The sequence below is a fragment of the Diabrotica undecimpunctata genome, chromosome 7, assembly GCF_040954645.1.
Source record: "Diabrotica undecimpunctata isolate CICGRU chromosome 7, icDiaUnde3, whole genome shotgun sequence".
Lineage (NCBI taxonomy): Eukaryota > Metazoa > Arthropoda > Insecta > Coleoptera > Chrysomelidae > Diabrotica > Diabrotica undecimpunctata.
This window is the reverse complement of record NC_092809.1, coordinates 39,684,940-39,757,028: the sequence shown is the minus strand read 5'-3', so window position 1 is coordinate 39,757,028 and position 72,089 is coordinate 39,684,940. Positions and strand designations below refer to the sequence as shown.

The window sequence follows — 72,089 nt, the reverse complement described above, 5'->3', positions numbered from 1 at the left end:
ATCACGTCCAACGGTTATTAGAGGTATCGAAATCATAAGCAAAGATTTGGAAAGCCAAGTTAAAAGTGATATTATGAAGTGTATGTACTTTTCTTTGCAATTTGACGAGTCAACCGATATGACTGATACCGCCCAGTTTTGTATTTTCATTCGGATGGTATTTTCTGACATGTTGGCTAAAGAAGAATTGTTAACAACGCTGCCCCTAAAAGAAAAAACTTGCGGAGAAGATATATACAACGTTTTTTTAAATTTTGTGAAACAATACGAGCTACTGATTTACAAACTCGTGTGTATTACAACAGATGGTGCACCATCCATGACTGGCGTTAACAATGGATTTGTTACATTATGTCGAGCTAACGATGACTTTCCATCGTTTTTTTCATTTCATTGCATCATTCACCAGCAAGTTTTGTGTTCCAAAATTTTAAATATGGACATCATGAAGATGACAACAAAAATTGTGAATTCAATCAGAGCGCGAAGCTTGCAACGGCGTCTTTTTAAAGCGCAATTGTAAGATAGCGACTCTGCAGAACACACTGATTTACTTCTGCATACAGATATTAGGTGGTTGAGGCGTGTAAAATTTTTAGATAGGTTCCAGGAGCTACTTCCCGAAATAATTTCTTTTTTAGAAGAACGAGGGGACGACACTAATCTACTTCAAAACGAAAAATGGCTCAGTGATCTGGCTTTCCTAACAGATTTAACAAATCATTTGAACCTTCTTAATTTTGAACTACAAGGTAAAAATAAAACAATTATCGATATGATGAGCGCAATACATTGTTTTGTCAATAAATTGAAATTATTGATTAAGCAAATTAGCAGAAAGAATTTAAACAACTTTCCATCGTTGAAAAAAAGGGTAGTTGCTCATTTAAATTACATAATAATATGTTTATTACGAAACGGAGCTGCAAACACTTCATGGTGAGTTTGAAAGACGCTTCGCTGATTTTAAAAAACTGACAGATATTGTAACATTCATGTCTAATCTATTTTCTTGTCAAGATGTGGAAAAAATAACCACTGAAATATCCGTTACGTTTAATATGGAGATCATTTCCGTCCAAAATGAGGTACTGAAAATAATTTCGGATATACATCTTAAATCCAGAGAAACCGATATGAAACTTTGGTCTTTCATATCGTCTGAGAAATATCCGTCTTTCAGACAGGTAGCTCTGCAGCTCACAGCAATCTTTGGATCAACATACTTATGTGAGTCTGCATTTTCCCAAATGAAGATAGTAAAATCAAAATATCGTAATCGGCTAACTGACGAACATCTCTCGTCATGCTTGCGTTTGGCCCTCCGTAATTACGTACCATCAAATGAAATACTTGTGGATGATATGCAGTGCCACGCATCAACCTCCAAATAGAATTAATATGAAAAACATGACTTTATTTACAACCCACTGTAGTTACAACTTTTTATTAACTAGAAATGCGCAATAATACATCTTCTTTTTTGGTTGATCATATCGGCCTTCGACGGTAATCCAAAAATATTATATTATACTAATACGTCCCTAAAGAGTTCTAAAGACAACTGTTTTTTTTTTATAAAATCAGACTAAAAATCTAAAAATTAAAAGAATAACGCAGAAACACAAAAAATCGCCGGTATAATTTAATTAAGCTATGAAATGCCATTAGTGTCAAAATTTCATAACAGTGGAGTAAACTTGCCTGAGGTTGGCCAATTACAAACAAACATTGCGGTGCGGTAAATTTGAATTACTCTTCCTGGTTTAAAATCAGGGTATAACTGTCGATCTCCGGACGTTTGCAGTTTATGTGGTAGATCCCATGCAGTATAAGTCTGAGCACCACTGCTTTAGAGCTACTTTCACCCGTAATAGTTACATCTAAAATTATTCTTAAAGAGCTCTGGAAAATCAAGATAAGTTGGGATGAGTCGGTTCCTGAAGGTATTATACACACTTTGGACAAAATACTACTTCGAGCTCACAAAAGTAAATAATTTAAAAATACCTAGACATGTACTTTCTTCTAACCCAGTTTCTGTTCAACTTCATGGGTTTTCTGACGCCTCGGAGACAACTTACGGTGCATGTATTTACATATGCTGCACGGATACATTTGGAAATTACACTTCAAATCTTTATTGTGCCAAAACTCGAGCTTCTCCTATAAAACTATTAACTATCCCAAGACTCGAACTCTGTGGGGCATCACTACTTTCTGAATTTGTTGAGAAAGTCACTTCATCTTCAAGCATTTGCTTTAAAAATATCACGTACTGGACTGATTCTAAAATTGTTATTTTATTGATGAACACCTCCCCCATTTACATAAAACTTTCATTGCGAATCGAGTAGCACAAATACAGAAGTTGACTAATCTTGAACTTTGGAAGTATGTTAAAACTTATGACAATCCAGCAGATTTCTTGTCACGAGGTTTAAGTTCTTCATTACTCCTTAATTCCACTTTGCCCCAAGAAGAATGGCCTCAATATACAAAACATCAAGAAGTTTTACCTGAACTACGTAATAAAACTGTTGTGTTTCATCACATCGACAACGAATTTATCTTTTATAACAAATATTCTTCTTTAATTACGCTAACACTCGTTTTTGCTTATGTCTTGAGATTTAAAATCAATCTGTCGAATCCTAGACATTTAAGAATTACAGGTACCCTATCCACACTCGAACTCAATATTTATCTTTTAACGTTAATTAGGTTTGTACAATGTCAATCATTTCCATATGATTATGATGCACGTTCTAATTACAATCAAATTGTCAGAAGAAGTAAACTTCTTGGCCTTAACCCATTCTTTGATACTACAACAAAACTAATTGGTGTTGGCGGTCACTTACACCATTCATCATTTGATTTTAATAAAAAAACACCCCTGCAAAACATCACCTCACGATACTCATTATTTGCAGCGAGCACTTAAAAATTTTACATATTGGCCCGCAAGCAGTTATTGCTTCCTTACGAAAGAATTACTGGCCAATCCAATGTACCTGTACCTTTGGACACGTCCAGAGGTACAAGCAACGGTGTGTCCACTGGTACAAGCTGCGCAGATTTAAAGTTTCAAGCACAACAATCGATTTTAATTTAATATGCAACTAAAAATATTATGCATCAATATTATCTAGCTTATTATTTTTTATTTTGATATCAAAAGTTTTGCAATAACTAACATTGTCAAAATAAATGTTGGTGAATATTGCTAATAAACTTACTTTTATCAATAAAAATCTTCAAATCTTACTGGGAGCTTTAAACACACAGTAGCAAACACGTTTTTCACACACTGTTGCCAACTCTACATAAAATATTATAGTTGAAGCTTTGTAGCTTCAGTTTGTAGTTTTTGAAATACATAAGTTGTCCAAAGGCACAAACGTCCAGAGGTACACGTCCTTCCACTATATGTGCACATAAATATGTACAAAATATGCACTTCTGATCTATCGTGGCTGAATGGATCAAGCAATCAAAAGTCATTTAAAAAAAAAAAGTAGCAATCATAGACTCGAAATTCTGCTCGACCAATCTATGATCTCTACCTGTAGAAAAACGATTTGCTGCCAAATCATTTTGCTACTAACAACCAAAAAATATGTAAGAAATCAAGTTAGGCTGAGAATATATCCCACAGAAAATCATGATGCAAAATATAAATAAAATAGGGACTTAATAGCAGTAAACAAGAAAAAGACAGTTAACGAAGAACTAAAAAAAATTCATTTTACTAAAAAATAGCAAATATATATTTATCATTTACGTATTCACAAAATAGTGATCATTTACTGATGCATAATACATTATTATTACGCACATATTTATATAAAAAATGTGTTATCGTTAACTTTTTCCAATAACTCCATCTACTTACCTCCAGGTGGAAGTGTTGTGGAAAAACCATAAGCAAGTGAGACGGCCAAGGCCACAACAACAATATGTATTTTCATAATTGAATATATTTAGTGCGTTTAGTTACCTGAACTGACAACAAAAAACCCAGAATACCGTAACTTATAAAGTCAATGTTTGTGTTTATTTATGTGGCACAGTGCAGTACCATTTTTATATTGTTTTTGGGTGGTTACGATTAATAGATTATAGCCTTAGAATATAAAACCAGAGTAAACGGTTTAAAACAAGTTTTAGGTCACAAAAATATAACAACTATAGAGTAAAAGAAAGTAAAGTCATACGAGCCACCTCCTAAAGATCTTTAACAAAGTAATTCACAGTATTATCTATAAAAATTAGAGGGTCCAATGCATAAACCGGTCAAGTCACATAAAACAAAATATTCAGGAGAAGGAAAAAACATTTTTGAGGTAAAATCCTGATAAAAAATCCTGAATTTTGTATTTTCTGTCATTTGAGGATCATCTTATTTAGTTAACACTATTTTTTTAAATAATAAGTTGTAAGTTAAAAAAGAAAAAAGTTATGGGGGAAAAAAATTGGACTTGATTGGTTTATGCAAAGCATTCATCTTTTTTGTGGGGAACAATAAAACAAAATAGAATTTCATATTCAAAAAATTATTTTCTAGTAATTTATTAAATGAAATAACGAAAAAATAGTTTTAACTAAATGTTAGTGTGGAGTTGATACATTTTTCCTTATTCATTGTCACTGAATTCTGATACCGACGTTTCCATATTTTTTGGTTAGACGCTCTGATGTTAATTTCGGATTGCTTCATAAAACCATTGATAATGGTACATAATTGGTTGCCAAAGACATAACATGGTCGAATTTGTTCTTTCTTAGCTTTCTCATTTCAGTGTACAACTTATGGTCATGGTTTCGTAAGGTCAGGGGTTGTAAGTTCCTCTTATCTCTTATTTTCAAACTATTGAATACAATGAGGTTCACTAATTAGTTACATTTCAACGTTATTTCACTATCTAACAACAACACAAGGTGCTATGAGATCTGCCCCTATACAACCACTACATGTTAAAGTTTATGAGCCTCCTCTTGTAATTAGAAGAAATTTATTAATCGAAAAATGGGTACTCAAAGCCCACTCAACAAATCCCAAATTATTTTCCAGTATAGGTCAACTTAACGAATAAGATCTTACTCACAAATATTGGATTAAAAAGCCATCTCCACCTTTGTACACTGCTTTACAGAACAATTCTATTTTTTCAAAGAATTTGGCCAAAGTATACAAAAATTTAGACTTCTTTTCTCTCTTCCATAAAACTGAAGTTATAATACCCACATACAGTGGCAACTGGTTGTGCCTATTTTATACCCTTAGGAGGTTTTGAATTTAAGTACAAACTTTCCAATGAGTTTTCAATTGTCTCGGCGGAATCACTGGCCATACTCGAAGCTTTGAAATATGTTAAAAACTCTCATATTAAAAATCGTTAATTCTTTCAGACTGTCTTTCAGTTCTGGAGAACATAAAAAACACTTTTTTGCCCAAAACATTTAGTAATCCTTATATTTTTTTTAATAAAGGATCAATTAAAGTACTTAGAAGACTCTGGCTTTAATATAAAATTTATTTGGGTTAAGGCACATATTGGACTATGTAGATTACTTAGCTTTAGGCACTTTATTGTCATATTCTTTATGTATATCAGATGCCATTACGATTTAAAAAAAACCAGCTATCGACATGGAAAGATCAATTTAATCTTTACTGCTTTACAAACTATACAAGCTACACCACTTAACAACCAGTTATTCCACAAACTACTTGGTTTAAGAATTTTAAATCTCCACGTAAATATATAAACACCATAAATAGACTACGCTTTGGACATGCGTGCTATCCAAGTCATTTATATAAAATTAAAAGTGAAACTGGAACAAACCATGAAGTGGAAATATCCAGGAGTGGCTAGTACACCTGTTGAATACAAAGCACGTGGTGTTCGTGTGTATTAAGGTATAAAAAAAATTGCTTATTACAAGCTTAAATTTTTATTTTAAGAAGATCTTTTCGGAATTAAATCATTCCATCATCAGTTAAATAAAAAGTTGTTAATTTTAAAATTTAAAAGTTTAAAAATTTAAGCTTGTAATAAGCAATTTTTTTTATACCTTAATACACACGAACACCACGTGCTTTCATTTATATAAAATTAATGTGAATGAAGATGATAATAATTGCAAATATTACGGAAAACTGGGTGATCTTTATCACATTTTTTTAATTGTCCTAAGTTTCTACAGCATTCAAATACTCTCTACAAAAAATTAATCGAATTTAATATGTATACACCATTCAATATTAAGTCGCTACTGGCTACAGGCTCACAACAAATATATAATATCATTATAGATTTCTTGTCAGACATATGCACGGTTCTATAGAACTTGTACGCGAGCATGGAATTTTTCATCCTTTGTTTATCCTAAATGTTGTAACACCTTATCCGTGGTCCAGTTTTCTTTGTCTACTAAGAATGTCTTGATGGGCCCCTAAATGAGAAGAAAGTGACCCTGCAAGTTTCCTTGTCGTATATTCTTGTCGTTGTTATTTAACACATATGAAAAGATAGACCGTTACAAAATACTATAAAACAATACTTACAGAACTCTAGGTTTAATAAAATTTAAAAATATTATTGCACATTTGTGGTTTGGCTTCTTAAACACTTGAAAGAAGTCAGTAATTTTTTTCCGAATTTTCTTTTCTAATGATTTTTGACGTGCAAAATCACGCCACTTTTTAATAATCTTTACATCGATGGCAGTTGCTTTTTTTGCTGTTCGACGTAGGTAGCTGCCACTTACCAAGCTGCTTTATTGTCTTCAGCGTGGCTCATTTTATTTTCTTCATCTTTCTCTTCATTCTCAGTAGCATCTGTTTCATTATCTTATCTACAAGCAGTAGAAGTGCTTTGACGGGCAGATTTAATTTTGTCAAATAATTTTTCACTTTCGGAATAAATTCGCACACAAACCATTGCCTGAACAAATATGTGTCCATTCATGCTAATTTCTGCGACCGGTAATACACTGGTAGAGTTTCCATGTTCATGTTCTCAAACGCTCTCGATTTTGCTACTGTATCTTGTGGGTCCCTGAGACATTCAAACACAAGGCGACCGTTATCTACTCTTTGCTGACTTTAAATCCTGTCGCAGATGTTTCTTGTGGGGGGCAAAGGTTTTTCTGTGCAGAAGTCCAAAATTTAACCCAGTTTCGTCGATGTTGTAGATTTGCTCTGGACTCAAGTTTTGGTCACCAATGATTTTTAAAAATTTTGCAGAAAAGTTTTTGGCCGCTGTTGCGTCTGCTGTCAGGTTCTCGCCACAAACTCCAATAAAAGGGACCCCGTGTCTCTTGTACGGATTCTTCTTTGTCCAATCTTTCCAGAGATTTTAGTCTCTGTTCCATTGACTTGTACTTATGTTTACGCGGTTCACTCATTTTAAAGCAGTTTAATGCACGACGCGAAACAGTTACTGCCCACACACACCAAGTATACTGTCTATATAAACAGTAAAAATCGCAAGTGAAACAAGAATCACTGACTGTAGGCCTACCATAAAGATGAGCGCTTTACCTGCTCGCGTCTGGCTGGCACTCGCCAAATGTGTGACTAATGCTTAGAGAGCCGGCCAGACTAAGCGGAGACCGAACTAACCGAAGCCGAACTTACGGGAGTCTACTCTATTATTGGAATATTTACTTCAATACGAGTTCAACCATATGTAACACATTTTATCTAGTCACGAAGGTCTTAAATAAATAAAACTTCTCAGTGCCAAATAGTTTTAAAGTAATTCAGTAAATATAGAATGCTGTTATTTTGACACTAATTTGGTTTTGTAAAATAAATTGTATTAATAATTAAAGCTGACAGCTATTTTATGTATTTTTAAAAGCTCTACAATAAAGATGATTTTTAATGAAAAATTGGCGAATTTTAGTTTGGCGTGAGGCGTGGAGATTTGAGCGGGAATTGGCGGGAACATTTCTGACAGTAGGATTTTGATTGGTGGGTGGAGCAGGCGATATTTTCTTTATGAGAGGTCTCCATGTCGAAGGCAACCGTATGCCTTTATCCCTTTCATTGAGACTATTTAGCATTTTTTAAATTTCTATGACTTCTTGGATAATTCTTGGTTTATAGAAGCGAATGGGGCTATGGTCCTGGAGTTTTCAAAATCAATTTTATGATCAGTTTGAAGATGATGTTGACCTAGAGCTGAAATTGAATCGGAATTACGAACAAAAATGAAATGTTCATAAATCCTTTTTTGGGGGCTGATGCCTCCTGTGGCTGAAAAAGACACCAAATAGAATGTCGAAAGTTTGGCACAATGATAATCAACGCTGTTTAACCCGGAAGACTGTTGAGTTTAATATTAATTCTTGTACTAGTTGTTCCAGAAATGAACATATTGTTTTAAAATATAAAATAAAAATGTAATTCCTTAGACTTTTCTTAGTGTAGAATAACTAGAGGAGTCACTTCATCAAGTTTGTTCGCGACACCGACTGACTGGCGTCTCGTCTGACCCTCTTAAATATTTTTTCACACCTAAATAAAATAGGAGTAATCTTCACGCATCAAGTACTAAGTAGTGATTTATCAGTTCAAGCTCACACATCGCCCTTAAGGCATCGAATTTAAAAACTCTCAATTCACGTATTAAATAGTTCTCTCCGCCGAAATCGGGCATTTTCTCATACCGGTTTTCCTTTACGTGTTATAAAGAAAGAATTTTTGATATTGTATAGTTAGCTACGGCCGTGTTGGTCCTCTCTACTCTAAAATTATATCATTTTAGAGTAGATCATTTATTATTATTAATTATAAATCGATAAACTCAAAAGTGATTTTATTTCTCTGGAGCTATATTTGCTCATATTAAGAATCATTATCCTTCAACGGTCACTGCAGAACCAAACCTATGGAGATACATCCATTCACAAGTCCTTTGAAGTAAGGCTTGGAATCAAAAGATTTTCAACCCTCTTACGTAGGTAGCCAGTTACAAGGCTCCCAAACTAATATTAATCTTAGCTCTAGGTTTAAATTGTACTAACCGAGGAAATCCTTCTAAATATATAAATATATATATATATATATATATATATATATATATATATATATATATATATATATATATATGTATGTATAAATATAAATATATATATATATATATATATAAATATATATATAAATATATATATATATATATATATATATATATATATATATATATATATAAATATATATATATATATATATATATATATATATATATATATATATAGTACTTTTATTGGAGTAATAATATTTACACCTATGCAGTACCTATCTACTCACACTCTTGGAGATTTGTAGACGTCCGCTAATGAATTTTTTTAAAACCGACTAATCTATTCGACATTTATAAATATAAATAAAAATTCGATAATATAATAATAAAGCTCTAATATTTAGTGGTAGTCTAAGATATTTTAGTAAAGATGAAACAATTTGCTGTGATTTTTGTTTTGTTTGTTTTTCTTCACTGTGTATGGACACGCAATACTCCACCACCAGGAAGTACATACCCTCCAGGAGGTAAGAGAACTTTTGTATATATATATATATATATATATATATATATATATATATATATATATATATATATATATAGGTTTTTTAATGTTCCACTTATTCTCTTTGTCTGTTAACTATTCCCATTTCTTTGATGTACCTCTAGATAGCTTCTACTTAACTCTCATTTTTGTTGCTGTCTTCTTGTTCTTTGTTTCTCTCACCTATAATAATAATATTTATTACACGACGGATATTTTTTGTGTTAATTTGGATCGTCTATACATCTTCCTAAATCCAGTCTTCTTTATTCTACTGTCTCTCTCTTTACACCTCCGTTTTTATGTAGTATTTTACTCTCCAGACATTCATCTTTTGTCTTCCTTCGGGTTTCTGGTTCATTTTTGTTACTTGTTACTGTAGTTGTATTTTTTCTCAATATTATCCATTTATTTCCTTCTGTTACATCTCTTATGGTCTTCAGACTTCAATTTTTTATATTATATATTATGTAAATTAATAATACTGACAGCATTATCATCTATATAAACGTCGAACGATTCATAAGATGGTTAAGGGTCATTATTTTAAGGATATTGATGAACTTTGTGAATTAACCATTTAGAATTTTTATTTATCGCTCCATGATTGTGTTTGTTTTTTGTTTTTTTTTTTTTGCTTTGAGTACAATAAAGACTTAGTTTGGTAGTTGAATCTAATGGTAAATGATGCTCCTGCGACATAATAAATCAGTAAAAGAGAAGAAGATAAAGGTTTTATTGATTATTTTTGTTTGGATTTTTATTTGAATGTATATTAAGAGATGTTAGGAGATTTAGGGTTATCTACCATTTAGTGGTAGTTTTGCTTGTATGAGATTGGGAAACTTAAATAAGTAAGTAGAAAAGTAGTCCCTTCCTCTTTAGTTTTAGTGATTAAGTAAATTGTATTATTGGTCAGTTTGAGTGTGCTTTAGATGCTAATATCTTAGCTACAGATTACTTTCATTTTTTAACGCCTGATTAGGAAGAGTTTATTACCTTATTAATTGTTGTGATGTAATAAAAAACATGAACTATTATTCGTCATTTTTAGTCCATATTCATCAAGTTCTAAACATATATTTTACCTCTAATGTTCCTCTAATGATCTGTCGTGTCCATTATTCCCCTGCCGAAGTTCTTATAGTATCTAACCATTTCTTCTGAGGCTTGCTTGTATTTCTTTTTGGGGAATATTATGTCAGGTACTTTAGTCTTTTGATTATTTTGATATTTTTTTTTTCAGTAGGCAAAGTGTATTTCTTTCTTAGGTATCTTTCAAACAGTTGCATTCACATTTTTTAGGTCGCACAATACTTTTTTGTCCTATCGCGTTTTGCGACATTCAATGAACCTTCTTTGCGAATTTCCTTCTTCTTTTTTTTGTATCCGTGTTTTAATCGGGTAACATTTTATTTGTTAACTAATTTCTAAACATCACTTTACTTTTATTTACCTTATCATCATTCTGACTTAACAACCCTGCGTGGGTCCTAGACTCCTCAAAAATGTCTTTCAATTTGGCCCTAACCATCGCCTTCCTCCGCCAAGTACATATTCCCATATTTCTCATGTCTTCATCGATGTTATCAAGGACCCTTGTTCTTGGTCTTCCTCTTTTTATCTGACCATGGGTCTATCAAAGAGCGTTTTACTAGATGTGTCATTTTGTTCCATCCACATTACATGCCCTATCCACCTCAGACGTCCTATCTTAATATGTTTTACGATATCTCGTTCCTGGTATATTATATAAAGTTGTATCGTCTTCTACACACTCCAGTGTCATTCACCGCTCCATAAATTCTCATTAGTACTGTTCTTTCGAAACTAACATGGTTTCATTACTTTTTGTTAAAGTCCAGGTCTCTGAAGCATATGTTAGGACTCAGCGTATTATTGTTTTGTACCTTTGTATTTCTCGATATAATTCAGGATTTAAGAAGGAAATTGAGCCCAAAATAGCATCTATTGGCCGTGCAACTTCTGCGGTTTATCTCTCTGGTATTATTATTTTAAGTATTGACGAACGCTTCCAGTTATACAAATTCATTCACTACTTCGATGACGTCGCTTCTATAACAAGTGGTCATAGTATTTGTGGTTGCGTGCTTATTTTCATATACTTAGTTTTGTTAATGTTTATTATTAAACTCATTTTTGTAGCAGTCTTTTAGTACTATATATGCATCTCGTACAGCGTTTTCCGATCTCCCAACAATATTGATATCATATCATCAGCATAGCCAAGGATTTGCACTGATTTGTTATATATTGAACCGTTGGTTGTGATTTGTAACATGCATTACTTTTTCACACAGTTCAGTTAAAAGACAGTTTCCCCCGGATTCGTACTCTACATTCAACAGTTTCAAGAGTTAGTTTTGTTAAATTCACCAACTGATTTGGTATTCCTAGCTCCTTGATTGCTTTGAACATTTCTTTTCTATTTAAAGTCGTAGGCTTGCTTTGTAGTGTATAAATATGTGATGAGCATATATTCCATATTCCAGTGTTTTGTCTAAAATTTGTCTTAGGGTTATAATCTGAAGAATTTTCGATTAACCATATTTCGTATAATAAATTTATAATCAGTTGGTTATACTGAAATGACACAGAAATATTATTCGTGATGTGCCTTCTTCTTCTTCAAGTGCCCTGTCCGTTGCGAACGTTGGCTATTAACATGGCAATTCTGATCTTATTTGCGGCGCTTCTGAATAGTTCGACCGATGTGAGCCCGAACCACTTCCTCAGATTTTGGAGCCACGAGTGTCTTCTCCTGCCTGGCCCTCGCTTACTGTCTATTTTTCCCTGGACAATCAATTGCAGTAGACGGTACTTATCGTGTCTCAATATGTGGCCTAGATATTCAAGCTTTCTTTGTTTAATTGTATTCACGATTTCTTTCTCCTTTCCGATTCTTTGGATTACCTCTGTGTTGGTGACATGTTCGGTCCAGGATATACGAAGAATGCGTCGGTACACCCACATTTCGAATGCTTCTAGTTTTCTCGTGAGCGTCTCCGTCAGCGTCCAGGCCTCCACACCATACAGTAAGATCGGAAAAATGTAGCATTTAACTAGACGTAGTTTTAGGGGAAGAGACAAATCCCTGCTTATGAGGAGCTTTTTCATATTGCTAAATGCTGCTCTAGCTCGTTCTATTCTCGCCTTAATTTCTGTGGCCTGTTCCCATTTTGCATTTACGTTGGTGCCAAGGTACACATAAGATTCTACATGGTCAATTAGCATGTTACTTATCCGTAACTGTCGAGCAGGCTGTTGCTTCCTGCTTATCAGCATCCACTTTGTCTTCTTGAAGTTGAGGCTCAGGCCGTATTCCTCACTAACTGAATAAACTCTTTCCATTACCTGCTGTAATTCGTCTATGGTACTGGCAAGGATCACCGTGTCGTCGGCATATCTTATATTGTTTGTTAACTCGCCGTTTATTTTTATGCCCTCATTTGCATTTTCCATACATTTATTAAATATTTCTTCGGAATAAATATTGAATAGGAGTGGGGATAATATACAACCCTGACGGACACCTCTTTTGATCTGCACACTTTTAGTGAGTTCGTTGCCAATTTTTGCTCTTGCTGTTTGACCCCAGTATAGTGATGTGCCACTTATCTAAAAGAAAACAATGTTGTATATTTCTCATATGGGACAAACTAATGAAAATAAATATTTATCACCTCAAAGAAATATTGTATTTTTCGAAATAATCTAGACAAATATTTATATAGCTCATAGAAGTTTCTGGCAAAACAGTCGATATTAGATAACCTTCATGGTATTCCTATTTTTGTATTACCTACTATAAGTCTCTATTTTATATTATGTATCGTGGGTTAACACGTAGTATTAATCCAAGAACATGAGGACCTAGAATATATGACCCGCAAACTAGTCAAAAAATACAAAAAAATGCGGTGTGGGGATAAATATGAAGAAAACTAAATATATGTGTGTAGGAGATCGGATACTTAATGATAGAGAACGTATACAATATAACCAAACGTACAAATATTTGGACATTTTACAGATGATGAGGACCTGGATGAAGTAATAAAAGACAGTAATATGCAAGGACGAAAAGCCATAAAAATGATGATTTTCCAAATTTTCCAAAGAAAACAAAATTGATCAAATAAGGAGTGACGAGATCAGAACAAAATGTAATGTACAGAGTATAAACTAGTAGACACTGCATATAAAACAAGAATGAAACAATAACATCAGTAGAATGGCAGCCACAAGAGTGGTTAAAATAGGAAAGGACATATCACCAAGTGGTAGAAGTAGTATCATTCGACCACGCAAGAAATGGAGAGACAATTTTCCATGGAGGCAACAACCTGCCAAGGACAAGCACAATTGCTTATATAAGGAAAAAAAGAAGAAGAAAACACAATGGTTAACCACATAAAATACAAACAACTGAAGTGGGGCGGTCACGTTCGATAATGGGAAAAGATCAATTGCCAAAACAGATACTAGACTAGATACCACAGGAAAAACGTAGAAGACGTAGACCACGAACAAGTTGGAAAAAAGCAGATAAATGAAACGGAACAAGGGCAGATAAATGTGGACATGCTGAAGAAAGGCCTCTTCCTCGTGTTTCTAACCCCATTTCACTTGCTCCGCTTTCATTGAGTTTTTATTCAGTCTTCTTAAATCGTCAGTCCTGACTGACTGACGATTTAATCTATATTTTAACTAATTACTCCCTTTTATAAGAATAATTATTCGTTTAATTCTAATTTTAATTTTTAACTTACTTTAATATTAAACCGTTTTTAAATGTTAAGATAAACTAAATATAAACGTATATTACTTTTAGGTATCGATTGGCAAAACTGCACCAAACCCAACGAATACTATAACTGTGGCAGCCCATGTCAAAGAGAATGCAAAACTTTAAATCAACCTTGTTTGATTGCCTCCTTTAGATGTGTCGACGCTTGTTATTGCATCAAAGATTATGCTAGGGATGACAACCAAAACTGTATTCCGGAGAAGGACTGTAAACAATAAGCTTTTTGATTTTTTGTAAAATAAAAAGATTATTAACTAAGGGGAGTTTTTATTTTAAAAATTGTCATTTTTGCTCCTGATCTATATAGTTAATTTTATTACAGCCTAAGTACAGGGTCTTGACCTCCTTCAGTAAGCTGCTCTAAACGTCCCGATATACTACTGTTCTTTTCCATTCATATTTTTAGATTTTTAGCATCCTCATTTACTTAGTTCTCCCATCTCTTTTGTAGTCTTCAAAAAGGGCTTATTCCTTGCATTATTACCTTTAATAATTTTCTGCTGATTCTGTTCTCATGTATCAGACAGCGTGTCCTGCTAAAGTCCTGGCAGCTTTCTTTTGCATTCTAAAAATTTGAAGTGCATTTGTTGAATTGCCCCATATGATTACACCATAGTTTAGGTGAGAGTGGAATAAAGAAAATTTTTTCATTTTTAATGTTTCAAAGTTGACAACCCTTGCTAGTTGGCGAATCACAAATAATGAACTTGATAGCTTTTTATTAAGTTGTGAAATATGAGCCGATCAGTTGAGTCGAGTATTTATGGTTATTCTAAATAGTTTAACAATCTCTTTGTTATCTGGATCATTGTGTAAATTAATTGCAGATATAACCAAATTTTGCGTTTTATCACAGTTATGTTTTAGTTTGTTTGCAGCAAACCATGAGCTAGATTTAGTAGAAACTATTCACATCATTATTTTTTCCTCATATAACGTACATGAAACATGCTTACCGTACCTTGCGAATTAGTTTATTTTAATAAAAGTTTGTAGAAGCTTCTAGGTTTGTCCGTCTTCTTTATGTGCTAAAAATTTCTTTTGAAGTTAAATCTCCTAACGGCAGCTCCTTTGGGCCAAATATTAGGACTTTATACTTCATCAATTTTATCGAAAGGGAAAGATACTGTTACGATAAATAATGACATGTCATATGACTCAAAACTGTAAACATATTGATTGCTAATATCTTTTCTGTTCTAGTTATTTCGGCGCTCAGTTGAAATACTTGTCTACCTGAATTGTGATGAGTCACCCGCGACTTGAAATTTCCAGAAGTAGGCCGAATAAAACCAGTCTGAGCTTCTGGGCTCTTCGATGGGATCGCCGCAATTCTCGAATAGCGGGATTTTATATTTAAGGAGGAATTTTGTTGAAAAGAGAACAGTCAGTTTTTGAACATCGCGCTGCGTTTTAAAATGTAATGCACGTATTATAATAAATTATATAATTATTAGTGTAAGATAAATTAGTAATAAAGACTTTAATAAATTTGAAAGTGTTATAAATAGAACAGTCAGTTTTTGAACATCGCGCTGCGTTTTAAAATGTAATGCACGTATTATAATAAATTATATAATTATTAGTGTAAGATAAATTAGTAATAAAGACTTTAATAAATTTGAAAGTATTATAAATAGAACCTTTAATAATAAATAAAAACAATAAATTAGATTAATAATAACATAACACTATTTACAGTTTTTTCGCTAGATGCCGTTGGTATGGGTATGGCTGAATTTTTATTATATTTATCTTTTAATAGTTTGTGGGTTTTGCTAGTTCTGCTTTAATATATAGTGCAGCGGCTGATTGTTCTGGTAATTAAATATCTAATTAAAAATATTCATTTCTTACATAGGTATATACCATATCGTATGTGCTAAAATTAATTTTGACCATTTTTTATTTCTATTTCACCTTAAAAGGACCCTCCCTCTTAACGCATGCTTGCATTAATACCTGATGTAGAATAGCTTTTGTAATTACTCCTGTTATGGTTAGAATTATTGATAATAAAAGAACTTTATAAAAATAGAGTTAGGGAAGAGTCGGATAATTGTACGCGTAATGATGGCAAAATCTATATTATTGTCGCGTCATCTATTAGCAACTGCCATATCTATCCCACACAAAATGAACAGCGCTACAAGCCTTGTAGGTCCCTGGCTTCTAAAAAAATTGGTTATTTCCCTCCATTTTTTTTTTCGTTCTCTTGCTTTCTCTCTCCAATTTCTCACGGCTATTCCTGACAAGTCTTGCTTTACTGCTTCCAACCATTTCTTCTTTGGACGTCCTCTTCTTTTTACCCATTTCTCCCTCCTTCAGTATTGTTTTAACATTTCGATTCTCTGGCATTCGTATAATGTGACCAAGCCATCTTCTCATTATTTCTTTATTTTTTCGTCTTCTCCAAATATTTTCTGCCGTGTTTATTTCTCTGAAGATTTTTTTTAGGACCTTTCTTTCATAGACCTCTACTTTTTTTTCTTCCTGCTGGTTTATAATCCACGTTTCACTGGCATACATCATTGTGGGTCTGATTACTGTCTCATAGACTTACAGTTTAGCTGTTCTTGACACATTTTTGCTTTCAGTAATGAATTCAGTGACTCTATCGCTCTGCTTCCCTTCTTTAATCTTTTGTCCATCTCTTTTTCTTCTTTTCCTGTGTTCGTTGTGGTCACTCCTAAGTATTCAAATTCTGATACTTTTTCAAAACTATATACAGTCTCTGCTCCTTTCATTTTGATATATTTGTTATTATTTTTTATGTCTCATTTCATTTTCATATATTGCGTTTTTGTTTGGTTTATTATTAATCCGTATCTTTTCGCTTCTTCTTCAAATTTTCCGAAGGAAATAACCTTTCCTTCGATATTTCGCCGCCTTCCTTAAAAATCTCAGCTGGGATACGATTTTCTCCTGCACTTTTGGTATTTTTAAGGTCTCTTATTATTTCTTTGACTCATTCAAAGTTGGTTCCTTCGACGTCCCTTCTTCATCTTCTTACCAATTCTCATTTCCCTTGAGTTCCTCTTGTTGGTCTGTAGTTAATAGATCTTCGAAATATTCCGCCCATCTGTTTAATTTTTCTGTTGTTTCACCTAGAAGTAAGCCTTCTTTGTTTCTGCAATACTGTGGATTATTTTTTGTAGTTTCACTGGATTTCTTAACTTCTTGATAGAAATTCTTTACCTCTTTTTTTATGTAGGCTTCTTCTATGTTTTTCAATTGCTTTTCTAGCTGTTCTCTTTTCTTTTTTCTGAAAATTCTTTTCACTTCTCTTTTTCTTATCACATAGTTTTCGATCGCTTTTTGGGTATTTTCTTTATCTCTTTGTAGTTTTCACTGTTTCTTCTTTCCAATGCATTCCTACATTCTTCATCGAACTAGTCTTGTTGTCTCTTTATATGCTCTATTCTTATACACTTTTCCGCTGCTTCCGACATGGCTGTCTGTATGGTCTGCCACTCTTCTTTTATATCCTGTTTGACTGGATTCTCTAGCTTTTTATTTATATCTTCCTCTAGTCTGTTTACAACCTACTTCTCTTGAAGGCGCTCTAATGGCTCTAATTTAATCTATTTCTAACAGGTTTTGAAATTATTGGTAGTTCTTGTTTTAGTTTTGCTATTAGTGTATGGTCACTGTTGATATCTGCCTCTCTGAAACTCCTTCAATCATGTTTGCTTTCAATTAGGACATGATTTATCCGACTTTTCATTTTTTCATCAAAAGGGAGAAATTCATGTTATCTTATGAATGAAAAGTACATATATATCTACGATATTTATTTACAATTTTAGACACTAGTATAGTTATTTTTGCCCTATTCATTTTTGTTTCTACCCAATTTTGTGTTATGTGGTGAAGTAGAAGGTCGACTAATGGTGCAAGTGATCGACAAGGTATATAAAGGAGTTTTGTTACATTTTGTGACTGCCATAAATTCTGTCAATGAAATTGAATACAGATTTTTTAATCAAACGCTCCTTATTTACATTCTGCAACAAAATAAGTCTAAACGTTCATATAACATGTTTTATTTAGAAAAGCCATTCTTTTCTAGATGCCAAAATACCAACGAAAAAACAGAAAGACGTTCTTGAATGCTGAAACTATGAGCACGGCTCTGGACATCGTAAAAAATGGTGGTAAATACGCAAAACTAAGAAAGTTCAAGATTCCAGAATCTTCTATTCGAAAATGTAAGAAATATGTTGATGATGGACGTGATATCGTAAATCCTCATGTTGGGAAGCGTTGCATCTTTGCCCTTGATCAAGAAAACACTTAATAGAGCGCGTTTAAAGATATCAAAATTATTTTATTGTTTGACCAGAAACCAGCTGAAAAGACTTGCATTTTCATTTGCGAATGCTAGTCATATTAAACGTAATTTTAATTCACAGACACAAATGGCAGGCAAAGACTGGTATTATGGCTTTCTAAATTTCTCTAAGAAAGCCTGAATACACCAGCATATAAAGGATCTCGGCTTTTAATAAAGAGCAAGTTTGCATCTTTTTTAATAATTTGCAACAATTATACACGAAATTTAACTTCAAGAATGACAGATTTTTTAAAGTTTACGAGAGAAGAATTACCACCGTACAAAAAGCCTTGCAAGAAACTGGTACCTAAGGGTGTCGAACAGTGTGGCAGGAAAACATCCGGTGAAAGAGGAAAGATAGTCACAATTATTTGCTGCTTTAACGCATCAGGCACCTGTTACGTTCCACCGTCGGTTCCACCAATGTTTATTTTTTCAAGGGTTAGAATGAGAGACTCATTAACAAAAAATAGTCCATCCAAATTTATTTATTCTTGTTCTAAAAGCGGCTGGAGTAACGAAGATCTTTTTTTTAATGTCTTTTCAAAAATACGATCCAATCATTTTGATTTTAGATAACCACTCCAGTCACATTTCTCTTCATATATTTAATTACTGTAGAGACCATGGGAGTGGTAACAATACCTCCTCACACTTCACACAAGCTCCAACCATTGGATATAACTTTTTTTGATACTCTAAAATCAGCATTCAACAAGTATTGTGGGTATTACTTATTGACAGCAGAAAGGATAACCTAATATGATTTAGCTGAGATATTTAATAAAGCATACGTGCACACTGCTACAATGTACAAAGCACAATCAAGCTTTCAGGCAGTTTGCATCTGGTCTTTCCCGCTTTCGTCCACCTCTTCCAGAGACAACCAAACTTAAGTCTCTAATACAAAAAATAATGATTCTGTAGTCCCAAGTAGGTAGGCATACAAGCATGTAGTAGGCATGCAAGCCAAGTAGGTAGGCCTACATCCAGCAGCAGCATTTTGGAAAATCTAAGCCCGCTTCCGAAACCACTCCAAACATAAAAGACTTGCCGGAAAAAAACAAAAATCTCAGATATTAATAGAAACGCCTAACAGAGAAAAACTTGAGATGGAAATTGAATAGAGGAAAGAAAGGCAATATTGTTTAAACAAACGTCAAAATGGGCAAAAGGACAAAGAACCACGAAATTGAAAAAAAGGTACAAAAAGGAAGATTTTTGAAGACATCAGTTCCGAAGATGTTTCAAAAAGTGAACTGTGCGATGATGAAGCGTTGAACGATCTCGTGTCAAATGAAAATGACTTCTATGTATTGTGATGATGGTACGCAAAAAGACGAGGTATGGTATAAGTGTTCGATATGTTGTTAACGAGCTCATGGCATGTGTACAGGAGGGATAGTCCATAAGGATATATTTGTGACTTCTGCGGTGCTGAGATGTTTTTTAATATATCTTTAAATTTTTTTCTTATCTTCTTTCGTATATTTGTTTATGCCTTTAGTATGTATGTTTAATAAACTACATTTTCGAAAGTCATTTTTAAGTTCTATTATTGCGCACAGTTATCCGACATATGCGCACCATTAGCCGAATAGGTTGGGCAATTGTGCGCGTTACACTAATTGGAAATTTCACCTCTCACTGTTCTACTGTTTTACCATTCATTGAATACGGTCCCTACCAATAGGTATGTCTAATCCCTTGAAGTACTTATAACTTCAAGTTGCAATATCCTAACGTAGCCTTAGGTGCACACCAATAGCCTACTTTCCCGTAAATCTAAACTTAACATGAGTATTCAGTTCAAAATTTCTAAAATTCAGCAAAAAATGTAAGCATATCCCCACTCTTTTTTATTTACCTATTTCAAAAAGAATTTATACCTACTTTTAAAGTCAAATTGTCAGTTGGAAACAGTCTTTGTACAACAATTTGACATTATAACAATTGGTATTTTGCTTCATTGTCACCTTTCACAGAAATTGTAATTCCAAATTTATCATTTGAACTTCGTAAAAAAACTAAATCCTACTCTAGGTACTTTCTTTTTCTTTTGAATCTTTGTAGACACCCTGCATAAATATATTATTTTTTTATCTACTCTTTACAAAAATTCTAGATTGTTTTAAACGTAATAATTTTTAATAAATTTGAATAATAGTTGAAATTGGTTTCTAATCATAATATCATAAATCATAAATCATAAATCAAATCATAAAAAATCACTGCACATTCCAATATACATTACAAGGGTGTTCATCGTGAACATTACTAAAAAAAAGTGAAACAGAAGAAGAGTGAATTGTCAAAAATCAATTTGGGATTTGGAAAGAACGAATTTTCTAAATTTTAAACTGCCCCCATGTTATACATCAAAATTTAAGTCCTACGAACAAAAAGTTGTACAAATTTTACTTATTTTTAATTTAGAAGTATGGCTTTGCGTTCACACCATATGAGGTATTTTAGGTTATGTTCGTACATCAATAACTTTGGTTTTGTAAGATTTTCTTCCACCGCTGGAGCCTCTAAGGTAATATAGTGTATTACAACTATTTAAAAAGTCTGACGCATTGTTTTTATTAGAAAGGATTAGTTTTGGGAGTTCGTACCAGTAGTACTGATGAAGCTATACTAACTCCGGCAGCAACAAAATATAATGAAATAACTCAAGGAAAACTCTTACAACAATTCAAACTGTAAGTTTTAAAAGTTAGTAGGTCATTTTATATAAATTAAATTCTAAGTACCTTATACAACTGTTGTAGACATTTGCATGTAGGTATTCTTAAAAATACAAAAAATTGTTCATTTGATGCAGAAACAGTATCCTATTATAAGATAGAAATTATATTAATATTATGGTGCCTTATAATTACCAAAACTTGGTGTTACATTAACAGGTCTAAAAATAGATTTCATAACATACTTGTATGTATTTTTGAAGTGGATAATTAGAAATATTCAAAAATAAAACAAGATAGAAGCAAAAACTTTTCAAAATCATATTTGATAAATAAAGGTACTTGCACTCAAATGACATGAAATTATAAAAATTAAATTTAATACTGTATCCCAAAGGTGATTATTGAAAAAATGAATAAAAATAATTTCTAAACATAAAACTAGAACAAATGTTCAAACAGTTCACCATTTTGTACTAAGAATTATCCCAATTGATTGTAGAATTCTCGTCTAACATTAGCTAGAGCATGTGGCGTTATTTTTGCACACTCTTCATTAATTTGCATTTTTAATGCTTGAATATCCGTAGATTTTTGGACAGAATAAATTTTGGATTTTAGTAGATGCCTCTAGATAAAATATATTCTGCAAGTCTCAGTAAAATCTCTTGTAGCAAATCCAAAATTTCTTAATTTAAATTTTTCTCATGGAAAATGGTTCAATAATATTGTGTCTTAATATTTCTAACCAGACAGTTATTTTGTGACGATATTGGGTATTGTTTTTAATAATATCCTCAGGCTTTCTTGTCAACCAAAACCTGTGATTTTGAACATTTGGTTCATTAATAATGTAAATGTACACTAAACAAAATGTTTTTTAAAAATTATCTGTCCGCATTAGCTCTAAAATTTCATAACAAAATTACGCCTGTCTCTCGGCATCTCATTCTCTTAGTTCTTGATAACATTGAAATGTATATGAACGGAAAGATTTATTTCTTTTCGAAATTTTTAAGGCTGTGGAATTATGAATGTCAAATTGGTCTGCAGTGGTTCAAGAACTTATTGTAAGATTTTTAACTACTTCTGTTAACAAATTGATTTCATTTTTTATTTTCTAAATTTTTGGTACCTCAGAAATATTTTTTGTACTGGTACAATTTTAGGAATCTGTGTCAATACAATATGTTATTTATAAACAAAACTTCCACAGAATTAGCTGTATAGAATTTTTCATATAGAGGAACCTGTTCTAGAGAAAATGAGGAAATATGTAGTTCTTCTGGTATTAGGTGCAATTTTTGTGGTGTGGACTGATCCTGAAAGGACATAAGAAGAATATAAAAACAATATTTAACAATTAATATTAATGTTGTGATATATTTTAGAAAGACTAAATAATCAGAATATATTTTTATTTCTTATTCATAGCAATGAACAAGAAAGAGTGAAATGTTTAGGAAAAATAAAAGTTAGTCTCACATAAAAGATAGCGTATCTGATAGATTTCAGATATGCAGACATATGTGGTACACTGCACATGTCTGTAAAGTTAGCAAATCCATTTTATAAGGCCAAATTCAGACCAACACTGTCATTTATTGGTAATTTTTATGGTAACTTATCATTTATGGTAACTTATTAAGGAAAGAAAAAAATTATTGAAATTATCCTCGGCAAGAAAAAGGGGTACAGGGCCCATCTTGGTAGCATATTTTATTGCTAAATAATTTCTGTTGATTAGTATATTAATCATTCCACAAAAGCTACCCCATCATCCCCTAGGTCATAACACAGCCCCGGAAAACCTAGATATCAGTCAAAAAGCGAACCTCAAGGAATTGATAGCTAATTTATTGTCGAAGTTTTGTGTCAAGAAACAATTTATTGCTGCAACCGTTGCCGAGAAACAATGATTATGCTAACTTAACTGCTAACTAACAGCTAATAAACTGCAGAAGTTATAGAGGCGCAAACATAGACTCAAATCATTGTACAAAATGTGCAAAAGCTGAGAGATGCGACAATTGCAGAACGGTACTAGGAAAACATCACCAACAGGCTAATGAATCAAAATGTAAATGAAGAAGGCCAGACAGATATAGACTACTACTGGACCAGAATAAAGGAAGACATTGAAACAGCAGCAAAAGATGGAATAGGAACAGAAATTTGTGCCCATAAAAATCATTGGTTTGATGATGAATGCAAGAATGCAACAAAAGAAAAAAATGAAGCTTACAGAAAGATGCTTACCCGATGAACTAGAACAACTGTAGAGAATTACCAGACAAAGAGAAGAGAAGAAAAGAGGATACACAAAAGAAAAAACGAAACCACCTAAATACAGAATTTAAATATATAAAAAACCTTAACAGAGAGAAAGAATTCAGAGCATTCTATAAGACAGTTAACATCAACAGAAAAGAATTCAATGCAACCACAAGACAATGCAGAAGTCAGAATAGCAACAAGGGAAGATATATTGAGTAGATGGGTGGAATACTTTAACCATGCATTTAATGTGAGGAAGAAGAAGAAAACCTGGAAGACGAAAGAGATGAGGTAAGGGGAGCAGACGAGAGGTAAGAGGAACCACCAACGATTCTTGAACTTAAAGATGCAGTTAAAAAACTAGCCAGAAACAAATTACCTGGAATAGATAATCTCCCAGCTGAACTATATAAAGAAGGTGGCCATGATACCATTATGGCATTACAGTAGCTTATAAAAGAAATATGGACACAGAAATCCCTCCCCAATGATTGGAATATTGGAATACTTTGCACCATACACAAAAAAGGAGATATCTTTAAATGCTCTAACCAGAGAGGAATTACGCTTCTAAATGCAGCATATAAAATATTTTCCACAGTACTATGTCACTGTATGGCACCATATACAGAATGGATAGTAGGAAAATACCAGGCTGGTTTCAGAAGTGGTAAATCTACAATTCATCAGATTGGTTAATATACCAATCAATAGAAATTAATTAGCAATAAAATATGCCATCAAGATGGGTACTGTACCCCTTTTCCTTGCTGAGATATAGCTATACTATGCTAGCTTTACCATAAAGTTAGCATATCCACTGTTTCTTGGAAACGGCTACAGCAATATTTTTGTCTTGTCATAATAAATTAGCAATAAATTATAGTGTTAGTCTGAATTCGGCCTTATAAAATGGATATGCTAACCTTACAGACATATACCATAATTGTGGAAAAACGACTCGTTTTACCACTCTATCTGTTGTATATAAAAGAACTTGATAATATTTAGCTTACATTAAATTTTTTTGAAAAGTGAGTTTTGTTTTGTAGTCACTGTAACAACTATAACAAATTTTATACAATTAAATGCATAAGACCTGGCAGAGAAATAAAAACAAGTATTTTAATTCTTAATGTAGATGTAATCAAATTGTGTGTATCGATTGTAAAGTTGAAGCATCATTTGGTTGTTTCAGGTCAGTAGTGATTTAATGACCACACAGTTATCGCATCACAAAAATGGCATCAAGTCGTGATGGCAGGAGCAGTTCTGCTTCGTCTCACAGTGGTTCCAATATACCGCAAAACCGACCGTCTATTCGTACTCCGAAACGCCCACGTCCTACCGCAAGTAACGCTTTAGATGAGAAAAACTCTGATTTTTTATGTCCAGTGTGTTTCAATTTGATTGAAGAGGCTCACGTCACTAAATGTGGCCATACTTATTGTTATAATTGCATAGTTAAGACTATTGAAACACAAAAAAGATGTCCTAAGTGTAATTTAACTCTAAGTTTAGAAGAAATATTTCCTAATTTTTTGTTGAATGAACTTATAAAGAAGCATAAACTCCGTTTGAATGGATACGAAGCTCTTGGATTGACAAGAGACAGTTCTGGCGAGTTTACTGCTACTGTCGATGGATTAAGAGATTTTGTGGCTAGTGAATCACAAAATCTAACACTTCCAGATGTAAACGTCATGTTAGAAGTGCTCACTCAACGGAAACAACTTTTAGAAGCTGAATCATGCGCTGCTCAAAATAAACTTCTGTTAGAATTTCTCAAGCACTTGCTTGTTCAAAAAAAAGAAAGGCAATCACAGATAGCTAAGGAAATTTGTATTATTGAGCAAGACATTGAACAGGTTGGTAAAAAAATCAAAGAAGTGCACAGTAAATGTCCTACATTAGAAGAAGTAGAGAGGACGGCCGCTGGAGCTTCGGAAACGGACGCATCAGCGGTAAATGCGATGAAAAAAGAAATGATCGAGATTATAGATAATATTGGCAGAAAAGAAGAAGAAACAAATACCTCTCTAGCCATGAGACGTAGACGAATGCACGCATATTTCGACGATTTCGTCGAATGTTACTTTTCTCATCGATCTAAAGAGATGTTCTTCGGTAAAGAAATCATCGATAAGACAAAATCCGCCGCCGAAATTAACGTTGGGCTGGATCATTTCCGAGAGAGCTTGATCAAATTTTCCACGTATAATTCTCTGCGAGTCCTCGCCACACTAAATTACTCGAGTGATCTTTTTAATAATTCTACTATAGTGTCCAGTATAGAGTTCGATAAGGATAACGAATTTTTTGCCATAGCCGGTGTAACAAAACGAATTAAGGTAAGTATATTTTGCTATTTTGTAGTACTTTGAAATTCATTCATTCATTCAACACTCTAGTAGTAATTGAAAACACTTACTTTACGCTTACTTGTTATATTGGATGATCTTCAGTTACTAGTTATGTTTTTATGAAATATTTGTTTTTGTATATGGCTCGGCAAAAAGTATTGTTTTATTTGTATCTGTTGATTGACTTGTATACATGTTCGTATTGTTTTATTCTACTTGTGTAATGCTATCAATTATATGTAAATATGTATATTTAAAACAGTATGTGTTTGAATTGGTAAACAACACCTCGTTATGACGTCATTTCGGCCTCCCGTGGCCTCATCAGACGCAGAGGCTGAATACAAAATCAAACATGAAAGACTAACAAACGTGTCTTGACTGTTCTTCACTCACTTAACTGGTAGCGTACAAAGTTGCTACTATGTTGATGGCCATGAACGAAAACAATTTATTAATATTGTTTTCTGTACTATCCGCTATTCAAAATGTGTTACAGTTTCCTAGCCCGCGTCTGATGATGCCATGGAAAGCCAAAATGACTTTATAACGCGGTTGTTTACCGATTCAAACACATATACTAACAAATCATACTCCTACGACATATAATGTCATAAATACATCAAAGCGATAGCAAACTTCTGATAGATATGAACTTCTGAACTATTTCCACGCAAATAGGTTGCCTCTTTACTGCTGATCTGCTGATCTTGGAGGCCACTTGATTGTACCGTTGTATGTAGACATGACTGTCTGTTTTTCAGTGTGCCTCCCGTAAGTTGTCGTTCCATCGTTTTCGTGATCTTCCTACTGATCGTCTTCCTATTGGGGAACCGTCCCTTGCCGTCTTTAATACTCTATTTGTTGTTATTCGGCTTATATGATCGTTCCACTCTACTCTTCTATTTCTTACCCAGTTCTTGATGTTCTCCACCTTGCATCTACGTCATATATCTGTACTTCTAGCTATTCCCATAGTGTCTTACCATCAATTTTTCTAAGTGTTTTCATCTCTGCTGTTTCTAACATCATTTTTGTCCTCTCTGTGTCAGATCTTGTTTCTGCCGCATATGTCATTATTGATCTGATAACTGTTTTGTAAATTCTGCCTTTGGTTTCTTTCCCGATATGTTTATTCTCCATATTGTTTCATTCACGCAGCCTGTGGCTCTGTTTGCTCTATTCACTTGATCTTCCACTTCAGTTTCGAGTTTTCCGTAGCTAGATAATGTGATGCCCAGATATATAAACTCCATCACTTGTTCTATTATTATCTGACCTTCCAGCTCCAATTTATATCTTAGTAAATTTGCTGTTGTAACCATGCATTTTGTCTTTTTTTGGGGAAATTAACATGTTAAATTTTCTGGCGGTTATATTAAATTGGTGCAGCATGCGTTGTAAATCATCTTCACTTTGAGAAAGTAGTATTGCGTCGTCTTCATAGCAGATTATTTTAAGTTGTTTTCTTCCATTTGGTATCCTTTTTTAGTTCTTACTTTTTTATTATTTCATCCATAATTAGGTTGAACAATAGAGGACTCAGGGAATCTCCCTGTCTTATCCCATTGCCAGCTTCAATAGGGTCGGTTAGTTCTTCTTCTACTTTTACTTTTATTGTGTTATTTTGGTAGATATTTTCGATCGTTTTAATTATTCCTAGAGGTATCTCCCTTGCGTACAGTAAGTGGATAACGTCTTTTAATTTGACCCGGTCAAATGCTTTCTTAAGGTCCACGAAACATAGATATGCCGGTTTGTTGTATTCTAATGATTTCTCTTGCACTTGCCTCATTATAAATATAGCGTCGGTACATGATCTTCCCGACCTAAAACCGTGTTGTTCTTCTGCTAGTGTTGTAATTCCATTCAGTGTTAGGACTTTGGTTGTTAATTTTAGTGTTGTGTTTAATAAATTAATTCCTCTGTAATTCTCCGGGTTCGATTTGTCTCCCTTTTTGAAAAGAGGTATTAGGATGCTTGATCTCCATTCTTGAGGAATTCTGTTTTGTTCTATTATTTTTTGGATTAGTTTTAATAGTTGTTTGGTCAGATCTGGTCCTCCGTACTTTAGGAGTTCGTTCGATATTCTGTCCTCTCCTGGTGATTTTCTATTTTTTAATTTCCTTAATGCTTCCTTTACCTCTTCCTCCTCAATATCTATTTCTTCGTTTGTCGTCACCTCTGGTGTTGGCGGTTCATTATCGTCACCTTTAGCAAATAGTGATCGAAAGTAGTCTACCCATGTTTCCTTCTGAATGTGTTTCGTTTTTATTAGTTCGTTCATCTCATTTCTTTGTCCTCTGATCATTCTCCATATTTTTTTTATGTTCCGTAGAAGTCGTATTCCATCTGTTTTGAGAAGCTCTGCCATCTGTTCCCTTTTTATTTGTCTAACTAAAGTATTCGTTCCATTTCTGATTCGTTTATAGTGGTTGCATGCCTGTTGTGTTTGTTGTGGTCTGTATTGTAAAAAGGCTTTCTTCTTTTCTTCACATTTTGTCTTTACTTCCTCTCTAAACCATGGTGTTTTCTTTTTTGATATCTTAGTGTTCGTTGCTTTCCTCTCTCCAAGTGATTCTGTTGCTGCGTTAATTATGTTATTTTTGAGTTTTTCCCAGCTTTCCTCGATGTTATCGTTTTCTAATATTTCATTCCCAGCGATCTTCTCTGATATTCTTTTCCTGTATGTAGGAATTTTGTTAGTGCAATAAATAAAAAATTCGAATCTAATTCAATTGTTAATCATTTTATTTTTATCTTTGAGATTTTTAATTAAAGTTCTCTGTTGTGAATATGTGCCCTATCTATCGTAATGGCGCTCTTTTTTTGTGTGAATATTTGCCACTCAGTGACTTTTCACTTGTGCTGTAGTGTAAGCCTATGTTCCTATTTTGTATTAATTTCTAACTTCGCTCCTCCTTTTCATTCGCTGTAATTTATCAGTCCATTAATTCAATTTTATAGCAATCTATAACCCATTGGTACCCGTTTACCTGTTTTCCGTATATCGTAATTTTATATTATACCTGTAGTTTGCTTAATATCGTTCTGAAGCTATTTTCTTGTGACATCTTAATGCAATTTACTATTTTTGTTGGGAGTAAGCCACAATCCGACTTTAAAATAAGTTCATTTGACGTTTCAATTTCCACTTCGGAAATCGTTCCCAAGTTTTTTGTTACTTGGTAGAAAATTCTGAAAATTGACAATTCAGACATATATTATAGATTTTAAAGTAGATGACTTTAAAATGATATTGTCAATATTTTTGAGTTGCGTTCCTGGGAGAATTTTATTCGAAAATAGTTCATTCGATTACATGAAATCAACTTTAACTTAAAAATATCCGTCAGAAAAATCATAGCACGTAATTTGTTCTTTAAAAAACAACCACGAGCAACGATGGCAATAAAATTCTCCTGTTAGTGATCCCACAGTAAATCATGAGGTAAAACCATTGATGTTAATTTATTTTAACATTTAATGGTCTTGATGTTTCACCTATATAAAAATGTTCGCATTCACAAGGAATTTTATAAATACAATTCTTTGTTCTTTCTTGATCATTGTTAGGTATAGTTTTAGATAAAATAGATCTCAATATGTTTGTTGTTTTGAATATTGTTGAAATGTTGAATTTATTTCCTATCGTTTTGTTTTTCCGATAATCCTTTTATGTATGGTATTGTTATTTTCCTCGTATTAGTTCTAGTGAATTTTACAGGATTTCGTTCTAAGTTGTTCTGTTCCATTTGGCCTATTCTTGAAAATTTCTTATTTATAAACGACAAAGGATAATCATTTTTAAATAAAGCATATGTTAGCAAATGTTTTTCTCTAAGAACGAAGTTTCGTTGGAACAAGTCATTCTGGCTCTATCGCATAAGGACTTAATGATTTCCTTTTTAATATTGATATTGTGATTTGATTTTTAATTTAGATATCTGTTGGTTTTTTATACCCGTTAGTCTGATATCCCGTATTCTTCTTTGAGATTAAAACATCGAGGAAAAGTAGTGTGTTATTATATTTCTTTTCCTTGGTAAATGTTATTGTCTCTTCTTTATCATTTATATTATTCAGAAACTAGCTGACCAACCGAACTTCGAACCTCCTTAAAACTAAATAATGTATCAAAGTCATGTAAGGAAGTCATCAAAGTAAGTATCAATAATGTATAATAAAATGAAAAAATCATGGCTGCACCAAAAATGTTTTTGATTTCCAGGAATATCTTGATTTACCATGATTTACTGTGGGATCACTAACAGGAGAATTTTATTGTCATCATTGCTCATGGTTGTTTTTTAAAGAACAAATTACGTGCTATGATTTTTCTGACGCATATTTTTAAGTTGTTGATTTCATGTAATCGAATGAACTATTTTCGAATAAAATTCTCCCAGGAACGCAAGTCAAAAATATTTACAATATCATTTTAAAATCATCTACTTTAAAATGTGTTAATATATGTTTGAATTGTCAATATGAATTTTTCACCAAATAAGAAAATAAATCAAAATTTGTTTATTTTATTAATTTATTATATATTATATACATATATTATTTATTTTATTTGTTTTTTATTTTGAGAACGATTTCCGAAGTCGAAATAGAAACGTCAAATAAACTTATTTTTACTCTAGCAGTATTCTATCTCATTTCTGGTTGATCTCTTGATCTTTGCTAGTATATGGTCTCCAACGTGTTCAGTATCTGCGTTTTCCAATTTGTTCTAGAAAATTTGTAAGAGCGTAGAAAACATAGATCATCACTTTAGTAATCTTTCCTTGTGGTGAATTCCTTGTTTTTAGTTTTTGTTTCTTTTATTTTTTTTTTATTTCTGGCTTCAACCGTTACTATGTTTCTGTTGTTTGTTTGTACAAAGCTTTACAGTTTCTATTAATCCCTGGTGTATTCCAATTTCTTTTATTGTCTTCCATAGTTGTTTTTCTGAGAAGTGCCATATGTGTACCTTATACTTTTCTTAAGCAGTCTATTGTTCGTCATTTGCGTTTCCCAATTAATTGTTGGACTGTATATATATTATTATATCTTACTCTTCTTCGCCACTCATTTCTGTCAATCGTGTCTTCTTCGTTTCTCTTTCAAATCAAACCTTTCTCTCTCAAATCCTCTGTCACATGGTCCCTCCATCTTCTCCTTGGTTTTTTCTCATATATCTCCTATATCCTCCCAAGTCTCAAATCCTATGTCACATTGTCCCTCCATCTTCTCCTCGGTTTTTTCTTATATATCTCCTATATCCTCCCATATAGCTCTTGTCTAGGAACTGTGTCATACACCTACTCAAGATCTATGACACTAATTTACCAACTTTTTTCTGTAACATTTCGACTGTTTCCTCTTCTGCTATCAGACTATTTATTATAGACCTTTATATTATCAAATATTGTCTTTCGTATGTTCATGACTAATTTTATTAGACGTTCATTGATGGTGTGGCGTGATTTGATTGTTTCCACCCTCTTTTTCCTTCCTTCTTCACCCTCGAATGGTTTAAATACAGCATATGATTTCTCTCTTTTCTTTTCGGTTTATGGCTTTGATTTAATTTTACTAGACTGGGTTTTTTTTACTTCACTTTGACTTTGACTTCTTTGACTTACTTACTTTGACTTCTTTACATCTAGGAAACTATATAATTGTATTTCATCCTACTTCTGATTTTAATTCTGGATTCGGAGCTACTTAACTTTACACCAAGCGACTTTACTTCCGCTATTCCCACCGTCTAAAAACGAACCTAAACGCAAAGGACTCCAAGGATTAGCTCTTTTTAGCTTGGTGGTTCGCTAGAGTGTAACCACTTCTCTTTCTTTCTTTATTCTTCGTAGTACGGTTGCGTTGGTTATCTTGTCTGTCCATGATATCCTTAGGATTCGCTTGTATATCCATCTCGAAAGCTTCAAATTTCTTCTCCATCGCTTCAGTAAGTGTCCAGAAGTCATCTGCATAGTTAGTAGAGAAGATATAACATCATAGGAGCCTTACTTTGATGTCCAAATTAAGGTTGTGCCTATAAATGTACATGTAAAATAGATAAAATCGTCCAAATGTATAGGTAAAATCCCTAAATACTAGAGTATTTATATATTACGAAGAAAAAAGCAGATGTTCGAATCCGAATAAACAAAACAGCTAAAACAGAGTCCGCGACCCGGGGTCCACTATATGTGGACAAAGTCACTCATTTCTGAATCCTCTTCGGCATTTTGCCAGCTCTTTTTGTCATTTTTGTTAACCCATAATTTATCCTTAAACCGGCTATACGTGTTACTTGTTGTAGTTGTAGCATTACTCTGGCTTCTCTTAAGTAGTCTCTTTCTTATAAGAACAATGACATCGACAAATCGGAGAGGATTTAATTTCTGTCCATCGATGTTAATACCCTTTGAGTCCCACTTTAATCGTTTAAATGCATACTCCATGACTGTTATAAATAGTTTTGAGGACAAAGTATCTCCCTGCCTCATCCCTCTGCCAATTTCTACAGTCATGTTGCATTTTCGTATATATTTCGAGTGCCTTTAAAATTGTGACTGTCTTCACGGTGTGCATGTACATATATATATATATATATATATATATATATATATATATATATATATATATATATATATATATATATATATATATATATATATATATATGAAATTCCACCATTGTTCTACACGTGTTTCGAGTTATTCAACTCTCATCAGGAACACTTGTGGAAGTTCGTGAAATATAAAAATACTAGATTGGATTTCATTTCAGTTTGAACTCCACAAGTTTTCTTGATGACAGTTGAATAACTCGAAACACGTGTAGAACAATGGTGGAATTCGTATTGAAATGAAATGCAATCTTTTACTTTCACTTTAACGTTTTTTACCTACGTAAAGAGTGAAAAAGATAGTGTTTTCAAGGATGAACTGTAAATGCATGTCGGAGTAAAAGATTATTCCTAGCAGCGTTCAATAGTCACCAGTAAGAAGATTTGAATTTGCTGTTCACCTAATTCGCTATCGAAAAGAGGTCCCCATACTTCTTATTGGTTCATATGATGAGCTCAAAATCACAGTCTCAGATCGGCAAAGTATACAATTTTCTAGTTTGTTGGTTTAAAAATCCCCTGGTTCTCTTTCAATGTATAAAAGTATTTCTTCGAGTGCAGTTTTCCATATTTTCTAAACTAGTATCCCATTGTTTCATCTTATACATTAATTTAGTTCAAAAAAACTTTTATTGATTTTAAAATGACAATAAATGAGAATAAATTTATTTTTTTAGGTGTTTGAGTATGGTGCAGTCATTAAAGATATCGTCAGCGTCCACTACCCATGTGTCGAAATGGTATCCAGATCAAAAATATCGTGTGTTAGCTGGCACACGTACCACAAAAGTACTCTCGCCTCCAGCGATTACGAAGGTACCGTGACCATATGGGACGCATCAACCGGCCAGAGGACGAAAACTTATCAGGAACACGAGAAACGTTGTTGGAGTGTAGATTTTAATTGTGTAGATACTAGACTAATAGCATCGGGATCTGACGATGCAAGAGTTAAGCTGTATTCTTTAAATGAAGAACATTCTATTGCTACGTTAGAGGCCAAAGCAAATGTTTGTTGTGTCAAATTTAATCCTAAAAGTTCGTCACATTTAGCATTCGGTAGTGCAGATCACTGTGTTCATTATTACGATCTAAGAAACATGAAAGAAGCCGTCAATGTTTTTAAAGGACACAAAAAAGCTGTGAGTTACGTTAAGTTTTTAAATAGCGAAGAAATAGTCAGTGCATCGACTGATTCTCAGTTGAAGATGTGGAGCATTAATAGTCCGTACTGTTTGAGATCGTTTGTGGGTCATGTCAATGAGAAGAATTTCGTCGGTTTGGCTACTGATGGCGAGTACGTAGCCTGCGGCTCCGAAAATAACGCCCTCTACGTGTACTACAAAGGTTTGAGTAAAAAACTGTTTAATTACAAATTTGAGGCTGTAGAGGGCGTTTTGGAACAGGAAAGAAGGGAGGACGATATGAACGAATTCGTATCTGCAGTATGTTGGAAGCAGAGTTCGAATGTGATTGTTGCAGCTAATAGTAGAGGAATTATCAATGTCTTAGAACTGGTGTAGTCATTGTATGTTTAATTTCCATGGACGTTTATAATTAAGATGATTATATGATATAATATAGTTATATACATCTGTGTCTCCAAGTTATTCCAGAATTTTATTTATTGTAATAAATCAAAATCTTCTATATGAGTATTAGACAATTTTATGAAATAAAAAGATACAAAAAATATTTTTTTTTATTTTATTAGATACGGCATCCTATTCTTACTGTAATTATGCAATTAGATTTACTTATTTTCCCTCCGGATTACTTCTTCAAATCCTTTACTGCCAATACTCCGCTACTAAGGTGGTATTTTCGTTAGCTGGCATTAAATCAATTAGAGTGCATTCTTGTCTCAAGCAATAGGTGCCCACAGAAGACAAAAACATCAAAAAAATTTACAAATGAAATCAATAAGATCCAGAAGGATGTGGACGATCTTATATGCATATAAGATAATCTTCTTGTAAACGAAATTACTAAGAAGTAAATAATTTAGAGCACTGAATCGCCTCCATATATATATATATATATATATATATATATATATATATATATATATATATATATATATATATATATATATATATATATATATTACTAAACATCTTTTTAACTTTTTCAAAAACAATTTTAGTTTGAAAATACAAGAAACAAAGTAAAGTGCTACAAATTTATTAATAATAAAGAACGACAAATGTTTTTATATAATTGATTACTGCTGACTCGGTGGGAAGCATGGGGTTTCGCTGATACTGCATATACAGGAATCCTTGTCGGCTTTGGTAGCTGAAACCTGATACACTGGGAGTCGTCGTTATAAGTCACCTTGGATGGTAATGGGCAGTGGGTCAGAAACTGTTATAAGCCAAAGGTTCATGTTGATCTTCTGGACGTTGTAGTCTTTGACGAATACTACAGAAATTCGATAATATCTAGATATTGAGCCAGATTCGAAGTATATTTATTTATTCACGGATATTCTATTCTTACAAAAATAGAATATCCTAACCATAAGAGAAATAGTAAAACATTAAATGTTGTTAAAAAAATGATTAAATTAAATAAATTAAATTTTATTAAAAATCTTATTGATTGACCACCCAGGTTCAATAGACCTTTTATTTGGACCTGGGACTTGGTAAACCCAGAGCTCTTGCAGCGAAGCTACATCGAATCTTCTCATAGCAACAGTAAATTCTGCTAAAGCTGCCTTATTATGCTTGAAATGAGCAGTCTTCAATGCTTTGCAAATGTCCATCCTCCCCGATCTTCAGATTTTTCAATACCCAGTCTTAAGTTCAAAAGATAACAGTAAAGAACCGAAAGATACAATATATACACTATTTTCTACATATTTTACGTACGTGAATTACTAGCTCTAGGTTCCGTCTCAGAACGAGATGAAGCATCAAATGATGATCATTTATTAAGAGTAAGAAAATTCACAAGTTTTCGACAAAACTTTATAACTACTTTAATGTTATTCAATTCAAGTACATGGAGGAAAATTCTATGGACCTTCATAAGCTCCATCAACAACTTTTACACAAATATCTACTCCAAGACGAGTAAAGCTGCCCTGGCAGGAAAGTGACGACGACAAAGTTTGATTTTTCCTTCAGGATTAATTGATTTTAAACAGTTATTGAGGAAGATTAACGAGTTCTTGTTCAGTTATTCCTACCGTACTTTAATATGCATATATTAAGAATGTACGTATTACCTTACATTCCATTATTTTTAAACAATGTTTTCATCATTTATTGTTGTTTTTTGCATCAAACATTTTGTTGTTTCAGCGCTGGAAACGAAATCAAAGCTGGAAAATGTTTTGTATTTTGGGGGTTAGATACAGAATACAATGCGGTTGCTGTCACAGGACTTGGTAAAGACACGGACACACGAGATGACATTGAACTGATGTGCCAAGGAAACGAAAATGTAAGGATCGCTGCTTCCGGTAAGATATTACAAGAGTAATTTATATTGTCATTTCTAACTTTTCATTTTTCCAGCCGGTTGTCGAGCATTGGAATCTGTGGGGGTTAAAAATATTGACGTGGAAGACTTTTGTAATGCAGAAGCAGCTGCCGAAGGAAGTAATTTAGGCATTTGGAAATTTCAAGAATATAAGTCGAAAAAAGATAGCTTACCACAAGTACAGCTTTGTCAATTAAATGGATCTGGCGTTGCTGAGGATTGGCAGAAAGGAGTTATAAAAGCAGAAGCACAAAATTTGGCGAGAAAATTAGCCGATACACCAGCAAATCTTTTGACGCCTACCATTTTTTCCGAACAAGTCCATAGTATTTTAACGCCTTTGGGAGTAGATGTAAAAATTTACGATAAAAAATGGGCAGAAAATCAGAAGATGTTCTCCTTCCTTAGTGTAGCAAAAGGATCCGTAGAGCCGCCAAAATTTTTAGAAATCACCTACAACAGCGCAGCTACTTCCGACGCGCCGTACGTTCTGGTCGGAAAAGGGGTTACATTTGATGCTGGAGGTATAAGTTTAAAACCAGCTCAAGCTATGGACGAGATGCGAGCCGATATGGGAGGAGCAGCTGCCGTAGTTGGTGCCATTTATGGTTTGGCGAGACTAAAAGTTCCAACAAATATCAAAATTTTAATTCCTCTAGTCGAAAATCTTCCATCTGGCAACGCTGTTAAACCGGGCGATGTCATCACCGCAAGAAACGGAAAAACAATATGTGTGGATAACACTGATGCAGAAGGAAGGCTCATTTTGGCAGATGCACTATGTTACAGCTCAGAATTCAAACCCAAATGGGTTTTAGACATTGCGACTTTAACTGGAGCCATGAGGGTCGCATTAGGAAACGCGGCTACAGGTTTGTTTAGTAATATTAAAAATAAAATATACTCATCATTGAAGTTTAAATATAATACATTTTTTGTTTTCGTTCTGTTTAGGTGTTTTCACCAATAGCAACAAGCTCTATGGTACACTGGAAGAGTCTGGATCGTCATCAGGGGATAGAGTCTGGCGTATGCCTTTGTGGAAAAATTTTACCAAACAAGTAGCAGAAAATACTGCCTACGACCTTAACAACGTCGGTAAAGGAAAAGGTGGCGGTAGTTGCACGGCCGCAGCTTTTCTACGAGAATTCGTACCACAAAACACGGACTGGTTGCATTTGGACATCGCCGGTGTTATGGGTCCTCAAGATGATACTCCTTATCTACAAAAGGGTATGACTGGCAGACCTACAAGAACTCTCATTGAATTTATTAGAAGACAGGTTTAATTATTAACAAAATTTTGTAATAGTTATGAAATAAGGCTAAATAATAAAGTTTTTTTTATTTCTTTAACATTCTTCTACCACATGTCAAAGTTCACTCATTATGTCTACATTTTTTACAAATTTCGTACAATGCTAGTGGTGTATAGTATTTCTTAACAGTAGGAATTTTAGGCTTCGAAATTGAGATTGGCATAGAGACCAATGGAACGATCTATGCTGGAAGTGACGTTGTGAGACCGAATAAGAAATGAAGATCTGCGAAGAAGGACGAGTATTGCTGATGTTGTAGAACACAGCGGAACTGAAATGGAACTGGGCAGGCCTTGTAGCGAGAATGCACGACTCACGATGGACGAGTAAAGTTACAAATTGGAGGCCGAGAGCAGACAAACGTAGTAGAGGAAGACCACCTACACGTTAGGCTGACGACATCAGGCGTATCACCAAAAATTGACAACAAATAGCACAAAATCGTAAAGAATGCAGGAGTTTACGGAGGCTGGATGATGATAATGATGAGGAATTTAAAAGAAAACCACTGTTTCTCCTAAACTCACGTGCTTCCTTGTAACAATAAAACTACCACCTAGATTACTGGGTGCCAATTGTTTAAAAAAAAAACGACACCTCAATCGTGTAACTATAAAACGACACTTAAGATAAAAAGTTTATCGTTAGGGATTCGAGTAGCTCTTTCATAGTTCTAGATAGGTACGTCTTATCTTAATGCAAATTGTACAATGAGAAATTTGGAAGGGATGAATAAAAGTTTATACTAACTAATTATATTTGTTAAATATACAAAAAAATCAAAATTTAGTGAGCAAATCTGGTCTTAGTTTTACAAATAAATGGAAAAATTTATCTATAGCTAATACGGAGATATTGTCACTTCTGGAGGAGAGCTGAATGTAGTCTTCACATGGAGATTAATGTGCGCTGTAGTAGCAGTAGCATTTATGTTAGCTTGCTACATTCATTTAATAAGCAGTTGTACACACGACGGCGACGTGTCCAAAAAGGGGGACAACAAGGAAAAGACCAATAATAAAAAAAACTACTATAAATCTTGGGTTAGCTGACAGTATAAAGTTAAATGTATTGTCTTGTCATGAGGTTCCAAAAAATTAATAATTATAAAACAAATAGCAATGGCAAAGACAATATGATTTACATAAGGGAGCTAAACAAGAAACGTATCACCACGTTTGTGGAATTTAAAGCTGCTTGTGACACAATAAATAGAAAAAATATCTTTGAAACAATGCACGAAATGAGAATACCAAATCATGTGGGAAGATAGTGTGTCTAGTATGTGTACATGGGAATCTGTCCTGAGCCTTTGAAGCTAATGACGAACTTACGGGATATGCAATAATATGTTTGTGTTGTTCAACATCACATTTCACACAACAGAGACAACATCTCACGCCCTCTTAGTCACGCGAATCTTGTTCACTATCTTTTTTGAGTGTAAATGTTTCTGCTACATAAGTAAGTTCAGATAACACACACTGGTCAAAGATTTTTCTTTTGAGGCATATGAGTAGGTCCAATGTAACCCTCCGGCGGTCGCTCTATCGGTCCTATGTGCCGCTCTTTTACTAATTTCAAGATTTTGTAAAGTATTATTAGTTACAGTATTACTAGTTAGATAAAAGCTAGTTTTAAATCTTAGGGGTAGTTGTGGTAAAGTATTAGTTGTAAGAAAACATTTCTTGGTATAAAAATTCTAAAAAATATTTAAAGAGAATATCTAAAAAGAATATAAGAGTTGGCTGATAATTTGTCTGATGTCTAGAATGTAGTGGACTTTAGCGATTAAGAGAAATGTGAGGTTGAATAAATTATACAACAGCGACTTAGAACTATCCGAAGAGGAAGATTTTCAAAATCCGTATTCTACGGAAATCCAGGAGTTTGATTATTTATTCTGCATTGTCAAAGATGACGAATATATATTTTTTATGCAAGGAGCATAAAATTAAGACTAATACCTGACAAAATTGTGTACTTACTCAAGTGGAGGAAGAGGAATATTAGGAAACAACATTTTTTTTTTTTTGAATACGATTTATTATGTTATAAAATAATATTTTATTTTTTACTTTTTTGAAATAAATGATTTGATTTAACTATCTTAAGTTTATGATTATTTAGAACTTTATATTAAGGATAAATATGTATCTTTTGAATTTAATCTATACATTTTTCTGCTTCCGGCATAAAGTGCCGCCGCGGGCCCACTCTTGTGATTTTTAAAAGCTCGCCCGCTGAGGAATAAATACATAGTTTAATTTACCAAACGCTGTCCAGGTTAACCCTAAGCGACGTGGGAGCTCACATGTCTGGTTATCTTTGTTCAACCGAATTTCAGGGCATAAGTATTTATACGACGCAGTCTGCTCAATATACTTTCCATCAACAGCAATATTACACATCACCATGAGAAGGCTATGATCTTGCACTCAAAGCTAGACATTTAAAACTCATTAGCATAGAGTCCATTTAAATTGACTTAAAATTCCATCAATCCCTAGCCTTAACGACGGAGTAATCATCAATTTTCTAAATATCAACTTGTAAAGTTACTAATTTTCTACTTAAGGTTATTCACTTGTTTAAAAAATTATATATGAGGACCCAAATTCGATGATAAAACTGGTCATTCGAATAGTAAAAAATACCCGAAATAAACATTTTGTAGCGAAAAATGAATACAAGTAAATTATATTAGTATGCATATTTATTTAAATTCATTATATCACAATTTTGAAATTCGGTAACGTTACACTAAAAAATCAGCACAATACAGAAATATCCAAATATACTTACAAAGGTAACTAAGATGTTATGTTAACATGTGCCCAAAAAACAATCACAGAACTGACCTTTTATAAGTACACTGACGGGCATACAATTCCGCCCACTTTAAAATTGTAACCTGATTATTATAAATCACTCTAATTTGTTTTTGGAGAAGTGTCATCTGTCATGTAGTCACTGTACTTGACATTTTATAGAGTACATTCACTTGAAGGTATAAAATTCACATTGATTTGAATATTTTCAATAAAGCGTTAATTTCTATCGCCTATGGTCTCTATCAAATCAAAATCACTTTATTAACCTGCTGTTGTAACAAAACTTGTAATGTAGTTACAATGTGGTCGAATATATGACATTCACGTGGTGAACGATCTAAATTATTACCACAATGATAAAGAGAAAAAATAAAAACTCATTTCACGCAAACTCAGTTTATATAATTTGGTCAGAGGGCGCCAGTAGTGATCTTTGCAGTGGAATCTCGTACTATTTTATTTTTGGTTTAATATATTTTGTTTTGTAAGAGAATCAAAACATGGAGTTTTTAAATAACAATCCAGAAAGTAACTCAAAAGAAAACCAGAAAACTATGCTTGAAATACGGATGAGAGACAGAAAAACAAGCACGTAATTCGCAATAAGACGAGTACAAAATCTAGAAGATCGCACAGCTACCTTTATATAAAAAGAGCAGAATACTTAATAAGGGGCAAAAAGGTGACAAATTCGATACCAAAAATAACTAAAAAATATAAAAGACAAAGAGCAAGATGGAAAGATGACTTAATCAAACATGACGGAATATATTCGATGTAATTGGAAAGATTTTAGGAAGGGATGTATAAGAAATGGGGTATCTAAGATAATGGGAAACGATGATAATAGAAAAGAACAGGTTCCTGGCGAAAAAGTTCTACCACCTCAAAATATGACCGTTTTGGCGTCCGTACGTTGTGGACGAGAAAAACTTGTGATTATGGTGCTAAATTAACTTCAAGACATTAGAAAAAGGCTTCTTAGTGAATAGATCGTTAAAATATTTGCTGTCCATGCCGCTAATTTTCCAGATTTCTCAAGAAACTGTTCTTCTTCTTCCTCTTTGTAAGCAATTCTGCTTGTTCATTGGCGGATTAATACCTTTGTATCATCTGCGCGGTCGTCTTTTGCTTTTTCTGCCAATTGATGACTTATCTCTTGCTATTTTGACGACACGGGTCTCCCCCATTCTGCTTATGTGGTTATTCCATTCATTTTTCTATTTTGTGTCCATTCATTTATACACTGTACGTTGCATTTTCTTCTAATATCTTCACTTCTCTTTCGATGTCTCAGCGTATTTTCTGTAATTCTTTCTCAGTACTCTCATCTCTGACGTTTCCAGTAGCCTTGTGGCTGTGTCGGGTCTTGTTTCTGAAGCATATGTCATTATTGGTTTTACACTGGCTTTACAAATTCTTGACTTCATCTCAGTGTTAAGTGTGTTTCGTCATATAATGTTATTAAAGCATCCTACCAGTCTATTTGCTGTGTAATTCCTAGGTATTTTATTTCCATTAGTTGTTCAATACTGATGCCATCAATTTCTATTTTACATGTGGTTGATTCTTTGATGGTTACTATTGTTTTAGTTTTCTGACATGAGATTGTCATATAAAATTATTTTGCTCTTATATTAAATCTGTTAACCAGTCTTTGCAGACTATCTTCATCTTGGGCTATCAATATTGCATCGTCTAGGTAACAGAGTATTTTTATTTCTTTGTTTTCCATTCTGTATCTTGTTCATTTGTTAACGTTTTTGATGATTTCATCCATAATTAAATTTAAGAGCATAGGAATCAATGAGTCTCCTTGTCTTATTCGGCTACCTATTTCTATAGGTTCTGTAAGTTATTCCCCTTGACCACTGGGAACGCTTTTCGAAAGAAATGGAACATGACTTTAAAAAACTGTTGTGTGACTAAACTACAGTTAGACACCCTTTCAAAAATTCTAATTTCCACAGTCCATTCTAGTCTACAAGACTTTTAAGTACACTTATAGGTCTTTTAAACCAAACCATCAACCCCTTCTATGAACTAACACTGATGCAGCAAACTACTGCTGCCAAACTGCTACCAGTCTCGATGCAGTGCCCACCACAACTTTAGGTCTGCTGTTTTGGATCCAATTTTACTTCTCACGCACTAATCAACTAAATAAAGTTATACTTGTGTATTTTGACGACACCTACAAGTGTAATAAACAACTTTTAGGAGGTCACATATACCTTTCAGGCTTACCACCGATGGGAATGGCATTTTCATCGATGATAACGCAAAATCTTACATAGTGGTCAGAGATTATCCAGACGAAAAAGATATTCAGTGGTTATATTGGTCAACATTTAGTCCAAATCTAAATCATAGTGAATACATCTGTAACTAAATATCCTCCAGAAACATATACCGTTTTCAAGAAGTACCTACAAAATGAAATATTTGCTCGTGTTGTAGGAAAATAACATTCTCAAATGTGTTTCCTCGTTAAATTTGATGTATTTCTCGTTGACTTACAGCCAGAGAAAATATACGTTATTAGTGACCAAATTCAGAAAAACTAATGACGGATTCTGATGCAGCATTAATAGTTGTATGAGTGAACATCATGATACCGCAAGTTTACTTTTGGTTCTGAAGAAACAAAAAAAACGCATTTATTCGTAAACTGAGAGATAGAGCAATTTTTATATCGTGTTTATCATCAAAGTGAATAAATCCGTCTAAATGATATGTGGAAAGCAAAATAATGCTTTCTGAATGGAAACTGGCATAGCACAATCAATTGAAATCTTAAAATATAAACTTGGAACACAATATATCAAAAAAATCACAATCTGAAAATGAGGCAAGTATTTTTCCCGCCAGCGTACCAATATATATTGCCGAACAACGTACATTACAAACAAAAATCACAGTGCTAGTGAAAGGAAACGGTGATAACACATTTTTCTATCATTATTATTATAAAAATGCAAGAAACACGTACCATACAATAATAATATTACATACACCTCGTGTATTGAGCATTTTCACGAAAGAAAATATAATTATCTGCTATAAGCAGTCATTAATAGTAGGTTCTTGTAACAAAATACGAGATAATTGGCAGTGACGCATCATGAAAATCTAAATACTGTGATGCGCATGACAGATTCAATGACGTTGTGGATCAATACTACCAACATGTAAAGCGCTGTTGCCAAACAAAGTATTATAGAATCTTTAATCAATTTTAACTTAATTATTTCGTTAGGGACAGACTTCGTTAAAATTTATAAATAAGTTGTGTACTCGCAAACGCAAATGACAGCAGCTATGGCCTTTCAATATTGTTTAGAGAGTTGTGATATGCATTTTGATTAATGTCACAAAGCGTTTTGTAATGCGCTGTGAATAAGCCATGATTGTAATTCTACCTAAAAATGGTCTATGTCTATTTAAATTAAAATTTATATACAACGAATCCTGTACTATTTTATTTTATTAAGAAATACGCATGGGGCTGCGTTTACTACTTCATGTAGTGTAGGTCATACGATCTGTCGTCCATTTCACCAATCAATCAACGCATAAATCTAAGCTTCCGAGTGCACCTCACGCAAAAACTCGGTAGTTTGTTTGTTTTTGTTGTATAATATTTCCTTGTTAAAAAGGTTTTATACTTGAGTTTTCGTTTCTCGGATAAGTATTCGATTCCTAGTCACAGACTCATTTAAAGATTTAAATTTCAGTCAGTTGAGGTTTGTGAAGTCTTAACTCGTAACGTCGTGTTATTGTATTAGTAGCGTAATTTTTTATTGTACGCGTAACAATAATTTAATAGTTATGTCGTCAAGTTCTGAAAGTGATTCAAACCTAGGTGAAACAAGTAGCAGGTGTCTAAAAAGAACAAAATATATGCAGACATACAAAAAGCACTGGGAGAACAATTTAAAATATTCTGGGTGGATTAAGCAAAGCAGTAAAGGGGTTAATTTTGCATTTTGCTCTTGTTGTGCAAAACATATCAATGTTAGTTCTGGTACTGATGCTGTGGACAAACACGCTAATCGAAAAATTCATATAGACAAGGCTAAAGCCATGAAATCGCAATCAAAACTGAAATTTGATATTATTAATAATAAATTTGAAGATCAAAGAAAAGGTAAGTCATAACGTTTATATATTTGAATTTTCAGTTTGTTATATTTAAAAAAAAAATTCAGCTGAAATCAGACTATGCGCTTTCCTTGTAGAGCATAATCTACCTTTTACAATTATGGATCATTTACCCGATCTCTTGAAAACTATTAATCCAGATGTGATTAAGGAGTTGAAATGTGCTAGGACAAAAAGCCAGAATATAGTCGAGAAAATAATGGGAAAAGATAGTTTTGAGATTTTATGTGAAGATTTACGACGAAAAAAATTTTCTCTAATAATAGATGAATCGACTGATCTTTCCACCACGAAGCATTTATGTTTAGTCGTAAGGTATGAAAAAAACTATGTTATTCAAGATTCCTTTCTGTCTCTCATACCACTAGCCTCGGCAGATGCAAATACTCTTTTTCATGCTGTGCTAAGTTTTTTTGCTGAACACAATTTTCCTTACAAGGATAATCTCATTGGTTTTGCATCTGATGGAGCTAATGTTATGATGGGTTCTAAACATTCTTTCATGACTCTTTTAAAAAATGAAATCCCTGAAATTTTTATCATGAAATGTATATGTCATTCTTATCACTTGTGTGCATCTTATGCATGCGAAAAATTGCCAAGATTTGTTGAGGACTTAGTGCGAGATATTCATAATTATTTTTCTTCAAGTCCTAAACGTATTTCTCAATACAGAGAATTTCAATCATTCTGTAATGTTAAATTTCATAAAATATTACATCCGTCCCAAACTCGCTGGCTTTCCGTACATGCTGCAGTATCGCGTATATTGGAACAGTATAATGCACTGAAGTTATTTTTCACAGATGCTGTTCAGAATAACGAATTACTTGCAGCTGAAAATATCTTAGTTAAACTTAATGATGTTACTACTCTTTTATTTCTGTCATTTTTAGATTTCGTATTACCCTTATTTAATAACATAAATAAAGAAATGCAATCACAGTCGCCTAAAATCCATTTAGTGTATTCCAAAATCTGTTCAACTTTAAAAACATTGTTCGACTGTTTTTTAAAAAGAGAATGTATTTTGGACAAGTCAATCGAAAACATTGATTTTAGAAATTCTAGAAATTATTTAGATCTTGAGCAAATATATTATGGCGCGAGGGTACAAAATATTTTTTATAATCATACAGATTTAACTCCAGAACAAAAACATTTATTTCAATTGAGATGTCTTGACTTCTACATTGAAAGTTGCAACCAAATTGTTAAAAGAATGCCCTTAGAAAGCAATAAGCTAAAAGAACTGTCTATTATAGGTCCCGCAAAAGTTAAATCTGGTGAAATTTCATCTATTGCCCATATGTGTAGCTTATTCCCTGGACTAGTCCTATCCTCGACCTCTAGCAATATTCCAATGCAGGTAATTGACACTGAGTGGCGTCTATTGCGAAATACGGAAGAAATAAAAGATTTAGATGAAGATGTAGAACAGTTTTGGAAGGGTGTTACGAAATTTAAAAATGGCGACGGAACGCCAACGTTTTCTCACCTAACAAGTTTTATTTTCAACCTTCTCTCTTTACCACAGTCCTCAGCAAATGTTGAGCGAATATTTTCTACTGTGAATATACTTAAAACCAAACGGAGAAATCGTTTATCAACGGAAACAATAACAGGTATTTTACACTCTAAAAGATATATAGCTGGAGAAGGAGAAAACACCTGTTATAATTTTGAAATTGGAAAATCACTAATTTCCAAAATATCAAAAGATCGTTGGTATGAAAAAGAAAATGAATAGGCTTTCTAACCATTTTTTATTTTATGTTTTTTAAGTTAATAACTCGATTTCTCTGTTTTGAATGATAAGGTCTTTTGTTATAATCATCTTTATAGGAATTAATCAGTTAAGAATTTAGATTTTAATCAGTTTGAGTTTATATTTATATATTTTTTTTCTTAATAAGTGTTGATTGTTTTAAAGAATAAGTGTCTGATTTGTTTAAGATCTAATATCTTCTGTTACTTATTACAATATGTTTTTATTATTTTACTGTTATTGCAATGTTTCATTTAGTTTGAGATTATATTATATAATTTGAGAATTTATGTATTATACCTAATATTTTAACAAGTGTTGAATGTTTTAGAGAAAAGTGTCTGATATTGTTTAAGATCTAATATCTTCTGTTACTTATTAAAATATGTTTTTATTTATTTTACTGTTATTTCAATATTTCATTTAGTTTGAGATTATATGGTTTAAAATAAACATGACAAATAAAGTTTTTTAAGTCCTCTTTTTTTTTCTCTCGTCTACTTAGTAGAATCCAGACCTTAATATTTATGTAGTATATGTACCCAATATAAATGTGACAACTTCGTATTTCCCACTTCGTTACTGTTGGATGTTACTGCCAGCCAAGTGCCAACGTGCCAGCAGGGCCAACCTTCTCGTTTTAAGTTCAGTATCTGGGTTCTTTTTTTTTTATTTTATTAGATTTAGATGAATAAACATATTTTATTTTTTCTTAAATAAACGAATTGCAAAACACTATGAAATTTAAACAAAATATTATATTTTGAAAAATCTACCGATTTTCTACCGATTTTTTTAACAAATTCTACCGATTTTATTTTTTTAAGTTTGGGAACACTGAATCAATGCGTTCCGTCAGTAGCCTGCGATAAGAAAGCTATGCTTCCAAAAGTGTCATTTTTCGGTTATACACAACTTATTTGAGGTTATATCTTCTCATATTTCTCTTTTACTAAAGCAACTGAGCAAATTAAACGAGAAAATGAAGTTCTGAAAAAGTTGTAATAGATAATGGGGGAAAATATAATTCACTGACTTGTTATTAACATTAAAAAATGAGAATATAAACTTTCTTTACATGAAATTGCTAGAGAAACTTAAGAAAAAACACTTTAGGCAAGTTCCTGAAACACATAGGGAGAAAATATATCAGTATTTTTCCTATTTACTGACACAATTTGAATTTGGGAACTATGTGTAGGTAGAAAATATTTTTTCTTCCTATGTACTAGTTGAAATTCTGAAAAAAAATTTTAAAAGCTAATATTGCTGTCCCTTTTTAATATAGTTATGTGTAAAAAAAATAATGCTCATATTTCTGCTTTTCTTGTAACGAATTTTTTCTATGCTGTTGGAATTGATTCTCTTTATATTTAAAAACAGTTTCGGATGCGTCGCTGGCAATTATTTCGTTCTTTGATTTATACTATATATTCCAACAAGCGATGCAAAAAAGAAATTTGTTTGTTAAATTTTTACATCAGAGAATATTCCACTAAGGACTTGCTGGTATTTCATAAATTTGAGATCGACGTAATATACTCTACGTTCTGCATAATGCCGTAAAATTAGATATAAAAATTTGAGTTTAGGCTATATTAAAATAATTTCTTCGTAATTAACGGTTTCAGCTCAATTTTTTTCTAAAACTAGTATATGGTTCGTTGTGCTTGCCGCTTATCAGATAGTGGTAGGCTCAAAACAAACTGTTTAAGTCAGAAAAACTAGGCTATCGAACCATTTTACCCACTATGGAGTGGACACCAGTACAGAGGCGCTATCTGTCGTATATGACACAAAATAAAAACAACTGAAGAAATGAGATAAGCCTTCATAAATATTAATACCCTTTAGACGCTGGTTATGTCGCCTTCTAATAATTAATTACATGAATTGAGGTATTGCAAACGTTAGCAGTCTTTATATATATATATATATATATATATATATATATATATATATATATATATATATATATATATATATATATATATATATATATATATATATATATATATAACAGATTTCTAATTTTTGTCGTTTAAGGTACATGGCACCTACGTCAGGTATGTTGTTAAAAATCTAAGAATCTGGCCAGTATCTGACGAGCTACGAATACGGCGAAGCTTAACACAGCGTGGATGACAAACACTGAAAGAACTGAATTTAATATCAAAAAATCTAGGAATCCCAAAAAAGTCCAGGAAAATTAAATAAAAGAAAAATCAGACTGCAAATGTCACACAAAAGAATATATTAAAGAGAATAAAAGGTTTCGAAGATCGAGGTATTGGAATCTCGCCAGGCACGGAAATTTTTTGTATTGAATAAAACGAAATTTTCATGTCCGTCGAATCGGTACTCGTTCGAGACGCCGCAGTCGTTAGAATATAACAAACTACTCTGTGTAAATACAGAGACACCGACCGTACAGAGTAACAAGGCATAACAGTAAACATAACGATCGAATACGGAACAAAAAAATGAGCATCCCTTAAAGAATTCCTTCCTCGTGATTTTATTTAAGTTATATAAATTTGGTTAGGTCCAAATCTCAAATGTCTCCAGAATATTCTCCGTAGTTTTCTGAAGGTTAAATTATGTTAAAATCTTACATAATATCGAACTTTTTCTATTAAACAAAAAGAAATTACCATGCCCGCCTGATCGGTATTGGGATAATTCCATTCCTGATGGTTTTTTTAGATCTCCTGCACCGCTTGTTGGATTATACTTTAGTAATAATGTTAACATTAGCTAATATAAAAAACTCCTTGAACTTACCGTGTATAAAATTAAATATTTATTAAATAATAATTGAAAACATATGAAAAATTTTTAACTATGTGTATAGAAATAACAAACAATTCAGTTTTTATTTGAGAGCATCCTAAATTTTCGTAAAGCGACGTTCATAACGCCGGGACAAAAATATTCGATTTAGAGAAAAAATTGTATTTCATCCAAACCTCAAATAACTACTGAAAAAACGATTATATAAATAAACAGAAATTTGCAAAAAGAAACAAAATATATTATCTTATTTAAGCTACAGCTTACCAATCGTAGCGTGGCCGATGGGAGACAACGTACGCGGCAAGGGCCGACGCGCGACTTGGAGGGGCCCCGTTACAGTCGGTAAACTGTACTTCCTTCTGCTATATAATTGGGTCATTTGATGCTTTTGTTGGCCCAAGAATGTGACAATTAATAAGCCAATTAATAGTTTGATGTCACGTTTTCATTTCTTAAGGTAGGTTATTTATTAGTCTTATTTATAAAAGACCAAAATCGCAAATGATTTTTCCATGACAGTCTATTCTTTTGGTAAACTTATTTGGTCTATTCTATTACAATGAATGATTTAGGGTGTTTCTAAAAGTAAATTTCTTATGACACAAGCGGTTTTTTTAAATAAAATTAAGTAAAAACCGAGAGATCATACACTTAGCGGCTCTTCATGTTCGTTCGTGGTCGCTAATTCTGTGAGCTAAGCAAAAATCACCTGATCTGATTACTTTTTATCTGTTCTAATCAGAATAAAATTGAAAAAAAAAATGATACAAAAAAGTTGAAAACAAAAAAATCGTTCGGAAATGTTTCAAATTGTTTTTGGTATAGGAAGAAGATTAATATGCGAGCAAGTTTATCTACAGCATTGTCATATTAATGCGTTTGTTTTATTATTACAAAAAGGCTTTAGATACGATAAAGTTTAATAAATATGAAAATTAATTCTAGTCATATATTCAAGACTTTTGGACAAAGTAAGTTGTCGAAGTAAATAAAAATCAATAAAAGCTCAAATTGCCGTGTGATAGAAAGGCGTTACAGAAATATGCCTTGTAAGTAGCTTATTTTAACCTCTATAAAAACAATTCGGATTAACTTTGTCTACTTAAATATCAATTATACACCAAAATGAGACTTTTTGGGTACATATGTAACAAAATAACTTTTTACAATGCAATTTATTTGCTTATCGCTTCAAAACTCGTTCTGTTTTTAGATTTTCATTGTGTGACTTATTGTAGCAAAACATTTCAAATAAATTTACCAAAAGTGTCTAAAATCAATTTAAAAGTTGATGAAACGAAGAGAAGCGTTAGGGAGCTGGACATACATCGGCGGGGCAGAACTTTCCCACCCTACTATAGATATAAAAACTTGTAAAAAAATGTGGTCACCAACCGCTCTTGAAAAATTAACGAGAACACGTTTTAGAAAGATGACTTCAGGCTACCTACATGATTTATTAAAATATTGCTCAATCAAAAGAATAGAATTTAATAACTATTTTGACTTGATAATAATACTAGTGCTAGTACAATTCGTTTGGTATTGAAACCTTTTGGTCAGTTTAAAACATTTGTCGTTCAATACCTTTTTATAACTGCCCATTCCCAAGTGTGGAGAAAAACGGCACGTCGAGGAACCGCGGCCTCGACTATATGTTGATGAACCGAGAACTAGAGATATTCTAGTTTTTCGGCTCACAGCAAAAGATAAAATTAAAATATCGGAGTAGGTAAAACATTTTATGTAACTAACAGGGGAGAATAATTTTTATGACAATTTCTGTTGACTTCGAGAATCGCTTTAAGAGTTAAATAAGCTATATTGTTTATCACGTAAATTTTTTCTTACACCTTTTGTTAATGTCACCAATCTCAACAGTATAAAGCGTCTGTCATAGACGTCATAGGAAACTATCATCGAGTTAGAATCTAACTCGATGGAAACTATACTTCTATAGCTGACATAAACCTTCACAGATTAACGCCAAATAAATGACGTGGTAAGGCATCTATCATTTGACATACATCTTCTGTGAATATGAATGACATAGGAAAAGCTGTTGGTTTTCTATTAGGTGCTATAAGAGCAACTTGAAAGGTAAATAACTTCATAGGTGTCACTATTACTCCTATCTTAACTGACATATCTTCTTTGAGTTGCATCCGATAAATGACGTCACAGCAGTTCTATTGTTATTATTAGTTCACATAAATCTTCTGTGAATGGTGCTGTGTAAATAACATCATAGTAAATACTGTATTGAAGAGTAAATAACGTCACAGCAATCAATATTGCTCTTTTCTTAGCTAACATAAATCTTTGACGGCTGCCTGATACATAACGTCATAGGACTTCTAGTAGCTGACATAAAACTTCTCTTGAAGAGTATGACGTCGCAGAAATCAATATTGCTCTTCTATTATATATATATATATATATATATAATGGCAATACACCCCAGCGTGGGATTAAACCGCGAATTCTTTCTAGATCCTATTTCTTGGGTGGATCAGTCCCTTTTGTTTATGTTATCTTCTTGACAATCTCTTCATTTTTTCCTGTCTCTAATTTTTCCTCTCCATTCTCTGATCCTGTCCTTTGGGAGGTCTTCTTCAACTTCTTGCAGTCACTTAGATCTTGATCTTTCCCTTCTCTTTCTTCCTCCTGGATTCCATTCTATCATTGCGTATGTCACTGCTTCATCTCCTGCTCGCCAAATGTGACCTAATCATCTAACTCTGCATTGCTTTATTTTAATCACGATGTCTTCTTTAAGTTCTTCCTTGATCTCTGCATTTGTTCTGCTTCTATATTCATTTTGCTCTGTTCTGATGCTCTTCTGTTAGCTGACATAAATCTTCTTTGGCTGTTGCCTGATAAATAACGTCATCTAGTACTTCTAGTAGATAACATAAACCTTCTTTGAATGTCGCTGTGTAAATAAAATCATAGGAAATAGGGTGAACTAAATGTTGTAAAATTCTCGGAAAAACTTTTGATAAGCTAAGTGAGCGATTCTGCCAAGATTATACGATTTTGTAAGCTCAATAACAAAGTAAATGGAATCTATTTATGTGATGGATTCATTGTTGTTTAAGCTTTAAGAGAGAAATTATATACAGTTTTTTTTGTGTTGATTGCGAATAGTGTACTTGGTGAATTTCTCCATCAATTTTCTTACTAAGCCTATTTTGTACAACTTTTAGGTAAAAGATACATTTTAGGTTATGTTGGGAGGGGTTAAATTAGGTTAGGTTAAAAAATTCACGTGATAAACAAAAATTGCGATTATTTTTGAATTCAAAATCCAAAAACTGCTCCACAACGAATCCCAGATCAAATACAACGAAATTGCTAGTCCCCCGTGAAATTAATTATTGATATTATTGAAGATATTGCGTTAACGTTCAATCAAATCAAAAGGCAACGTTGAAATACTTGCCAACCTATTCCCCAAAACTATTTAATAATAAAAAAATTCAACAATAACACTAATAAAGGGGAAAACAACCGGCGATGACAACAAACAGCTAAATTACATTTCGATTACTCTCAAGTACATTTACACACGCACATATCGACATACACACAAACGCAGCATATTGCTTAAGCTCAAACTTTCATCACGTCTCGTATTAACTAAATTTAAGTTTACCTTGTAACTTGCATAACTTATTTTTAATTTATACTAGAAAATTAACACTCGACTGGACCTGCTCTTTTATATATTAGCAATGTAGACATCTTTTAATGCAACACACTGTATATCTCATTAATTGTTCCGTAATCTATTGAATTAAAGATATGACAATTAAAAACGCGTCGATCTAAATTGATTCATTTGAAAGTTGTCATGGCTTGAAAATAAAATATTAAAAAAGTTAGGTTATATTAGATTAGTTTCTTTTTCTGAACCTATATAAAATATAAAACATCGTCAACTGCCAATCGCACTGTAAAATGCAAAACCAAATGAGGAAAGATATCTAAATATGAGCCCATCGAGGGAAGTTCTAAGTAGACTTGTAAATTTAAGTTTTTTTAGGATTAGGAGTTAAGCCACTTTCCCAAACTAACATTTTAGTAATAAGAGAATGACAATTAAAACCGAAGCGTCCTAAATGTAGTCATTCTAAAATTGCAATGACTTGAAAATAAAATATTAAAATAGTTAAATTATGTTAAATTAGATTCTTTTACGGTTACTAACTGTTTTAAAGCACGAATCAGAATGTATAGAGCATCGGTGTCTGCAAAATGCAATGTAAAATAGAACAGAAAAGAAAGTCGTCCAAATAAAAAGTCATCGAGAAAAATCATTAATTGTCACATAGAGAGATTTAATGTCAAGAAAATGGCATACGTGATTTTCATGACGAATCAACGTTTGAATACTGCTTATTTTGTAGTATTTTGACAAATACTGTATAATTTTTTAGAGAGACTGGCAGCATTGGTCGCAAAACTGGAAGTGGACGATGAAAATACTGAACCCGTTTCGTCGATGAAAATCCAAGGACGTTCATTTTAATACAGTCCTAACAACCACATCTGTCTTATTTAATACATGACAAATCGTTCTAAAAAGTGTTTACGTGTCATGTGCGTTAGCTGCAATGTACAACGTACAAAAAGTTAACGAAATCAAAAGAAGGCCGAAAAGAACGAACCAAAACACATTGAACAAGTTCAGTAATCGTTGAAAAACATTGAAAAGTAATTTAAACCAGATCTGAGAATGTTCAAATATATCAAATGTTGACAGATATTTCAGAATACACTGCATATCGTGTACGTTTTAAAAATCCTTAAAAAAGTAACAAATTTTATAAAAAAAATTATAATTACCGCCTCTTTACTTTGTTACAGTCCAGTAAATGTTAATTTTCTACATTTTTATACAGGGTGGTTCACTTAGATTCAGGAGTGTGATACCATCAGTGTCGAGAGAGATATACTTGCAGACACAGATGAAACGTGTCCTGACATTGATCATGGAAACTTAGTTTAAAAAATTTTATATATCCTTCTGCCATAGAGATACTGAACTCTAGACTATAATTGAACACCCTGTATATTAGTGAATTGACCACATACATTTTATCAAATTAAGAATATAAGTGCTGTTTGTATTGTTTAAAATCTGTGGAATCTAAGATGCCATTTGAAAACGCATCTTCAAATGATTTATGATATGTAAAGCAACACAAAATAAAATTGTTTAACTGTACATTGTGATATGTTTTAGATTTCTTTTAGAACTACAAAAAATAGCATGTCTGCATTATTTCCCTCACAATGAATACCTAATGGACTTTATTAGATTTACCTGAGCTTATCATGAAAATGTTTTGCTAGTATCAATCATCTTTACACAATGTTAATAAATTTAATTTAATTTCAATAGAAAGAGTCATCAGCAAAATTTACCTCAATCAGCTACAGATGTCAGTAATAATAAACACTTATTAAAACTATTCTGTTCATTTTTACTATTAAAAGGAAGAATCAACAAAAATCAGAAAAGAACGCTGTAAAAATGAAATATTTTGGTTTATAAATTTGGCTAGCCACTTCCACGCGGTGACATTTGACGTTGACAATATTGTTTGACGTTTGTCATTTGGCTTTTGTATTAAACTATTCCAAATTGAAATAAAACAGTTAAATTTGAAAAAAAAATACATTTTTGACATTAAAATAACTGTTTGACGTTAAATACATTTGACGTTTGCAGTAAACTTTTCCAAATTGTAGTAAAACAGTTAAATTTAAAAAATGACATTTGACATTGACATTGTATGACATTAATGACATTTCACGTTTGGCATTTGCGTTAAACTTTTCCCAATTGTAATAAAACAGTTAAATTTAAAAAATGGTATGCAAAACAGAAAAATTAAAGCTTATCGAATTCTACTACCACAGATATGTGAAACTATACGGCAAATAGCTGTATTAAATTCAAGAATGCGCTTATTTTTGTAAGGTTATAGATCAATATCAGTTCATACTATGTGTAAACTGAATAATGGCATAACACAAACATTCAAAAAGATTAATAACTACCCGCAAATGTTGCATAAAGCTTTTGGTAGATTTAAATGAGTCTGTTTCTGTTTAGATGAAGAATCAACAAAAATCATAAAAGAAGTATGTAGAAGTAAAATATTTTGATTTGTAACTTTAGCCAGCCACTTCCATTCGGTGACATTTGGTTTGAAACTAATGACATTTGACGTTTGATGTTTGCGTTAAACTTTTCAAAATTGTAGTAAAACAGATAAATAAAAAAAATATTATCCAAAAGAGAAAAAATTAAAGCTTATTGAATCCTACTAAGATGTGACAAAAACATATTTTTGTAAGATCATATATCAATATCACTTCATACTATAAAAGAAATGAAAAATCGGATAACAGAAACATTCGAAAAGATTGACAACTCACCGCAAATGCTGCATAAGGTTTTTGGTGAATTCCACGGAGCTGGTTTCGTGTTAAGGCTTAAATGAACAATATTTTCAACAAATGTTGTTCTTCTAAGTTAATTTTGATTGTGATTTCGATAAAAAATTAGTTATCGGTTTCTTTTTTGAGATTAGAACTTTGCAACGAAAATGTCAATCAATAAATATGATTTTGTGGTAGTGGCTAAAGTGCCAACTTAAAACTGTCTCTTGTCTAGAACTGCACTTTAATATGAATTTTAGAAATAAAATATATTAGCATACGCTGTGTTTGAAGGCTCGTACGGAATCAATATTTAGGGAAATCTATTTTTTATGTATAATTTACTATTTTGATTATTTAGTGTTTAAAAGATGTTTAAAAAAATGAAATATCTTACAGCTTTGTTGAAAAGTAATACATCAGATATGTGGTCAATTCAATGCATAATACAGTAAAGTAATGGCCTACGTTTAAACATGCATATTGGAGAATGTTCCTCCCATCGCGGCCGTCAAGATCTCCTCCTCCAGCATGATAGAGCTGAACGCGCTGACCGCATCTTCGCCGAGCGCCGAGAGTATCGCCGCACGGTCGGGGAGGGGGTATTAGGGAGAGACGTAATCGGGCAACGTCCCGCCTCCACGGCCACGTCCCCTGCCTCTACCCCTGCCTCTTCCACGCCCCCTCCCTCGTCCGCGTCACCTTCTACCATCCGTTATACCTGCAAAATCAGAGTTTCCTTAAAAAGCAAAGCTGTCCCCGCAAAATTAAATACATATAATACACACAATATAAAAATATACAAATATAAAAATATACAAACATAAAAATAATATAAAAAAGGTAAATGATTCACCTATATTACTTGTAGTTTTTTCTAGATACGCTAAAGGTCCCTGTAAAATTCCTCCTGGAGGTTGTTGGCCAAAAGGTCCCCTAGGAGACGGCATACCTTGTTGTTGCATAAAGAGTGCTTGCGGAGACAGCATACCAGGTCCTACAGTCTCTCCACTTAAACCGGGTGGCACCTAAAAATAATCAGTGAGACATTTAAACCAAATAGAAATAATGTCAAAATGTATATGATGAAGAAATAATTCATACAAAAGGTTGATACTATTAACATATTAAAAAGTTTATGTTTAGCTAGTAAATAGCTATGCTTAGATTAATCTATATACATTCTAAAGGGTGTCCCAAAATTTACACAAGATTTGAATTGAATAGAAAACAAGGTTTTTGAAGTTATACTTCTATACGCGCGCTCCTCGTTGGAAATTTGTATGGGAGTGAATCTGTGAAATCATTACATATGTAAGATAATGAGTAAGAGAGAGACAGAAGATATATTTTCTCTCTCTTCCTCTCTCGAATATAAAAATGTTCCGTTTGTATATATATATATATATATATATACAGTAGACTCCCTCTATAACGAGAACTGAAATGACAGACTAATTACCTCGTTATAAGCCGATCTCGTTATATCAGACAATGATAATACTGTGCATACATATGAATTTGTAGTTTTCTAAACCATTAACTTCCTATAGTGAAGCCATTCGGAGCAATATAAGATGCTAATAAATATTGTTTGAATGGCGTTTTTGAAAAAAAGTTATTTATTTTTATTGGTAATGAGATATATTAAAACATAAAAGAGTTGTTTACTTTTATTATCAATGATAAACGTTAAAACAAAAAAGCTGTACTTATATTTTTTTCCAACTACATAATGTATAAATCGTATTTTCAAGGATAACATAAACTATTGCTTCTGAAATTTTAAGAACTCTGTCATTTTTAACTGCTTTAAATGGTCCAGTATTATTGTATCATATATTTTCTAAAGATGTGAAACAGTTGTATTTATTCATTGTAAAGAAGTTTATTGCGGGCTGCAGTTAAGTTTATTGAGGGGCTGTTTGAAAAGGTATTTATTTATAGCCACGACCGGACTAAAAACGTAAAAAACACGTTTTTGCATCTTATTTTCTCTCGGTATAACCAAATTTGCCTCGCTATAGACGGTTATAGTTCAATAGAAATTTCACGGGACATCTAATGTATCTCGTTATAAGCGAAACCTCGTAATAACCGTGTTCGTTATAGAGGGAGTATACTGTATATATATATATATATATATATATATATATATATATATATATATATATATATATATATATATATATATATATATACATATAATATTATACATATATATATATATATATACATATAATATATATATATATATATATATATATATATATATATAGAATAAAATATTTATTAATATTATTATTTATGTGATATGTTTTATATTATTTATTAAATGTTCATAATTATATTAGTCTTTTGTATTTCAAAATAATAATCTCAATAAATCACTGTATGACCCAGAACTGTCAATTTTGAAATACGTTTCTGTCATGTCCTCGGTAGCATAGTAGTCAGTATCTCAGCCTGTCACGCGGGAGACCGGGGTTCAATTCCCAGTCGGGTAGGACTTTTTTATTAATATTATTACATCGTAAATTAAACATGCGTAAGTAGAAAAGTTATGTATATTATTGTCATTTTTAAATACTTATGAATATTGCATTTTAATTTGTATTGTATTATTATATTGAATTATGTTGAACTGTATTCTAGTGTATTTTTTTTTATGTATATTATTGTCATTTTTAAATACTTATGAATATTGCATTTTAATTTGTATTGTATTATTATATTGAACTATGTTGCAGTGTATTGTATTGTATTTTTATATTAATAACAAAATAAACAATGAATTTTACTGCAGAGTATGTGTAAAAAAATTTTTGCATTCAACTCCTTTCATACATATATGAAAATAAAAATATACATTTTCATCAAAATATTGATTCAATCCTTCATTTACTATACTCCTATTACAGGTCAAATGTTGTTTATTAATTATTAGTAAGTTGTTATTAATTATGTTTCTCTTTCTGCTATGTCTTACCTATAGCATTACATATGTAATGATTGTGCAGATTGACTCCCAAATAAATTTGTAACGGCGAATGCGCGTATAGAAGTGTAACTTCTACCGGCAGTCCCACTGGACTGCCACACCTGTTTTTTTTTAGATTAAATTTCTTTTATCGTAAAGTACATAGGATATAGTTATGTATGGAATAGCACATATGGCAAATGCACTCTTTTGTTGAAATTTTTCATGACCATTTTGCAAAAATGTGGCTGAATTTCATTTAAAAAATGTTCTGTATTTTTTATAAATGTGTCATTTTTATTTGCAATTGGTTTTAAAATATTTAATAAAAATTTTGATAGTTCACTACAAGGAGAATTCATGGTACTACAAATGGGTCTAAGTGGTATATTCGTTTTATGAATTTTCGGTACTCCATAAAAATGAGGGATCTTACTGTAATGAGGTGTAATTAATCTTCTCTGATAGCTGGGTAAACAATCTTTAAACTTGAATTAAGTTCTATATATTTTCTTTTCCAAAGGCTTTGTTGGATCCTTTGTTAATTTTGTATAAGGTCCGTTTATTATTAGATCTTTAATTTTGTTTTCATATTGAATTCTATCCATTACCACAGTTGAATTCCCCTTGTCTGCTGGTAGGATGATTATGGAGTCGTCATTTTTTAAAGTTCTTATAGACTTTAGTTCCTCTTTGCTTATGTTTTGTTCAATTTTAATAGACTTTTCCAATTCAAGTTTACATAATATTCTGTATTCTTCCTTTTCATGGGTTGGTAAACATTGAGATATTTTTTCCACTGAGCTTATTATTATTATTATTACCAGCAGACAAGGGGAATGCAACTGTGGTAATGGATAGAATTCAATATGAAAACAAAATTAAAGATCTAATAATAAACGGACCTTATACAAAATTAACAAAGGATCCAACAAAGCCTTTGGAAAACAAAATATATAGAACTTTATTCAAGTTTAAAGATTGTTTACCCAGTTATCAGAGAAGATTAATTACACCTCATTACAGTAAGATCCCTCATTTTTATGGAGTACCGAAAATTCATAAAACGAATATACCACTTAGACCCATTTGTAGTACCATGAATTCTCCTTGTAGTGAACTATCAAAATTTTTATGAAATATTTTAAAACCAATTGCAAATAAAAATGACACATTTATAAAAAATACACAACATTTTTTAAATAAATTATCAAATATTGAATTTAATTCAAATAATACTTTAGTAAGTTTTGACATGAATTTCGTTGATTCAGCGTTGAACTTCCTCCTTCAATACACGGGTGATTGTAGGTTGTTGGCATAGACGGTATAGCGATTGAATTGTTTTACGAGCTATATGGCATGTGACACCGTCTTGTTGAAACCAAGTTTGAAACCGTCTTGATGTCGTCCACATCAATATCATTCAATTTAGGCAGGAAGAACTCTGCAATCATGTTGCGATATCGTGAACTACTAACAGTAGCTGCTTGACCAGCCTCATTTTCAAAGAAGTATCGTCCAATGATGTCTCCAGCCCAAAATCCGTACCAAACAGGGACACGTAGATGCATTTTTGAAGTGAATACTTCTTATCGCCCGGTATGATGTTTTGCACAATTAAATAAAAACTAAATAAAAAAATTAAATAAAATTAAATAAAATTAAAGAAAATCAAATAAAATTAAATAAAATTAAATAAAATTAAATTAAAGTAAATTAAAGTCAATAAAATTATATAAAATTAAACAAGCGGACATAATAATAGGCAGTAATAAGCAGACATAAAATTTAATTAACCTACCTAGGTATAGTAATAACACGCTATAAGAAGTATTCACTTCTATCGGCACTCCCCAAGTGCCATCTCTTAGGATGATTTTGCTCGAAAAATCAGTATCCACTTGTTTATGTTCTATAATCCATTCAAGGAACACTGTCCGCTATGCATAGTCATTAGGTTTCACTTTATGTGTCAATTAAACGTTGAAAGCAAAAGCTGCAGATCTTCAGTGAGTATACGCTGTAGAGAACTTTAGTAAATTTGCAATTCTTGTACTTACAATACTTACTTCACAGTTGACCAATTTAAATCATTATTGTTTAACAATGAAAATGCGTTGTTCTCCCGCGTAACGCCCCATTTTTACTAACCCTAAACTGTCAGCTGTCAAACTGTTTTTTTGTCAACACTTTACTGCACAAATAGCGTCAAATTCAAATCTTCCGTAAATTTTGGGGCATCCATTATATTTTTCTTGTGTAGTGTATTTTCTCCCTATATATTCTTTCAAGAGTCAGGCCCGATCCTATCAGGTGTGCAGTTCGTGCAGTGCATGCGGGCGGCCAAAACAAAGGGCGGCCGTAGGCCGCATCTAATTTTATCAATAAAACAAATTTTTCACGTATTCCTAAAAGTAAAACTGCCTATCATAAGTTATTGAAAAATCAAAATAAGACACGAAAACAAAAATGTGTGCTAAATCAATAATTAAAAGTCTAAAAACATTTAAATTTGTGTGTTCAGTTGTAATTTGGCATGATTTTAATTGAAAACCCCATCCGAATCGTATACATCCTAGTATCCAATTCACAATGGAGATGGAAACTGATTCATCCCTATCGAATTATCCGAGAAGCCAAAGAGATTGAAAAAGGGGCCAAATTGTGCATAAGAGATGACGGAATCCGGTTACCTTCGACATGGACACCTCTCATAAAGAAAATATAGTCCCATTCAGCTCACCCAAACCACGTCTTCATCGACGGTATAAATGAACAGTACAGTGTAGTATTGTCTGGGGGCTTAGGAGACTTAGACCCCGGAATCCTAGAAGAAGACGTCAGAGAGGATGTCGAAAGCTCGGCGCAGTGATAATCGACGCGCTTCAAGTAGGGTAACTACGGCAACTAGGAAAGAAATCTGAATTACCAACATCTGATATTTCTGTCATAGTTTGTTCTTGAAACGATACGGTTGATTTATTGCTAATTCATTCTACAAATTGATGATTCAAATATTGTTAATCAGAAATTTTACTACTTCATTAGTAATTTTTTTTTCCAAAATTGCTAAAAATATAGGTTACTGTAATTGTAAGGTAATATTTGCATACATTTAGATATACACTTATTATAAAAATAAAATGACGTTTAACAAACGTCAACGTTTTACCAAAATAAAATAAAATGAAATTAAATAAAATTAATTAAAATTAAATAAAATTAAATAAAGGTAAATAAAAATGTATACAATGCACAAAATGGAATACCAAATAAACATTCTTCATGAAAAGACGCAGAGAAGAATATTTTTTGGTACTAGTCTATACTTTCATACAAAAACAAATAAATTTATACCATGGTATCAATTTTATTATGGAATGTTTGAATCTGTAGATTTTTTTGTTTTATTTATTATTGCTTTTAAACCCAATTTTCTTTTTTTCTCTCTCATAAGGATCAAAGTCAAATATGATAAAATTAATTGAAGTCAAATAAAACGATAGATTTCACAATCAATATCCCAACCACACGCACTAATGTTCATTTATTCATTAAGCTTTACAATCCCTAAGGATTATAGCTAACCTCATGGCGTTCAAAATCCTCTTCTTGGGTGAGGTGGATTATTCCTTTGTCATTTATAACTTGTTGCTGTCTTTGCTGCTGTCGTGATTTTTTTCTATTTCTTCCGGTCCTTGCACTGAACTTTCCAGTTTTTAACATTAATTGTTCTTATATCATCTTCTACATCATCCAGCCATCTTCTTCTAGACCTTCCTCTACACCTGGGCCATATTTGTGTCCAGTTAGTTATCCCTCTCAGCATATCTGAGTGTGAGCGTCTCCTACATTTTCTCTGTTTAATTCTTCTTTAATTTCGGCATTTGTTTTCATTCTTCTTTCTCCCTCTCTTGTTACATTGGGGCCTAGTATCGTTCTCATTATTTTTCTTTCAACTTTCAGTAGGCTTTCTTCCTCTTTCTTGTTAATAGTTATTGTTTCCATCCCTTATGTAACAGCAGGTCTTATTAAGGTCTTATATAGGTTCATATGTGTTCTCTTACTTAGAGAACTTAGAGCTTCTCAACAGGTTTTTATTTATTCCATACCATTTTTTGCCTTTCAGAATTATTTCCTCTGTTCTCTCTTTTCCGGTTTTCCCTATTACTACTCCCAAGTAGCTAAAGGTGAATATAGTTTCAAATTTGTGGTTCTATGTTATTAGATATTTCTGAGTTGTTGTATCGTCCTCCCCTATCGTCATGTATTTTGTTTTGTGTTGGTTTATCTCTAGCCCTATTTTCTTTGCTTCCTTATCTAATTTTTCAATTGCTCTTATAAGTGTCGTCTTCGCATTTGCTATGATGACTAGATCATCTGTATATGCTATTAGTTGCAGTTGATCTGTAACAACGTTTTTGTTTACGAAGTTTGTCCTCCTTATTATTGCTTGTAATATCAGGTTAAACAGTTTCGGGGAGATAGAGTCGCCTTGTTTCACGCCTGTGTTTACTTTGATCTCCTTAGAAGTTATTCCGTTGAAATTTATCTTTGCTGTGGTGCTCTTTAGACTCACTTTTAGCATATGTCTCAATGTTTCTTGGATACTAAGATGCTATAGCTCTTTATTTTCGTCTGGTTAATTGTATCAAAAGCGCTCTTGAAATCTATGAATATTGCGTGCATTTCTCTGTTGTATTCTCCAGATTTTTAAATTATTTGCTCCACTGTATGTATGGAATTAATTGTCGATCTCCCCGGTCTGATATTCTCCCAATATTCGTTCAGCGCATGATTTAAGTCTCATGTTTAGTATGTTTGCTAGAATTTTGTAGGTCTGATTTAATAGGGTTATTGCTCTGTAATTCTCGCACTCCTCCCTATCTCCTTGAACACCGCTGTTCCAATCATCTGGTAGTGTATTTTGTGTCCATATTTGTTGTATTAGCTTGTTTATGTTTTTATGTAATTTTCTTCCTCCATATTTTATTAGTTCCGCTGCTATTTCATCTTCTCCTGCTGCTTTTCCGTTTCGGAGGTTTTTAATTTCTTTTTGTATTTCTTCTTCTGTGGGAAGTTTTGTTTCGTCGTTATCTTGTACTATTGGTCTTACTTCTTCATCGCAGTGTGTTTCCTCCGTAGTGAATAGCATTTTTTCGTAATATTCTTCCCATATTCTGCTGATATGTTTATGTTCAAATACGGTTTCTCCTTTTTGGTTTTTTAGTCCTCTAATTTTAATGTTCGGCGTATTTTTTGTTTTCTTTTTTTTTTTTTTCAATATACTCTAGCTTTTTATTTCCAGTCATTTTTCTTCTTTTTATATGTTACGTTAGCTTTTTTTCTCGCTATTTTGTATTCTTCCCTGTTGTGTTCTGATACGATTGTTGATCTATGTCATTCTGGCGGAATGTTTTAGTGTTCTCTCTGTTTCGCAGTCTTGGTTGTACCAGGATTTATTTCTTTTTGTTGTTTTTTTCTTTCCTATTACTTCATTAGTTGTTTCATTTATTTTTCAATTTTAATTCTTGCCATCTTTCATTTATATTTGTGGGTTGATCATAAGGTTGGATGTTTTCATTCATTTGTTGTTTAAATTTTTTTCTTGTTTCAGTATCTTCTAATGCTTCCAAGTTCCATTTTTTGGAGTTGGTTTTAGCTTGATATCTTTTCTAGCTAGAAGGTGGTATGTGTTCACGTTTGCCCCTCTGTAAGATCTCATGTCCAGCGTTTTTTGTACTAACTCTGGTTGCTAGAACATGGTCAATTTGATTTTCACTGCCAGATGGATGTCTCCAAGTTGCCTCATGTTTTCTTGGATGCTCAAATTTTGTGGATAGGAAACTCATATTTATTATTGCTGCGAGTTGACAGATTCTGTGGTCATTGTCATTTGTTTTTTCGTGAAGAGTTCCTTTTCCGTTTACGACTAGGTCTTTCAAGTATCCTTCTTTCCCCAGTTGTGCGTTGGCGTCTTCCAGTATTAATATCATGTCTTTTTTGACTTTTGACATTTCGTCGCATACTTTATTTAGGTTTTCATAGATTTCATCTTTTACTGTTGGATCAGATGTTTCAGTTAGAGAATATGTTTATTAATGTTATATATTGTTTTTCCATTTTTAGCCTTAGTGTGGCGATCCTCCCATCTAGAAGATTGAACTTTGTTATACTGTTTGTGAGGTTTTCATTTATATAAAACCCTACTCCATTCTTGCCTTGTTTGTCATCTCCACTGTACATAAATGCATATTCTCCTTTTGTGATTTCTCCTGTTTTTCCCATATTACTTCTTGTATCACAGCGATATCTATTGTGTATTTTTTAATTCTCTTGCAACTTCTTTCATCTTTGATGTCCTTAATAACATCTTAATATTCCATGTTACTAGTTTTAATATATTTTTCTTGCTTCCTTTCCTTTTTTTCTCTCTGATCTTTGAACATTATGTTACCTTTTATTTTTTTCTTGCTGTCATCATCAAATTTAATCTTGTCCCTATTCTTTGCCAAATTTGTTGCTGTTGTCTGAGTTCTATTTACGTTTTTTGCAAGTTTTTTCGCTATTTCCACAAGTTTATGATCTTTCTGACACCATTTTCATCTCTGTTTCCATTATGCTATCTTTACTCGTTTACCTGAGGATCTAAAGTTTTTTAACTTCTTGTCTAATTTTCATCTATATTTCTCTATCACTCTTATTCAATTCACCGTTGATATATATTTGTTGATCTTTAATTTTTTTTAATCTATATTTGTTTTTGAGGATTTTTAGTTTTTCTTGAAAGTTTTCCATCTCTATAATACCCTTTTGTGGTCCTATTTTCCTTATTTCGTTAATTTTACCTTCCACTTTCAGTCTATGTTGAAAGAATTTGGTCACCCTATCTCTTGTATCCTTTTGTCTTCCGAATCTAGATCAAAGCCAGTTATTACCAAATTGTTCTTTTAATTCTTTCGTTCTATAATTTCGCTACTCTGTTGCTCAATTAAATTTTTTTTTCTTTTTCCATTTTATCGATCCTCTCCTCCATTTCGTCCATTTTCTGTTTCAGTTCTTATTTTCCTCTTTTATATCATCGTTTAGTTCTTTAAGCTCCTGTCTATACTGCTTCTATTCATCTTTTATTTCTTGGATATCTGTAGTTAGTTTTGTTACATTCTCTGTCAGTTTTTCTAACATTTTTAGCGCTAGATCCATTTTATTTTCCTTTTGATTTTTTCCATTTTCAACCCTCCTGTTTTTTTGGCTATTTGTATTATATTCGGTATCGTCATTATCCATTGTTATTTTTCGCTCGTTCTAGTTTCTGCAGCTCCGTGGAAGCATCAATAGACCAGTCTTCCCGTCTGATCTCTATCCACTATCAGGACTACAATTACTGCTGTCTCTTAATTTCAATTTCTGAATTAAACATAATTTACTTGAACGCCGGAATGTCGCAGATAATTTTCTGTAACTGTTATCAGCTGACCCTAATTACTGTTATTAGTGAGGTATATTTACCTGATTTTCAGTTAACAAAATTATGGATTTATCACTTGCTGAATTCAGTTAGAAAGGAAATTTTTATCACTACACTATAGTTACTATATAGTTAATGTCCTGTATTGAACATTTTGGAATCTTTTCTGTTGCATATTGTGAAAATCGAAATTATTACCAACAGAAATTATAACAAGTTCGTATTCATTCATGACAACATTGCCACCATACACTAATGTTAGTAGAGTAAAATGACACCACCTTTTTGTTGCCCAGAGGGTTTTTAAAGGGTACCTACAATGCTTGGAAAAATGTAATAAAAATACAAACAGTACATAAATAGTTTATGAAAGCAAAGTACCAACCCTCTGGTTTTTAGACAGTAAAGGCAAAATAAAACAAAACAATTTTGGAAAAGTTTATTATTAGATTTTTTACACCTTACACATTAAAATTTAATATTACATTATCCTTCACAAGGATATGTAGGCGAACAAAGGAAAATTAAATTATCATATATAGATCAGCAGTATTTCTTAAAAAATAATTATAATTTTTATTTTGAGACAATGTCCTAGAGATTTTCTCATTTTGGCTAGATTCTGATAAAAGATCAGTGCTTCTATTAATCTCTTTAACCCTTTGCTAAAACTCAAAACTATTGATTAGCATAATATTGTTCTGAAGCTATTTTTGTAGCATTTCAGTTTAATATATTTTATTTGGATGTTTCAATTTCCACTTTGGAAATCATTCAACACAAAAATACAAATTAAATGAATGATTATGTTTTGCTACTTGGTCATATAAAAAAAGATTTTTTTTAATTGCCCAGAAACTAAACAAAATAATTTGTTTAATTTGTATTTTTGTGTTGAATAATTTCCAAAGTGAAAATCGAAATGTCCGAATAAATGTATTTTAAAATGAAATTGTCATTAATTCCTATTGAAGATAGTAAACAATATTTATTATCTTAGTTAAGAACACAAGTCAAGCATCAAAAGGGTTAATGTTATTAAAAAGGAACAATTTTCATAACTTTATGTAATTTTAACACATTATGTGACTAAATCAGTTACAAACATATGTGAAAACCACAAGTTAGAAATTCCATAACAGTAAAAACTCTAGGAATTGGCATATTTTCATATTAAGTGAAACGTCTAAGAAATAAAATAATCTAGTGAAGGCACATCTGAGCAAGGAGACATTTTGTATACATTTAGTACAATTTTTTCAAGCTACCTCGTACATATCACAATTATTTGATCATTATGAATGAAAAGAAATTATTTGCCACTTTCTAAAAAACCCTGAGAGTTAGTACTTATACAAAAATATACAATGACATAGGGCAGCATTTAAATTCTCTCAAGTCTTGTCAAAAAATAAACTACAATTGATTTTCACTTTTATTTCTTCTTCGCTTTAATAAATTTTGGTTTTATAACCAATGTCTGTTATGAAATGACATTTACAAAATACAAAAATAAATGTATATATTGTAGCTTTATTCTTTACAATAAAGTATCTACATGTTAAAACTGATTTATTAAAAATTAAGCAATTCAGTTGTCATTTGTGGCGAATTTTTTGACAAGAATACTTTTCAATACCTACTAAAATAGAGATCCATCCTGATAATCACAATAAATTCTATATCGAAGAATATATACATGAAAAAAACATGAAAAACGCCCCATGAAAAAATATACCTTAATATCCCAAAAATATAAATTAACGCCGATCTACCTGCATTTGTTGTAATTGCTGTTGCTGCATCTGTTGCATCTGCTGTTGTATTTGCAATTGCTGTTGTTGCTGCTGTAGCTGTTGCTGCTGTAATTGTTGTTGCATTGTGGCAGGTATATTTGAGATCATTTGATTGGGTGTTTGATTTCCTGGTATACTAGGCAAAGGTGAAGGTGGTATTGAGCTAGCACCTGAAAAAGAAAGAAAACTGCAATACTTTTCTACTTAATGTAAAAATATGTATTTTATGAATTTCATGCAAAAAAATAAATTTGACCGAGATAAAAAATTTAATATTATTTTGTGGATAAATACACTAATTATATACAAATATGATCTCTAAATTAATTATTCTGAACAATATTTAATTAATTGACTATTAAACTTACCTGGCGTGCCAGAACTTTGTGCAGGACTCTTTGAATAGCTTTGAATATCTGCTAGTAAATTTTGCCACACAGCTATTTTTTCATAATGCCTTTTTAACAGTTCCTCTTTCCTCGCTAACTCCAGTCTAAGTTCACTAATATCTTCTTTAACATTCATTTCAGGTTTGAGGGCAGATAAAAGGAACCTTTTTTGTAGAAAAAATGCTTCCATTTGCCTAGCTAAGTCTATAAAACGAAGAGTAGTTTGTTCTACTTCTACTTTTACTTCGTCTTTGTCGGAGGTAGGTAAGGCTTCTTCTTTGGTAAGGACGTTTAAACAATGCTGAAATTAGACATACTTTTTTCAATGATTTTTTATTAAAATATTTTCAGATTTGTATAGAGATTAATATATTATGAACGTGAAGTCTAGAAAAAGAAATACTTTTTAGATACACACCTGAAAAGCTTCTTCAAATTCGTCCACAAGATTTCCACTGCTATTAGTTGGGGTGGCCATCGCCGATACAGGAGGCGATGCCTCTTTCATCGGAGTCATTGAATAAATTGTACTGTAATAGAATTCCAGTAAAATATTAGACTCTTGAATAAAACAAAATAATCAATAGACAACATAAAGAGACGCTGAAAATGATGAAGTAACTGGCAAATCAGATATCAAATGTCACTTTTCACACTTTTCCGTCCAATCACAGACTGACTCCTTCCCAATGAATTTTCTTCAAATAGTGTGAAGTTGACAACACTTAAAGGCCGTGTTCTGTGCTTAAATCCACAAACGGAGATTCATCTTATTTTGAAGGGTTTGAAATATACTCTAATACATTTTTTATTTGAAACAAAAACTCACATAAAAAATAAATATGATAACCTTTCCTTCCATTTATATTGGATTCTGAGATGTAATTGCCTTTTTATGTCCTATTAGTATTTAGGTATTATGTATAAGTATTCACATTCATTCTAAGAATAGGAACAGGGAAATTACCAATTACCCTATTAACTTACAATGCCTCTTGTGGTTTTAATAACTTTAGTACGACAGGTGCAGAACATACAGCTTCAAGAAAGAAAAAAAAATAAACCCAATTGAATTTGAGAGAAATGGATATTTTCCTTCTTGTAGATAGAAATTTGTATAAACAGGCCGGATTTGGTTTCATCACATCCTTAGGCCGGCCGAGTTCCGTCGCCCCCACCCCCCAACAATTCATTATGTCTGTCTCCTACTTAAATTTTGATAAAATTAGACAACTAGAATAGAATCGTATTTGCATCTATTACCTATTATCAAGTAAAAATATAAGTTTGTTTAAAAAACGAATTATTAGAACTAGGTACTTTTTTTGACTTCTTTTCTTTACACTTGTATTGCAATTTTTACTGTAGGCCTATCAGCGGTAAAGTGTATGTTTTCCCTTTTATCGACTTTTCATAAGATCAATTAACTTATTTTATTGTTACATTTGATATAGTTAAATAATGCGATTTTTTCGACTCCCAATAAAAGGGATTAATTAAACATGGATAAAATAAAATTGTTGTGTAATTGTATTTTTTACAGATTTTTTTTACATGTCATTAAGTATACAGTGAGGACGTTTAGGTTGGAATAAATTTGTGTGGGAGCATGTCTAACACCCAAGAAACAAGTAAAGTACCTAGGAGTGACATTGCACCAGAATGGAAAATGGGGGAGCACGTGCGGAAGATGGTCCGGAATGTTGCGAATAGTGCGGCTGCATTGGGGTGGGTGATGCCCAACATTGGGGGACCCAAATCCGAAAGGAGGAGGGTCTTACACGGTGTTGTACAGTCGATCGTCCTCTACGCGGCACCAGTCTGGAGCGAGGCGGTAGAGATAACGGCCTATGAGGCTCATGACACAAGTGGACAGAACAAGTCTGTTGCGAGTGGCATGCGCCTACAGAACTGTGTCTACGGCAGCCTTGTGGATCATCACTGGATGTGTTCCGTTTCATGTTTTGGCGGTGAAAGAAAAAGAGTTCTATGAGAGAAGAGGCCCAAACCTTACTATGGCCGAGAGAACACAGGAAAGAGAAAGGTCAATTGAAAGATGGCAGGAAGAATGGAACAACACGGAGGGTGTGGCACAGTGGACGAAACTGCTGACCCCAACATAAGACATTGGGTGGACTGTGCCCACAAGCGACTGGATTATTTCCTGATGCAGGTGCTCACAGAACACGGGTGTTTTAGGGCCTACCTCGCTCGGACACTGCGACACATACGATTTTAGATTGCAACAGATGGATAGTAGAAAGGAACAGAATGGAAAGAGAGACAGGTGTGAATTTTGTTACAGTGAGAGAAATTATTGAGAGAATGATTGAAAATAAATCAAGTTGGACTAGCATACACAATTATATCCGTGCAGTGATCAAGAAAAAAAAAGAGGAAGAAAGACAGCTGGACCAACGGCAAAGGTAAGAGTACAGGATGCTGGAAGTTGAAGCTAGAAAAGTGGGTCAGACTATATAAGTTAGAATGCGTGAGTCAGACTCTGGGGAAGGAGGAAATGCCCGTCTGGGAGTGATGCCGTACTAGGAGCGATGAGGGTCTTCTACGTGCTATCTGGAACGAGACAGGGAGCCTCCTTGCTGATGAATGGTCAAGGGGCTGATCCTTCCGGATCGCTGGATTACAGAGGAGGGTCTGGTTTAGCAAGTAGGCGTTCGGCGTAGACTCGGCCACGAGAGGGCATTTTAAAGTACCTCGGGAACTATCGCCGGGAGTACAAGGAACGAATCCTGCGCTAAGGTCAGTCAGGCGGCGTTCTGGACTGAGATGTCTTTTGAAGATTCCAGACCCCTCTATAAAGACGAAAAAAAAGGTTGGAATAAATTCAATATTTTTGGGTCTAACAATATTTTAACAAAATGCTTTCACACTTCAATTTTTAATTTAAAATGCGCATCTTATGCTACAATTGAATGTACTAATGACGACATCACTTTCATGTAAAAGTCGTCGTCGGTTTTTTTAATAAAATAACATATTTTTCTTTTCATTTTTACATTTCACAGCAATAGATGATTACAAAAATGTATAATATTTATAGTCTAAAATAATTGATTTGTGAATTACAGACAAATTTTATATCAGAAATTTTAAATCTAAAATTTTTTTGAATAGACTGGACTAATAAACATGGTATTTTTTTAGAAAGCTATGGTTTTTATTGATATCGTTTTTTTTACATGTAGGTATTGGTTTTGTTTACAATACTAGTGTCAAACATTAAATACCATAGCTTTAAGCTTTCTTTGAAAAAGAAAAAAGTGAAATTTTAATGATGTGTGGGTATAATAACAAGTGCCGAACCCATCAAGAAGTTTGTGATTTTTGGCATGACAATTATCCGAATTATCCTATTTGTTAATCCACTGTATCTAAAATTAAAACAGGATTGGAAAATTCGGTCACGTAAGAGATAATTATAAAGGTCGTTCTGCCATTAGTGATGATGAAAAATTGAATTTGTTACTAACTGTGCAAGAAAATCCACGTACTTATATCCAGCTTTCTTATGCACCTTTGGTGTTTTGCCGCGACTAAAGTAAATTTTGATAAAAGTGTTAAATAAATAAACGTTGCGCGATTTTTTCCATTTTGACAACTCTCGTGAGATCATTAAAATTTATCACTTTTCCTTTAACCGGTCACCATGGAATTTCCATCCAATCCGACTCCAATCTTCAAAACCTATCGCATCAAACTTCGGTTTTAATTTTTGGCAACAAATGTGAGGCATTTGAAATATGCCTAAAAAACGGTGAACTTAAACTTTCATATTACAAACGATCTAAAATATTTATTTATTTTTTTCGACTGCACAAGTAAAAATAGTTTTTCTAAACTACACTACTTCAGCTATAAATTTCTTCGTGCAAGTATTTTCAGTGCCGTGCAATCGTTTG

General features: G+C 32.6%; 2 protein-coding genes across 3 annotated transcripts; one reads left to right on the top strand and one right to left on the bottom strand.

Annotated features, from left to right (window-relative positions):
• The first annotated feature begins 21,027 nt into the window (after nucleotides 1-21,027).
• Nucleotides 21,028-37,552, top strand: LOC140445245 (E3 ubiquitin-protein ligase COP1-like). 2 transcript variants are annotated; one of them, XM_072537147.1, is made up of 5 exons: nucleotides 21,028-21,291; nucleotides 21,345-21,457; nucleotides 36,016-36,176; nucleotides 36,232-37,068; nucleotides 37,151-37,552. In XM_072537147.1, the coding sequence occupies exons 1-5, from the start codon at nucleotides 21,193-21,195 to the stop codon at nucleotides 37,483-37,485; spliced, it is 1,545 nt and encodes a 514-aa protein (XP_072393248.1). In that variant the 5' UTR covers nucleotides 21,028-21,192; the 3' UTR covers nucleotides 37,486-37,552. The 2 variants fall into 2 exon arrangements, with proteins under 2 accessions (XP_072393248.1, XP_072393247.1); XM_072537146.1 differs by lacking the exons at nucleotides 36,016-36,176; nucleotides 36,232-37,068; nucleotides 37,151-37,552 and adding exons at nucleotides 24,918-26,070; nucleotides 33,382-34,391 and having other exon boundaries at nucleotides 21,266-21,291.
• A 7,845-nt stretch (nucleotides 37,553-45,397) lies between these two features.
• Nucleotides 45,398-68,857, bottom strand: MED28 (mediator complex subunit 28). The gene is made up of 5 exons (XM_072537145.1): nucleotides 68,588-68,857; nucleotides 68,149-68,470; nucleotides 67,760-67,950; nucleotides 56,390-56,561; nucleotides 45,398-56,254 (listed from the first exon to the last, which is right to left on the bottom strand). Exons 1-5 carry the CDS (start codon nucleotides 68,684-68,686, stop codon nucleotides 56,232-56,234), a joined length of 807 nt encoding a protein of 268 aa, XP_072393246.1. The 5' UTR covers nucleotides 68,687-68,857; the 3' UTR covers nucleotides 45,398-56,231.
• Between the last annotated feature and the right edge of the window lie 3,232 nt (nucleotides 68,858-72,089).

Excerpts from the sequence above, each read along its gene's own strand:
- LOC140445245 (XM_072537146.1), top strand. The coding sequence starts at position 24,961 with ATGGCATCAAGTCGTGATGGCAGGAGCAGTTCTGCTTCGTCTCACAGT. Across the intron at positions 26,071-33,381 it reads GTGTAACAAAACGAATTAAG|GTGTTTGAGTATGGTGCAGT; the intron begins GTAAGTATATTT and ends TTATTTTTTTAG.
- MED28 (XM_072537145.1), bottom strand. The coding sequence starts at position 68,686 with ATGACTCCGATGAAAGAGGCATCGCCTCCTGTATCGGCGATGGCCACC. Across the intron at positions 67,951-68,148 it reads ACAAAGTTCTGGCACGCCAG|GTGCTAGCTCAATACCACCT; the intron begins GTAAGTTTAATA and ends TTTCTTTTTCAG. Across the intron at positions 56,255-56,389 it reads AAAAACTACAAGTAATATAG|GTATAACGGATGGTAGAAGG; the intron begins GTGAATCATTTA and ends CTGATTTTGCAG.